Below are 72,089 nucleotides of genomic sequence, written 5' to 3'. Positions count from 1 at the left end.
AATCACTAAACAAAAACAGACATTTGCAAGTCACCCCAAACTTTTGAAGGGTTTATATATATATATACACACACACACACTTCCGTGAAATATCGACAATTCGCCATTCATTCCCGCATTGATAGTGATATTTTATAAGGAGATTTAGCGATTTAGCTCTACTTAATTTTTATATTATTTTAAATAATTCATTAGTTTGTTCATTCTACACCGCGTTCCAAATTATTATGCAAATTGGATGTAAGTGTCAGAAACATTAAATGTTTGGTTTTTAAATGAAACTCATGGATGGTGTTGTGTCCCAGAGCTCTTTGGATCACTAAAATGAATCTCAGACACCAGTGATAATTACTTTGGCAGATAAGCCCAATTAAAGGAAAAGTACTGAAAAAGGTTGTTCCACATTATTAAGCAGGCCACAGATTTCAAGCAATATGGGACAAGGTATGAAAACATTAGATATTTCACGAAAACTTAAGCGTGATCATTATACTGTGAAGACATTTGTGACCGATTCAGAGCACAGGCGGTTTCGTGCAGATAAAGGCAGAATGAGGAACGTTTCTGCCAGACAAATTCATTGGATTAAGAGAGCAGCTGCAAAAAAGACTATTACAAAGCAGCAAACAGGTAGTTAGAAGCTGCTCATGCCTCTGGAGTCCCGCGAACCTCAAGGTGTAGGATCCCTCAGAAACTTGCAGCTGTGCATTAACCTACTATTCGACCACCCTTAACCAATGCTCACAAGCAGAAACGGTTGCAGTGGGCCTAGACATACATGAAAACTCTTCCATGGTACAAAAAAAAGAACCGTGCCTTTTGTAGCAAAATCTTCATGCATGACAATGCATCATCTCATGCTGCAAAAAATACCTCTGTCATTGGCTGCGATGGGCATAATAGATGAGAAACTCATGGTGTGGCCACTATCCTCCCCTGACCTCAACCCTATTAAGAGCCTTTGGAGTATCCTCAAGAAAAAAAATCAAGGATAGGAGGTAGTTCACATCAAAACAGCAGCACTGGGAGGCTATTCTGACATCCTCCAAAAAAATTCAAGCAGAAACTGTTCAAAAACTTCCAAGTTCAATAAATGCAAGAAGTGTGAAGGTGATATCAAAGAAGGGGTCCTATGTTAAGATGTAGCATGCCCTGTTAGGATCTTTTTGATTTAAATAGCTTTTGATTTCAGTAAATATGACCTCCTAATGCTCCAAATTCAACAAAAGCCTATTTTTAGTTCTTTACAACCTATAAAATGTTTTAACTCGTTGTGCATAATAATTTGGAACGGTTTGTTTAATTTTTATTTTTTTTTAATAAATATTATCATTAGGAGGTTTGTTCAATAAAATTTGAATATACCCTAAACGGTTGATGACTTGAAAATTTTACTGACCGTCATTTGCATCGACTAATTATGAAAATCAGAGAAAGATATCATTTGCGCAATGATTTGGAACACAGTGTATTTGAAACTTCTAAACTTTTCAGATGTTTTTTAGTGTGACAGTGCTTTAGATAGACAAGGAGCAGCGATAGCGACAGCGTTTTAGCGATAATTTTACGGAAGCAATGTAATGACCCCCTCCTGAGAATATATATAGCTTATTAATGGCATTTGAATAAATCAGATCTACCACATCAGATACAGTAATAAACCATGCTATGTCATAACTAAAGCAAACACCACGACTATGCCTCGTGGTGCACCTGGCCGCGGTGTATTATAAACCTGTGGAACTGTTTATGCGCACATAAAAATCATATCATGGAAGTGATGTGTGGCCACTCCATGAGAACTAAACCAAAGATTTCGGTAACTACATGTAACAGAAAATGTAGATGCAGATTCCAAATGTGTGTGTATATATATATATATATATGTATAAACACTTTTGAAATAAAATCACTATTACTTGACCCTGAAGTTTAGTTTAGCACAAAAAACAGAAAAGTCCTTTCTGGTAAATCAACTGCATATGTAGTGTATATACAAAATTAATATACATTCTTTTATTATCCTCACGAGGGTTTCCAGCCCTTTGTTCAACCCATACTGTGCCATCTCGTTTCTTTTGAAATGATTCCCCTGCACACTCAATTTTGAGTCTGATTCTGAATCAGATTTAACATTTAGATTTAATTTGCTTTCGCCATCTTCCTCATCTTTTCCATCTGACACCTTGCATTGCTCGCCCTCCGATTCCATCTCATCAATATTCCACATAATGTCCAGCACCTGCTGTGGGGTATATCGCACTCTTTGAGTAATTGTAAGTAATGCTCTGCGCAACCGTGGGATCGCCTAAACTGTGTAGCCACCCCCATTACACAGTGAGTTGTAGACATACCTGTTGACTTATTTATGTTGACTCATTTATAGGTCTCGATGTATAAGAAATGCTATTGATCATAATAACTCCACCCTATAGCTCAGCATACATTGAAGGGCCACTGAGGTGGTCAGACCAAGTAATTCATGGCACGGTCGTTAGGAGGGGATTGTGATCACTCCTAGGCTTTTGTTCTAGGCTGTCGGTCAAATCTCTCTCCACTTGAAAAGGAAGCATAAAAAACGCGAGGCGAGGGGCAACATGCAAAGGATTTCAGCATCTCGACTTACAGTATACTAAGCTGTTTATAAAGCAAACACTTTTTCTCATTTTGTAATCTTTCTTGTGTTTACATTACACAAAGTATATATATTTTTTTCTTTCTGTAAATAAACTACATATGCAGATTTACCAGAAAGAACGTTTGTTTTTTTTGTCCTAAACTTTACGGTCAAGTTATAACGATTTTATTGTAAAAGCCTATACATCCGCAAAGCTTTGTTGACAAAATCGATTGCAACATACTGTACATTATTAAAAATAGCATGCATATTTATACAATTGCAACCTGCATCTACATTTTCTGTTACATGTATAGAATTAGTTTCAGCTGATGGTAGGGTATTTAGTGATAATTAGTTTTAGCCAAATCATTAAAACTAACAATGGACTATGGCACTCTTTTGAGAAGAGGTTGGGAGGTGTTAATCTTGGCTACTTGTCCATCAGAGCCTGCCTGATTCATATTTTATCAAGGAAATATTTTATCCAATATTCATTTATTCTCTACAAGGGCACTAACTACACAGACCAAACTGTTATCTTCTTGTACTGTTATAAAAATTCTAAATATAAACAGAAACAAAATACAGCTTTTTTTCTCAGAGGTAAACGAAAAAGTGAAGTGAAGATTACAGATTAGGCTGGTGGTCCGTTGCCTAGTAACACTGAACGAAACGAGGCATAATGGTGGCGTTTGCTTCGGTTATGACATAGCATAGTTTATCTGCTGTGGTAGATCTGATTTATTTAAACGCAATAAAGCTTTATATCCTCAGGAAAGGTCATTACGTTGTTTTAGCGATAATTTCACGGGAGCGAGTTCAGAACCAAATCGATGCTCCTGCTCCATCTAAAGCACTGTCACACTAAAAAAAACATCCTAGAAGTTTAGAAGCTTCAAATAGAATGAAAAAACTAATTAATTTTCTTAAAATTTTATGAAATTAAGTAGAGCTTTAGTTTTTGTTATAGTACGAAGCCCCTAGATGGACAAGAGAAGAAAAAACGACAGAAAAAAAGTTATGTTTTGCGTTATAACCCCAAACTTTTGTTTTTTGGGTTATATCGCAAAAGTTTGGGGTTAAAACGCAAAACATTACTTTTTTCTTCTGCCATTTTTTCTCTTCCTTTGTCCCCTTAGATACTCTGTAATAGGTTTTCTCAGTTGAATATAAAAAAAATATCGCTGATTATCAACGCAGGAATGAATGGCGCATTGTCCAAGTGCAAGTTGATCTTGTAGCTAAACTATTTGCTTTGGATGAAAGCGGCATCTAGCAATCATTGTCTGTCAGCGACAGCTTCCTACTTAAAACAATAGGCGGTTATTTGACCTGTGAAGTCCGGCGTAAAACCTGTGCCAAGTTGTAATGCGGACAATTCCGCTGTGGGGACCCCTTGGGGGGAGCAGCCGAAAGACCAACATCATGTTATATTCAAGTGCAGAATTTGAACATAACATAAAATGTTGGTACAGGAACCGAGTGCCTAAGGCAGGGGTAAAGTCACTGACACTGCATAAGCATCAAATAATTACATTTCTTTAGGGCCAAGATTTTCTCAAGTGTATTTTATTTTGACCTTCTTCTTCTTCTTTGTCTTTCGGCTGTTCCCGTTCAGGGGTCGCCACAGCGAATCATTTGCCTCCATCTAACCCTATCCTCTGCATCCTCTTCTCTCACACCAACTAACCTTATGTCCTCTCTCACTGCATCCATAATTTTGATCTGATTTTTTTAATATTGAGAGATTACCAGCATTTTCTGGCTACTGGCTGGCTTGGCATCTGCTATCAAACAAAAATGCAGACCATCAAACAGGACCAGAACATTCTTGATGTTGGGTATGTGAGGAATGACATGACAATGCTTTTTTTTAGGAAGATCTTATTTTTTAAAAATGTAAAAATAGACACAGTACAGTGGAGCCTTCGATTACGAGCATAATTCGTTCCGGAAGCGTGTTCATATTTCAAAACACTCGTAAAGCGAATTTTCCCATAAAAAATAATGGAAACCCAGATTATTCATTTTACAACCCCAAAAAATAAATACATAATTAATACAAAATATAAAGTAAAAATAAAACAAATTAACCTGCAAAAATATATAAATAAAAAGAAATAAATCCCGACAGATAAGTGTTTGTCTGCGCAGTGTATATATGTGTGTTTGTGCACGCGTGTCTGTTTGTGTGACACCCTCTCCATCTTCTCGTCTTACACAGTAACCCTTCCTTGTCTCTTATTTGTGACACACACACACAAATTGAAACACTGCCTCATCGGGAAAATTTACAAAAAATCTTTGACACTCGAGTGAGCACCCATAACGGAATCAGGCTGACATACACACAGAGAGAAAATGGATCTTTAACCTCTCTAATGGGACTTTTTTTTGCTTTACACGCGTGCACACGTATGTTATAATAAACAGTACACACGCTGTACACACACAAAATAAAATATGTTTTACGCACACACATGTGGTCACAGTGTTATAGCAGTAGATGCATGCACAGATGTTGATTATACCAGTGAGAGACGCGGACTAAGACAGCAGGGGAGATGATTACCCACAGCGCGCGCAAGAGAAAAAGCATTTGCTCAGTTGTAATCATGTGATGCTTACTGTCAAAACAAGAATTGCTATGTACAGTACAGTAAAGTGAGAGATTTAAACTGCTTCAAACTGATGGAGAAGTAAACATATTTTTAGTGTACGTACCTGTTCATCCTTGCATAGAATTCAGACAATGTATCACGTATAGGAATGACGTGACTGCAGCTGATGCATATGCAACACCGGGGCTGCAATAAAGTCATGTGTTAGATTGTTTACAACCCATATCTGCAAATTTTCTCAGTGTAATGATTCCCAGATGTCAAGCAATACAGCACTCCTATTTTTTTTATATTTACATTACAGCCTCAAAGATTCCTTCTTTTCTAGACAATGTAGTGCCTAAATCTTAATTGTGAGTGAAATGAGCCCTGTGTGCGCACACGGTGTGTGACAGTGGGTCTGTACTTCTTCACTGTGATGCAAGGTGAATCTAATTCGATAAATTCTAGAAAGTCTGAGATTTGAAAAACAGTTCTAAGAACAGTTTCAGAATCATAGAACTGGCTCAATCTAATAGGCCCAAACTCCAGAACTTGTCACGGGGGTGAAGGATCCAAGCGCAGAGCGAGCGTTTGCTGTTTCTCTAAAAGAGCCCTGCAGCGCGAATGCAGGAGAGTAGAGCCGGTGAATGTAGAGAGCAAGTGCAGCGCTTTGAGTCAATAAGCCCAGTGGCAGGAATGCGGAAGTGCCAAGCCGGCATGTATAGAAAGTGCATACGCTGTTTGCAGGCGATGACAATCCCACGAAGCTAGGCAGAGGAATCGCGCAGGATGCTAGATCTGAAATGGTAGCTCGTGGTCAATGAACAAATCGAGGGTCAGCAACAGTAAATCAATGAAGTCAAAGGATCCGTAGCGTGAGACAAAGACGAGGTGTGAAAACAGAGCGTGGTCGAGATCCGGAAGTTCAAAGCAGGGAGAAACGCTGGAATCATGGGCATGGATAGCACACAATCTGGCAGAGAGCTGTTGTCTGTAGGCATGGTAAAAGTTGAACTTTGATGATCAGGAATTGAGAACAGGTGTGTTTAGAGCGCTGAAGGGGGTGGTGAAATGCAAGGAGCGGGATGGATCGTGGAGCAGGAGTATGCAGGAGTATGCAGGTGATCATGACCTTAACTGAGGTATGGGCGTGACCTGGCATACTGTGACAGAACTGCTCTCACACCTGTTTTTGTTCTAAATCTACGACTTCCAGGTATAAAATTTGTCCAATCAAACGATCCCTGTGTCAATTTAAGGAAGTCAGTGGTAAAGTTTAAGGTATTAAAAGCTTTTTAAAGTTAAGGATTTTGAATTGTAAATGTCAAGATATAAATGCTAAAGGCCCTAATATATAAGGATGCAGCAATACCACTTTTTGTCAGACTGAGTACAATTACAGTGGCACCTCGGTTCACAAACTTAAATGGTTCCCAAGTTCTGGTGGTAACCTGATTTGGTCGTAGGCAGATTCATTATTTTTTCTATAGGAATACATGTAAATAGAATTAATCTGTTGTCTGTCACAATGAACTATATTTAACTTTTGATTTATTTTGTTTATATCACATAATATAAAACAAAGTATGAAAAAGCTTTAATTATAAAAAACAATACAGCACTAACTATAAATATAAACTGCATAAGAGAAAGTGAACTTTTAATTTTATATTGTTACCTTTCTTAGGGAGCCTTACTGCACCTTCCATAATACTGGGAGAATTATTATTATTCTTATAACCTTCATGTCACAACCTGCCAAGCCACGTCTACACCATAGATGAGCCTGGCGCCTTCCCTTCCATGCTCCAGTCCATATCTTCTCTTTCACTGCCTCAGTCACCACTCTAAGCACACCTGTTTGCGTACATCATTTTAGCCATTTTTATTTATTTTAGCCGCTCCGAAACTTCAGGTCGTCACCAAATTATTGTGCCATCGTGTCAATATTCTTGCGTTTGTTTTGCTATTGCTTATCAATGTTATCGACCCCATTTTGTTTCCGACCTAGTCTTGTTCAGCGTATTTGATTTACTGCATGTATGGATTGCCAACTTTGAATTCCGCATTTGCAATACCGACCACGAAACGTTTGGATTACCGGCTTTGACTTCTACGGTTCGCATACTGACCACCGTCTGCGCTGCACACTTTTGCACAAAAATTTAGTTTTGTTCGGATTCAGCTGATAGTGGCCGCTTGGGATGGTGGTTTCTGGGTCTTGTTCCAAGGAGGAGTTCATGAAGAGAGACAAATTTTAGGCGCATTTTTGGTTATACTCTGGGGCGTTTGTGAACCGATGTCCCACTGTACTTTATTTAAATATAAAATATAAAACATTTTTCTTCTTCTTCTTTTGGCCATCCCCTTTCAGGGGTAGCCACAGCGAACCATCTGCCTCCATCAAACCCTATTCTCTGCATCCTCTTCTCTTACTCCAATTAACTTTATGTCCTCTCTCACTGCATCCATAAATTTTCTTTTTGGTATTCCTTTAGCTCTCCTGTCTGGCAACTCCAACCTCAGCATCTGTCTACCAATATGCTCACAATCTCTTCTCCAAACATGTCCAAACCACCGCAATCTGGCCTGTCTGACCTTATTTCCAAAACATCCAACATGGGTTCGCATGAATTCTGCTGTGTACCCAAATATTCTGAAGGAGAATGTCTTTGACCTCAAGCTGAAGCAAACTTGGGTTCTGCAGCAGGACAGTGATCCAAAGAACACCAGCAAGTCCACTTCTAAATGGCTGAAGAAAAACAAAATGAAGACTTTGGAATGGTCTAGTCAAAGTCTTGACCTAAATCCAACTGCACTACTGTGGCATGACCTTAAAAAGGTGGTTCACGCTCGAAAACCCTCCAATGTGGCTGAATTACAACAATTCTGCAAAGATGAGTTGGCCAAAATTCCCCCACAGCGCTGTAACAGACTCATTGCAAGTTATCGAAAACACTTGATTGCAGTTGTTGCTGCTAAGGGTGGCCCAACCAATTATTAGGCTTAGGGGCAAACACTTTTTCACACAGGGCTATTAAAACTGTTAGTAGTTAATAAAAACTGCATGATGTGTTTACTTGTGTTATCTCTACTAATATTTAAATTAGTTTGATGATCTAAAACATTAAAGTGTGACAAAAGTATTGTGGCAAATACTTTTTCACATCGCTGTATATACTGTGTGTGTATACATGTTTGTGCCTACCTATTTTTTCCTGAGCTAAATATTTTGAACAGACAATATATTAGTTCCTTTTTAGATAGACTTAACAGTCTACATATAAATAAAATGGGGCCCGGCCAGGCACAGCCGGAAAGAGCAACGTGGACCCCTGCGCTTCCCCATCTCATCGATCCACCACCTGCGAGATAAAACGATGGGGTTGGGTGCGCTGTTATGTAGGTAGCAGTGAAGGCCGAGGGCCTCGACAGGCCAGACCCAGGCGGCAGAAGCTGGCTTTGGGGAATTGGAACGTCACTTCTTTGTGGGGGAAGGAGCCAGAGCTTGTGTGGGAGGTGGAGCGTTATCAGTTAGATCTGATGGGGCTTACCTCGATGCATAGCCTCGGCTCTGGATCCATACTCCTGGATAGGCCCAGGGTGTGAGGCGCCAGGCGGGTGAGGGGATACTCACGAGTCCACAGCTGAGTGCCACGACGTTGGACGAGAGGGTTGGACGAGAGGGTCGCCTCTCTTCGCCCGAGGACCATGTGGGGGAAACACTCACTATGGTCTGTGCTTACGCTTTAAACAGCAGTTCTTAGAGTATTCTTATTTCCGGAGACTCTGAAGGGAGTACTGCATTGGGCTCCAGTAGGGAATTTCATAGTCTTGCTGGGGGACTTCAGCGCACATGTGGGCAATGACAGATACCTGGAGGGGCGTGATTGGGAAGAACGGCCTTTAACTCCCACCTCCAGTGGAGCTTTTCCAGCATCCCTGTAGGAGCTGGGGACATTGAATGTTTAAAGCTTCTATTGCTGAAGCTTCAGCTGTGAGCAGTGGTCTAAAGGTTCTGGGTGCCTCAAGGGCGGTAAGCCTCGAACAGCGTTGTGCACACCTGTGTTTAGGAAAGCTGTCTGACTGAAAAAGGAGTCCTTCAGGGATATGTTATCCTGGGGGACTCTAGAAGCAGTTGTATGGCACCGGTATACAGCAGCCACAGTGGTAGCAGAGGCAAAGCAGTGGGTGTGGGAGGAGCTTGGAGAATCCATGGAGAAGGACTTTTGGGCAGCACTAAGGTGCTTCTGGAAAACCATCCAGCACCTCAGAAGGGGTTATGGGTAACCACCCAAGCTGTACAGCAAGGATGGGATACTGATGACCTCGACTGAGGAGGTAATCGGGGGGATGGAGAGAGCACTTTGAGGAACTCCTGAACTCGACTAATTCACCCTCTGTTGCAGAAACAGAGCTGGAGTATGATGGGGGGTTGGCGTTGATCTCCCTTGGTGAGGTCACTAAGGTAGTCAAACAACTCCACAATGGCAAAGCCTCGGGAATTAAGGAGATTCGTCCAGAAATGCTGAAGGCTCTGGGTGTTAAGGGACTATCTTGGTTGACACGCCTCTTCAACATCGTGTGAAAGTCTGTGACAGTGCCTAAGGACTGGCAGACTGGGGTGGTGGTTCCCCTTTTCAAAAAGTGGGACCAGAGGATCTGTGCCAACCATAGGGGCATTACACCAGTCAGCCTCCCTGGAGAAGTGTACTCTAAGGTGCTGGAAAGGCCAATTGTCAAACCACAAATTGCAGAGGAACAATGTGGATTCCGTCCTGGTCGTGAAACAGCGGACCAGCTTTTTACTCTTAAAGGAATCCTGGAGGGGGTTTGGGAATATGGAAGGAGACCATGGGGCAGACCAAGGACTAGATGGAGAGATTATATCACCACACTGGCCTGGGAACGCCTCGGGATTCCCCAGTCAGAGTTAGCTGAGGTGGCTGGGGAAGGGGAAGTTTGGGGTTCCCTGCTGGAACTGCTACCCCCGCAACCCGACTTTGGAAAAGCGGTTGAAGATGGATGGATGGATGGATATAAATAAAAATAAATTACAATATTTGCATATATCCTGTGGATTAAAGAAAGTAATATTCTTTTAATTTGTTAATTCTATGTACTGTATAAAAGCAAATCACCTTAATGACAGAGGAGAAGGCGGCCATTGTTAAAACAACAGAACCACCAACTGAGATGCCCCACAGAGCCACTCTGTCTCTTAGCACCTTGGGATGGTCCTGCATGATCTGACACGCTACCTACAAAACAGACAAAAAAACAAACCTGACCTTCATTTAATGCAACGCAAAAATCAGAATGTTCACAAATATAAAGAAATACACCAGTGTGATCTATGTTCATATTGTAAATAGAGATGAATGCTTAAGACCATGGGTTCCCTCTTAAGGAAAGCGTTCCCCCAAAATGGCTGTTATATTTATTTTATTTTTTTCTTAAAACAAAAATGCTTATGTAAATAGTAAAGTACATAGAATTTATGTTGACCACATAACACTATGGTTCATCCATTGACTGTCACACATATGAACACATGTACATATGATAGTAGGTAGTGAAAGTGGGCATTGGATTGAGCATGAGTCTTTCTCCTGCTTTACCATAATTCTTCAAAATCATTCATTATTCATTGTTACAAATAAACACACTACAGCCGTTGGTTCTCAAAGTGTGGGGCACGTGTGGTTTATTTACGCAGCTATTGAATTCAGAGATGCGAATATCAAACTAACTTTACCGCCATCACAAACCGGGTCAGTAGCGTACTGTATGTAGTGAGTGTAATAACGTCAATGGATACATTTGTTACATGGACCACAAAAAAGCAGCGATTCAGCACTATCAGCCTAATCAACCAAAAAGCCAGCCGAAAAGAAAATATGATGAAGCCTATGTTGTGCTTGGATTCATGGTGGGGATGGTGGGGCAGAGGAGAGACCCGTGTGCGTTTTGTGTCTTAAACCGCTGGCAGCAGACAGCACGAGGCCCAACAAAGTAGGAAGACACTTGGCGACAACACACCCCAGTCACGTTAATAAGCCACTCGACTTCTTTGAAAGAAAGCTTTAGATAAGTGACGACGTAAGCCTGTTATAACAGTTGCACGTGTATTTTATCTGTTTTGAACTTGGTTTTATTTGATCTTATTGGTTTAGAAATTGATATTTCAATAAATAGTAAACTTAGCCGATTTTGTTATCATTTTGTTGACAAGTGGGGCTTGAAAATTCACCCCCTTAAGTGGGGACTGAAAGAAAATGTTTGAGAACCACTGCACTACAGGCAAGTTGAGGAACGCCAATTAGCCTAATCTATATTAGGCACGGGAAAACTCAAGCACCAGGAGAACATGCAAACTCCATTCACACACACGAGAATCAACCCGCAGACCCTGGAGGTGCAAGGCGACTGTGCTAACCACTATGCCACAATGCTGCCTAGCTCAATATCTAATACACAAGGTCCATTTACAGTACTTTTAGCGATATCGATAATTTTATCGAATAGTTCATTTTCTTAATATGCTCTGCTGCTTTACACTTTTATGTAGAACAGCTGGTTTCCTTTCAGTAGGAGCCACTAGCCTTAATATGTGACAATAATACACACAACCTTTAGCATGTCAATAAAGCCATCTGTGAACCAACGCCTCTCAGGGTTAAAAAAAAAATGTGCGCGCAAACCCTGACAACAAATGGAGCTTTGAGTTGAATTACCTCAAAATAAGTGATATCGATGCCTTTTTCTGAAAACTTCAAATTCTCTACATAGTCCAGAGAAAACGCAACAAAGCCATGTGACGCCAGCAGGGCAGCCCGATACCGCATCAGGATTCGACCTCCTCCCCACAAGTCCAATATAGCTGGAAATGGTCCAGGTCCTTAATGAAGAGAAAAGGAACTTTGGGTATATACGCTTATTATTTTGATAATTAGTAGAAGTAATAGTCATAGTAATAACTAAACTTTTTATCATTACCTTTTTCATTTCGCCTAAGATGTTTATAAAAATCATGATGTGATGGTGGTTGACATAACATTAGTTTAACTATGACAGGTTACTGTGTGTGTAAGATTTGCTTTCCATGTTTCCCTGGATAGGTTTCCTCTAAATGTTTAGGATTTACATGCTCTCAGTTGGCTGATGCTTCTATCCAAAGTTCATGATGCAGAAATTTGAACTCACAACCTCTACACAAGATTAAGTCTGTGTGTGTGTGTACCTGGAGGAATGAACAGAGACCCTCGAACTCCTTTCTCATGTACATCGAAACACTGCACACCTGGAGCCATGTACCATCTTTCTATGATGGTAATGACTAATGGTGTGAGCTGGTTAAAATCCTGAGTGATGTGTCCATCATACACAGAAATGTGAAATATCATTGGTGAGAGGACATCTCGCCTTTGCAACCTTTATTACAGAGATTGAGATTATTAAAATAGTGCAGACAAAAGCGTCACATGCACTTTGTTACATGCACCAAATGGGTTTAATTACAAACCTCAGTAACTCAAAAACAAGCACATTTACACAATACATTAGCAAAAATCTAATGCCAAATTTTACAAAAAATTTTTTTATTGTTTAGCATAGGAAATGTATACTTGGCAGCTGAGTCCCTAGCTTCAAAAATTGTTCCCTACTGCACCAATTGAGTTACATAGTCCGTACAGTTCATCAGAGATAGTCAAAAGGAATGGGCATAACCGATTGTATAAACTAAACCTTAATAGACATAAATTGTCATTGAAACCTAAAATGTTTAAATTGTTTAAAAGGGCTATTGCAGTCTGTGCATTAAAACCAGTGGACTTATAAATTAAAGATAGCAAACAATTGAATACAAAGAAGCATGAAAAGTTATGAATGAAGACATGTCCAAAATAATCAACTTGTAACCATGTTGTGTTCGGGATAAACTACTATAGAAAAAATTTAGTGTTTTAAGCATTAAGTGCTCAAAGACATACATGTGCTATAGTTACATTTTTAAACCAATTAATGTATGATAACTGATCGTGATGGAGTGCTTTAATGTGATATACCTCAGTCCTGTTTGGCTGCCTGGTACTGGCCGCAGGCTCCACATTAGTGCCATTGGCTCGACCCCTGTGTACATGCCGCCCACACTGGGGTCCTTTGCCACTGTGTGCACACACAGAAACATCCAGCAATCTCTAAAAGCAGACTGTTGTTTACTGCTGAATTTATATAATAATTAACTCTTAAAAGCAAAGCTTTTCACAGATGAATTAAAGCCGATCATCTGTATTTATAGAAGGACTGCATATCTATGGCATATCTATATTCATGCCAAAATCCTGAGCGTATATTTTTGACATTTTTAAATGCAGACAAGCACTCTGCATGAGAGCGTGTCTCTTCTACTACATATCTTTTGGCATTGCTCAGTGTAATCTTAAAACAAATATAATGTTTTGGTTCTCAGTGTTTTACTCACGTGTTCTGTGTCAGCCAACTTTACCAGAGAATCACACTCTTTCCAAACACCCTTCCCAACAATGTTTAAATGATGGTAGTTTAGTTATTAACCTAGGAACCCAGTCTGTCATATAAATCATTTTTATGGACTGCGCCCGAAGGCATCTGAAAAATTTATTTTGTTGTTTAGCTTCTATAACATTACTAGTACAGTGTTTCACACAAAAGTGTTCTACTACATACAGTACAACAAACAAGACAAGAAAAATATGACCTTTAACAAAAAATGTATTAGATTTTTGTCTACAAGTTTTACATTTTAAAGATCCAGTCTACCCATATGTAAAGACTAAGACGAAGTGAAAAAATTAATAGCTAAATATTCTTTGATGTATAAAGATGTCACTGTTTCTCAGAGCACGTAGCCCTTAAAAAAACAAAGCACTTTTTGCATTACTGTATTTTAATAAATATTTTAAGGAAGGTTGTGCAATATAGAGTGATGTATTGTTTTTTTTAGCAAAACCTAGAAGATAAAAATTAACTAAATTTTATTTTATTGCAAATTCTAAACAAACAAATATGACTGCACTTTTTTTTTGCAAATGCACTTGATAATCCTGTTCTTGGAAGAACTGTTCCAGCATTGCTGACTCATATTAAATATGAAAATAGTTTATTAAAATAGTAACTGACTGCTGTTTTTGTGGTGATTTTTGTCGTAATAGATTTTCAACACACACGCGTATACACAGTGGCATGCGAAGGTTTGGGGGCCCCTGGTCAAAACTTCTGTTAATGTGAACAGTTATAGGAAGTATAAAATTACAAGTGACACAGTCCATTTGTTATAAACAAAATAAATTATTTTATTAGTTTGGCACCGTGCATAGTTAGTACCTAGTAGTACCCCTTTTGGAAAGGATCACAGCTTGTAAACGCTTTTTGTAGCCAGCAAAGAGTCTTTCAGTTCTTGTTTGACGGATTTTTACCAACTCGTCCTTACAACAGTTTTACAGTTCTGTGAGATTATCTGTCTTGCCCACACTGAACGTTTGAGGTCTAACCACAAATTTTCAATAAGGTTTAGGTCAGCAGACTATGAGGGCCATTGCAAAACCTTTAGCTTACACCTCTTGAGGTTTTCCATCATGGATTTGGAGATGTCTTTAGAATAATTATCCATTTGTAGAAGATAGCTTTTTTTAAAAAATTTTTATAGATGGTGTTTTGTTTGCTTCCAGAATTTGTTGAAATTTTATTGAATTTATTCTTCCCTTGTGAAATGTTCCCTGCGCTATTGGCTGTAATACAACCCCAAAGCATGATCGGCCCACCCCAATGCTAATAGTGGTCAGACTGGTGTCCTTTTCTTGACGTTCTGTACTCTTTGTTTTTTTTTTTTTGGGTGGGGGGGTTCCAATTTTCTCCCCAATATTAGTCGTAGCCAATTCCTCCTTGTCCTTACAACAAATAGGGGGCTCCCACATGAAGGCTACTAGTACCACTCAGTCGGGAGGGCGAAGACTATCCCGTGTTTCCTCCGAACCGTGTGACGCCAGCCGACCGCATCTTTTCGAACTGCTTCTCAAGGAAAGCCCTATCCGCTCCTTCCGCATGCGCAAGTTCACAGACGTCCCTGATCGGCTGTAGAGCCGTGATTAATGTGGAAGCGCAAGTACCTCTCATCCCTCCCCCCTGAGAGAGCTCGGCCAATCAGCTCTCTCTGTGCCAATCTCCGGATGATAGGGCGAGCGCTTTACCACTGTACTCTTTGTTTCTTAAACAAACCTTTACTCATTGCGGCCAAATAGTTCTACTGTAACCTCATCCTTGGAATGTTGTTCCAATATACATCAGGCTTGTGTAAATGTTATTTTACACAATTCAGACGGTGAATTTTGTGGTGAGGACGCAGGAGATGTTTTCTTCTCATGACTCTTCCATGAAGGCCATATTTGTGTAAGTGTCACTGAACAGTTGAACATAACTTCAGAGTCTGAAATCTTCCTGGAGGTTTTTGCAGTTAAACAGGTTCTGACTCGCTTTTCTAGCAATCCTAAGATCAGTACTCTTTGATATTTTTCTTGGTCTTCCAGACCTTATCTTGACCTCCACTGTTGCTGTTAACTGACATTTCCTAAATTACAATTCTGAAACAAGCTTTTTTAAGGAATATTTAAATTTTATGAAACTCAGCTATGGCCATAACCATCAAAATAAAAAGAAATAAACACTTGAAATATATCAGTCTGTGTGGAATAAATCTATATAATATCTGAGTTTTTGAATTGAATTACTGAAAGAAATCTACTTTTCGATAATATTCTAATTTATTGAGATGTACCTGTTTATACACACACACACACACACACACACACAACCTGCAGGTAACATTGTGTGTGTGCATATATGCTGGGAGATAGGAGGTTTAGTTCGTACCTGCGACAGTGCCACATTCATCGCTTACGTAATGTCCAAATGCTTCCCAAAAGTCCTTGTCCTCTGACTGATGTAGACAATGGAGTGTCACCTCCTGGCTCGGGGTTAAATTTGTCACTAGGATCCGGATCTTTTCATCCACAAGTCCACGTCTGGGCTCAACTGAGAGCAAAGGGCATGGGCAGCTCCCCATCATCCTGCTTGAAGCCCTGAGGGGAGAGAGACGGAGAGAAACAATACGATTAAAGATATTTTTCTTCCATGAATAAATGCATTCAATACACGACATCTATGCTCTGGCTACTTTAAGCATAGAAAACTCGCCTATTCATAATTTAAAAGTCTTGTAATAATTTCACAAGACAAGGTAAGCTTAGCTAGCACAGACAGTACAATGTCCAAAAGTCTAATGGATAAGCTCAGGCAAGTTGATCTGATGGCATTGGGACAGTATATGTATCGCTCTGCATCACAGATGTTCTAACAATCATTTGTCACAGGTGCTGTGTGTGGACTTTAGAAAAGGCATAAGCACAGAGGTGATTACCTTGGAGTCTTTTAATAAAGAAACAGAACATAAACAAACACAAGCTTTCACCATGGAAGAAAAGGGATCAAACTATGAAAAAGCTTAATTAGCATTAGCACAACTGATAAGACAAAAACTTAGGAAACAAACATAATATCAAAACATAACAGAACCACAATATAACCTACTGTAACGGTACCTTTAACATAAATAGGAATTCTTTCAAACAGATTATAAACATAAGAGCTAGACATACCAAGAGCTAAACGAGACTTGGAACTAAACATAACAAGGAACTAAACATAACCAGGAACACTTGACAAGAAGCTAGACCAACTAGGAGCTAGGAGAAATGGCATGATGCAGAGACATGGAGAGCCCACAGACAGGTAATTAAACAGCACTTTACCAACAGTACATAAACAGATGCCAGACCCAGAGCAACTGAACAAAAGGCTATTATACAACCCTAATTAGCTACCTCTGTTCAGGTAAGCGCTTCCATCACCTGACTAAGGTGCACTCTGGGAAATGAAGTACAAAACACAGAAAACACAAATAAACTCAAAATGGAGTCTCTGCACATGGCTTCCTCTAGGGGCTAACCGTGACATCATTAATTACACTCATTGTCACAGCATAGGGAGAGCAGCTGCCTGCCAAAACCCATGTTCAAAACTGGTCACAGAAGCACTTTCTGGAAGAAAACACATCTGATAACGTTAATAACGTCTATATAAAGGCTGTATCCCAACTCTCTTTGTAACCCCTATTCAAGGGCACAACTTGCCATTTTGTCTAAAACTAACCATGCACCTTACCCTACATGGCTCACATTTTGAGCGTTACAGTGTTAAATTGAAGCAACAGATGGAGGTGCCTATATTTATTTTACTTATTTATTTCACATGGAATAACTGACATTTGGAATTCTTACCCAAACAAAAAAATAAATAAATAGGGTCGACCTTACCCACCAACCAAATCACCTACATGGTCTCCAGCAGCTCCAGGTAGGGCAGCAGGGGCATAGCACAGAATGTAAATGCTGTACTTAAGCGGTCTTAGTGGGTCTCTTTTTTGATCCATATCTCTCATGCATTCCAAACTTACAATGCCCACCCATCATCAGGTAGTCAGGCCCTAGTCTAAGCCTAGTCCGTATAGATCTGTAGTAGCAAAAGTATTAAAATTTACCGGTGGACCAGTTAGTTCATTTAGACCCAAGTTGAGACTAAGTTCAGGTGATGGATCAGTTTCATTAGGAGACTGACATACAGTGATCTTGGCCCCTTAACATCCACTATGTGTTTCAGTTTGATAACTCCAGCTAAGGGTAACCTGTGGTTCAGTCCCGGTTTGCTACAGACCTCGACATCGTGTTTGTACCCATGGATCAACGGTTCTTTCAGTAGCCAGTAAAGCGAAGACAAATGTTCCAGTCTTGTCCACTTAAAATAATTCCATGCTCCAAACAGTCCTTGATAAAATAAAGATAGCGTATAAAAGAATAATCCATTTAAAATAGGGTGGTGTCTACCTCCAAATGTATTGTTTTCCTTAAAATGAAACTTGTTAGTGGTCTCCACAAAACATCATTACCTTCTGTGAAGTAATGCTGGAAAGCTGTTAACTCTGTAGGTGCATTAATCCCTGCCCTCCTTCCCATTTAGGCAGATAAAGTATGCTTTGTGGTACCCAGTGCAATTTGTCCCAGAAAAAAAAATAATGATGATAGATTGTATTTTTTGTAACAGTCCAATAGGAGGTTCCATACATGCTAGATTATGCCACAACATAAATGCTATAAGGTTATAAATAATTAAAGTTCGTTACCTGTACAACAATTTAGGCAGTAGCCCTTTCCACTTTGTTAATTTTCTTTCTATCTTCTACTTTTCTAATTTCTTGAGGTTTGTTTTACTACCGATTTTAGTGTATTGGCCAGAACTTTGGATTGTAGTCAGAGGTGGCAGAGTAGCCAAAAATGTCCTTAAGTAAGAGTAAGTGTATTTAATATTACTTAAGTAAGGGTAAAAAGTGGTCATCCAAAATATTACTCAAATGAGAGTAAAAAATAATAAGGTTAATTAGAAAAGACTACTCAGGTACTGTTTCTATCTTAATGTCTGATTTTTATAAAATAATTTTATTTAGAAATTATAACAATGATATATGATAACATTGCAACATTCAGTGAAACAGCTTAACTTACTGCGACATGTTTCCTCCAGTTAAAAATCGAGTTTTTATATGCTGAAGTGTGTGTCTGTTTTGGCAGAAAGAGAAGACACTGCAGTATGAAGCTGTTCTTTTGCAAGCAAACTTCTTTTTTTCGCTATACTGCCTGTTTGGGTGTGGTCATATGACTACATGTGATTATTGTTGCTGCATCTGATTGGTTAAACAGTCAAGTGCTAGAACTACTGATGGCATGTGTAGAATAAATGGTCCCCACCACCATGCAGCAGGTACTCAGGGGACTAATTCTTCATTAGTATCTTTAGAGACTCTTGAAAGTCTGTTGCAGAATAAGGTGAAAGCTTCTTTATCTTAACTGTACTCGAAGTTGCATAGGTAGGCATAAGTAGAATAGCACCGTCCTTTGTCAGATCTTGGCAACTTCATTCAGTAGCTGCCATAATGGTGAACAAAATACAAGAATTAACTTACTGACTGTGTTTTCTTCAAAGTATTTTAATGGTGAGTCCATTGCTAATCCATAGTGCTCTGAAACTTGGACGGGACTAATGCCCATTGTGCTTTGGTGCCTAGCAAATCTGCCAAAATGCCTTTTTTTTGGTTTGAGGTTTTCAAAGCAACCTCAATTTCTAGTGGACTCTGCAGAACTTTGCAATTACACAATCTTCATCTTTAAATCATTTACAGATTTGGCAATGTCCTGAGAGACTTTCAGAGTATACTGTTGACAGACTTGCTTGCTTTCTCTTATTCCACACTCTCCCACCACTTAACAACGTAAAATAATTTTTCCTGGTTTTATAGATTCTCTATAAGTTAATAAAAGCTTATTTAAAATATTTATCTAGAACTACTGTAATGCTGTGTTAATATTTCAGTAAGCAGATTTCAGTTTAATTTTAGCAATGAAAACACAGTTTTCATTACACAGTACCAGATAAACCTACATTTTTTAGGTTACATTCTTTAAAAACATTGGAATTATATTTAATAAAAACCTGTCTTATCTGGCAAGTGACATAAAATTCTTCCTGCCGTGGATCCAAGTGTATTGTCTATCGTTTTCATGTATACTCCATGAGTATTTCGGTCTAACTCAATCAAGTTTCAAGTTTAAGTTTCAAGTTTATTGTCATATGCACAGTAAAGAAACGTTTTTCCCGGACATTAAATTTTTCCAGTTTTGAAAGCAGAATATGAAAATATATATGGTAAACAAATGGACTGTACATATGTATGCAGAGTAGAGTACAAAACCAGATATATATGTCCCAAATTCTGCAGTGAGTGTGCAATGATTGTGCAGTGTGTGGAATTCTTCTTTGTCTTTCGGCTGTTCAATGCAACCACGGGGGGGCGCAATCTAGTGTCTTCTTGTGCCAGTCCCAAGTCTGGATAAATGCAGAGGGTTGTGTCAGGAAGGGCAGTGTGTGGAATACTGTGCAAAAATATTGTGCCACATCAGCTGTGTGTAACATAGTCCACAATGAGTGTGCAAATTCCATAATGTACAGATCATACAGATGATAAACTAATCACATCACATCTGAACCTAGAATACTTTACTCTCCTTGAAGCTAAAGAACTAATTCCACTTATCTTTTCTTCAAAATTGTCAACCTGTGAATTAGGTCCTATACTCAAACAGATAGTTCCAGCAATAATAGAATCCCTGTTGAAAGTAATTAACTGTTCACTCAGCAGTGGGTATGTTCCTAAATCCCTTAAATTAACAGTTATTAAACCACTTATCAAGAAACCTGACCTCGACCTCTGTTAGCTTTTCAATTACAGGCTGATATCAAACCTCCCCTTTGATCTCTAAGCACAGAATGCAGAATTGGTATGTTTAGATGCTGTCTTCCCCACTCTCACTGATCACTCAGGTTTGTTGACGTTGAGGTGATTGGTTGCTTTACATCTCAAGGAGCCCTGTGTTTCCTTCTGGCTCTCCCTTTTAGGTATGCTGTCATAGTTAGTCCTGCCTTCAATAATTGAATTGAATTCAGGTCTACAGTAAGCCTAAAGAGCTAATTTTTGGCTCTGGCCACATTAAATCTGCCTTGCACTATTTCTTTTAAAACATATGGTTCTGGTAGAAGGCTTTTGGAGAGTAGGATAGCCACTCCTCCACTGGATTTTCTAGCAGAATGGCTAAAAATAACCTATCCATTCCCCTTTCTATTTCCAGAGTCCGAGTTCAATTCCCGTCTCTGTGTGTATAGTACATGTTCTACCCGTTCTTGGTGGGTTTCTTCTGGGTGCTCTGGTGTCCTTCCACAGGCCGAAGACCTGCAGATTTTGCTAACTGGTGTTTCCAAATTGCCCGTAGTTTGTGAATGAGTATGTGTGTGTGCCCTGCAATAGATTGGCACCCTGTCCCAGTGAGTGTTTTTCTTGGATAAAACTTAAATATATATATATATATATATATATATATATATATATATATATATATATATATATATATATACACAGAGCCATTGTCCAGTATTACATTTGTTTCCATGACCTTATCTTTGTTGTGAAGTAGAACCTTAAATATCTTAAGCATCACTTTTGGAGATTGGTTCAGACGGTCTTGATATACAATACATGGGGTGTGGAAACATTCGTCATAAGAACACTAATTTGTGACTTTAAGGCTGCTTCATTAAGAATGGTCTGGTGCAACTTATTACAGGTTTTATACCCCCGCCCAACTGTTATCCATGTATTTATTTGCTCCGTATTTATCAGCTTAAAAGTAGGACAAGAATTCAGAAAATGGTCTTTACTGTTGCAATATGGACAGTACGGTTGGAACTTGAGTGACTTAATTGTTGTCTGTCCTTGATCAGGTGAAGTGCTGTCAGTTGAGTAAAGGACAGGGTTTAATTTGTCCTTTGGGTGGGAAGGCACATGTTGATCCTTCCTTTTGCTCATGGGTATCTCATTTTGATAGAGTGCTGCTGCCCTGTTTGATATATATGCTTGCTAAGCCTGAGACTTCAGCCGCACCCATGCAGAAAAAATCAGGCAGAGTGCATGTGCGGTCTAAACCAGTCCGGAGAATGCCACGATGGAAACAGAACTCTACAAGGCTATTCCGATATGATGCTGGTTTTTTGCTCAAAAGGCGATTAAAATGAAATCCATACTTCAACTCATAGCCATTCAGGCCTTCCAAAGTCCTAAGCATTCAAACTAAATGAATGAATGGATAAGGATAAGCTATGAAACGCTTCAGCATCTCCAAATTTAACAGCTGGATCATTCAAAATGGCACCTAACTCACATTGGACTAATTGGTGTGGTTGCCCATATTTATCTTGCAGTGCTTGTAATGCAACAGTGTAGGGCCGGGTATTGTGCATGTATGCCTTTTTAAGCTGTAGAGCACTAGCAAGCTATAGGTGTTCTAGGAGTACTGTAATTGTACTGTTCACTTAGGTGCAGCTAATTATAATTTTTTTTTTGTCCACTGCAATATTGCTTTCGCAGTTTTGAGTAGAAAGGTAACAAGCTTCACAATCTGAAGCTCATATTGTGCCCTCTTGAGACGACGGCTGGTCTCAATTTCTTCTCTAAGGGCATCTCTGGTTTAATCATCAAGTTTTTAACATTCTTCATCTGCCTTTGATCTCTCCTCTCCTCCAACATAGCGACTTGGACTTTGGAGAGTGCATGCCTTGGAGATCTACCAGATGCACTATGGGGGATCAGGATGTAGTGTTCGAGGCTGTCCCAGATGAGATGGATGCAGAGGAACATCTGAACTGTCTCAGTGAAAAGACATCAGTGGGAAGGTGATGCTAGATGCATTTGAGGTGGGAGCTGGACTTGCTCTCTTGGGGTTGGACTGCAGTGTCTGCTGTGATGACAGTATCAAGTTCCATCTCCACTAAAGTACTATCTGGTTTGGAGGACCATGTACGAGCTTCTGGGCAGCACAAGAGTTCTTGTAGAGTTCTAGTGGAAATGGTGGTGGGATTTTCCGGTTAGAGAAACTGAAGGCAAGAAAGGTTGTTCCAGCTGAAGGGTTTATTTGGATTATTTCTGCATGCATGGGCCATTTGGCATCAGTTGGTTGTTTGGGTATGTGTAGAACAACCTGGCCTCTAGAAGTTGTCTTTGGGCATGCCTGGACTTGTCTGAATGCGTAAAGCTTTCGTACAACTGTAAAAACTTACTTTTTTCAATTTATTTTATTTTGTCTGTTTGCTGTAGATGTTTTGTCTTGTTTTTTTTTTTAATCTGTTTTCTTGACTTTGAAGAATCTCTGCCATATCCTCAGTATCCTGCTCTGTCGGAGACACTTGGTCTCCTACTGTATAACATCTTTTCTCCTTGTCTTTTCAGCTCTGCATAGTCTCTTAGGACAAGCTCGTACAGTACTAGGTGTCCCTTCATTCCATAGCCAAAACACTTTAGAGTTCCTGAGGTTAAGATGGCATATTCAAAATCCTTTACCTTTATATTAAAACACTAGATTCATAAACCAGACATGTATTTCATAAATCTGTATGTTTGTCCAGACAAATTTGTCACAGCATCAAGCAAAACTGGATGGACAAAAATTAATTAAATGTTTTCAGTTCTTTTGTATTTTCCTGAGGGTAAATCTTGAGCTTGAGTGCGTAGCTCACTTTTGTTCAAATAGAAAGACAAAACGAATCGTTTCCAACTGTGTTTATTGTGCACCCTTGCCTTGCGCTCTCTGCACAGCATGCGACTGGGACATAAACACTTCCGTATCATCAACGTGATGACGTAAAACACGTAAACAACATGACGTCATTATTACAGTATTATTATACTTTCAAATATAAAACAATTAAACAATTTTAATACAATGAGGAAGAGTGTAAATACTTTAACACCCCCACTCGCTCGTAGCTCATTGTATTACTTCAAAAATAATAAACACAAATAAGGCTTTTCCTTTTACATCAACAATGTAAACATAAATACACTCTTAAATTCCAAACATATCACGAGAAAATCTCTTAAGCTTCTTCTTAGTGGCTGGCTTTGTCATAATGTCAGCAACCATTTTCTCGGTGGGACAGTATTCCAAGATTACCTTGCCATCATTTACAGTTTCTCTTATGAAATGGTACTTGATATCTATGTGTTTGCACCGCTGTCTACATATTGGGTTCCCGGCTAGTGCTATGGTACCTTGGTTGTCCTCATACACTTTTGTTTGTGCATATTGATATGTGTCCATTTTACTGAGTAACTGTTTCAAATAGATACATTCCTGTACAGCTGATGCTAAGGACATGTACTCTGCTTCACAAGTTGACAGTGCAACTGTTGATTGTTTTTTGGTTCTCCACGAAATCCAGGAGCTTCCCTCACTAAGACTGACACAATATCCTGAAATACTACGCCTGTCTTCTGTGTCTGATGCCCAATCAGCATCACTGTAAACTCTCAGACCTAATTTTTCTGTTTCATTCTTTCTGAAACATAGCTCTTGTTTTGTTGTACCTTTAAGGTATCTGAACACATGTTTTACAGTGTTCCAGTGTTGTTCTGTTGGTTCAGCAAAATGCTGAGAAAGTTTACTGACAACAAAACTCAAATCAGGTCTTGTACATATGGATAAGTAAATTAAACTCCCTATTGCTTCTATTGCATTTTCTTTTGTCTTTAATTTTTTCAATGTTTTCTGAAAAATCAAGTTTCATTTCACACGGAGTTTCCCTTGATCTACAGCTCTGCATATCAAAGCGTTCTAGTATCTTGTTAACATATTTCTCCTGTGACATTTTGACCAGACCTTCAGCTTGTTCAAAATCTATACCTAGGAAATGTTTTAATTTTCCCATGTCTTTCATTTTAAACCTTTCAGTGAGCATCCCCTTCACACTTTCCAGAACATTCTCACTGTTTGTTGCTATGATTAGGTCATCAACCCATACAATCAGGATTACTTTCTCATTAGCCGTTTCTTTTGTATAGACACAGTTATCAGCTGGATTTCGCATAAACCCATTCCCTGTCAAACATTCATGCAGTACAGCATTCCAGTTTCTACTGGATTGTTTAAGACCATAAAGAGATTTCTCTAACTTACATACAAGCTTTTCACCTGTTTCAGTCTCTCGTTCATAGCCTTCTGGTTGTTTTACATAAACCTCATGGTCAATTGGCGCATGCAAATAAGCAGTCTCAACGTCCATTTGGTGCAAGATTAGATTTTCTTGGGCTGGTTTTTGCATAACCACTCTCACACTTGTCATATCTGCTGTAGGAGAGAATGTTTCATCATAATCAGTCCCTGGTTTCTGACTTTCGCAACGAATCTCGCCTTGTATTTTTCAGCTCCATCACTGTCCCTTTTAAGTGTGTACACCCATCTGCCTCCAACTGGTTGTTTTCCTTGTGGCAGCTGAGTGAGGGTGAAAGTCTTGTTCTCTTCAAGAGATTTAATTTCTTTTTCCATTGCATTCTTCCATTGCATTGAGTTGGTTGATGTCACAGCCTGTTGGTAGGTTTGCGGTACGTCACATACTGCTCTATAGCAAATATCTATGCATGTTTGCAGCTTGTCCTTCAAATTATCTACCTCAAAATCCTGTAAATGAGCTGGCCTCCTCCGAGGTCTTGATGGGTTCCTTCTCACTGAAGTTCTGCTTACCATTTTTACTTTTTTTCTTTTTCCACGCGTAATACGTCGCCGCCTGGGCCCATAACCTGTTGAGCTTGAGTGCATAGCTCACTTTTGTTCAAATAGAAAGACAAAACGAATCGTCTCCACTGTGTTTATTGTGCACACTTTCCATGCGCTCTCTGCACAGCATGTGACTCGGACATGAACACTTCCGTATCATCAACGTGATTGCTTTTGCTCTCAAATTAGGCATGGCACAAAGCTAAGGTGTGTTCCGATTGGCCCAAAGTACCCTACGAAGTACAGTAGAACATTGGATTACAAACATAATTCGTTCCGGAAGCAGGCACATATTTCAAAACACACGTAGATCAAAGAGATTTCACATCAGAAATAATAGAAACTCAGAGAACTTCCCTAATGACATTCGCTTGAGCGCATACTAACGGAATCACTGCCGTAAAGTAAAAATAAAACAAATTAACACTTTACCTTTGCAAAGAATTGTGACAGAGCAGTGTTTCCATTAGAGAGAGAGAGAGTGTAAAGGGGCACAGTGTCCAATGACGCGCACACATGAAGTGCAGGCTGATACAGAGAGAGAGAGGGAGAGAGAGAGAGAGAGAGCAAAAATGGATCTTTAACTTCTCTAATGAGACTTTCTTTTGCTTTACACATGCACACACACATACAGTGGTGTTCAAAGTAATAGTAGTGTGTTGAAAAAAGTGAGTAAAGTTCCATATCTATATAATAACTTTTAATTTAAATCAGATAAATGCATTGGACACACTGCACATTCTATTCTCAATCACAACATGAAGAAAAATGTGCTAAATGTTTTATTAGTTTATTGTAAGTGAAGAAAAACAAATATTAGCCTGTTTAAAAAAATTGCAGTGTGGAGTTCAAATGGAAAGTTAAATTATTCTGTGAAAAACAGGAGTCAAACAAGTTCCCCTTATTTAAGGATAAATGCAGAAAAGGTTGTCCTGTGCATTTCCCCCTGAAAACCAGAGTAAAATGGGTCCAGATATTGTCTAGAAGAGCAGTGTACTTTGATTCAAAAGTTGATTAGAGATGGGAAAACATACAAAGAAGTGCAGAAAATTATATGCTGCTCTGCTAAAATGATACCAAATCATTTTAAGCTTTAAATTAATGACCAAAACCAGAAAGACATGTAAGAAAACTGAAAACTACCATTCGAATGGATCGAAGAATGACAAAATTGACTCAAAGAACATCTGTGAGTACTGTTACTATTAGAAGACGGCTATGTGAAGTCAAGCTATCAGCAAGAAATCCCTGCAAAGTCTCATTGTTGGAAAAAAATACACGTGCTGAAGAGGTTACAGTTCGCCGAAGAACACATTGACTGGCCTAAAGAGAAATTGTGCAATATTTTGTAGGCAAGATTGTTCTTTTTGGGTCTAGAGCCCGCAGACAGTTTGTCCCAAACACTGAATTCAAGCGACAGTACACTGTGAAGACAGTGAAGCATGGAGGCACACGCATCATTATATGGGGATGCTTCTCGTACTATGGTGTTGGGCCTATTTATCACATTTCATGGATCTTGGATCAATTTAAGCACATCAGAATACTTAAAGAGGTCATCAAATCAATGATGCGAATCACGAATATAATTCCCATACCGGATCGGTCGTGGCCCGGGTTAACAATGACCGCCACTGGTGTTGTTGACCTACAGGGTGCTGGTGGAAATTGGGCTACTGTTGGTCGAAGAAGGAGAGGAGGAAGGCGTGTTCGAAAGCAGAGAGAGAAGAGGAAAGGCAAGAGTTTAGGAGTGATAGTAGGGACTTTGAATGTTGGGACCATGACAGGGAAGGGAAGAGAGTTAGTTGATATGATGCAGAGAAGGTAGGTGGATATACTGTGTATCCAGGAGACCAGGTGGAAAGGTAGCAAGGCTAGAAGCTTAGGATCAGGGTTCAAATTGTTTTACCATGGTGTGGATAGGAAAAGAAATGGAGTAGGAGTTATTCTGAAAGAGGAGTTTGTAAGAAATGTTCTAGAGGTGAAGAGAGTATCAGATAGGGTGATGAGTCTGAAGCTGGAAATTGAAGGGATAATGTTCAATGTTGTTAGTGGTTATGCCCCACAGGTAGGATGTAAGTTAAAAGAGAAGGAGAAATTCTGGAGTGAGTTAGATAAAGTGATGCAGAGCATCCCCAAAGGTGAAAGAGTGGTGATCGGTGCAGACTTCAATGGACATGTTGGGGAAGGGAACAGAGGTGATGAAAATGTGATGGGCAGGTTTGGTCTTCAGGACAGGAATGTAGAAGGACAGATGGTGGTGGACTTTGCAAAGAGGATGGAAATGGCAGTAGTAAATACTTTCTTCCAGAAGAGGCAGGAACATAGGGTGACATATAAGAGTGGAGGCAGATGCACTCAGGTCGACTACATCTTGTGTCGACGTTGTAATCTGAAAGAGATCAGTGACTGCAAAGTGTTGGTAGGGGAGAGTGTAGCCAGACAACACAGAATGGTGGTGTGTAAAATAACCCTGGTGGTGAGGAAGGCGAAGAGGACAAAGGCAGAGCAGAGGACAAAGTGGTGGAAGCTGAGAAAGGAAGAATGTTGTGAAGTCTTTAGGGAGGAGTTGAGACAGGCTATGGGTGGTCAGGAGGGGCTTTCAGTTGACCGGACAACTACAGCCAATGTGATCAGGGAGACAGGTAGGAGGGTACTTGGTGTATCATCAGGTAAGGGGAAAGTGGACAAGGAGACTTGGTGGTGGAATGAGGAAGTCCAGGAGATGCAGAGTAAGGTGAAGGTAGAGGTGGCAAAGGCCAAACAAAGAGCATATGAGGACTTGTATGCTAGGCTAGACAGTAAGGAGGGAGAGGTGGATCTGTACAGGTTGGCAAGGCAGAGAGATAGAGATGGGAAGGATGTGCAACAGGTTAGAGTGATTAAAGATAGAGATGGAAATGTACTGACAGACGCCAGGAGGGTGATGGGAAGATGGAAGGAGTACTTTAAGGAGTTGATGAATGAGGAAAACGAAAGAGAACAAAGAGTAGAAGAGGTGACTGTTATGGAACAGGAAGTAGCAAATATTAGTAGAAGTGAGGTGAGAAGGGCGTTGAAGAGGATGAAGAGTGGAAAGGCTGTTGGTCCTGATGACATACCTGTGGAGGTATGGAAGTGCTTAGGAGAGGTGGCAGTAGAGTTTCTGACAAGTTTGTTTAACAAGATCTTGGAGAGTGTGAGGATTCCAGAGGAATGGAGGAGAAGTGTATTGGTGCCAATTTTTAATAACAAGGGAGATGTGCAAAGCTGTGGCAATTATAGAGGTATAGAGCTAATGAGCCAGACAATGAAGCTGTGGGAAAGAGTAGTGGAAGCTAGGTTAAGGGCAGAGGTGAGCATTTGTGAGCAGCAATATGGTTTTATGCCTAGAAAGAGTACATCAGATGCAGTATTTGCTTTGAGGATGCTGGCGAAGAAGTACAGAGAAGGTAACAGGGAGTTGCACTGTGTCTTTTTAGATTTAGAGAAAGCATATGACAGGGTGCCAAGAGAGGAGCTGTGGTATTGTATGAGAAGGTCTGGAGTGGCAGAGAAGTATGTTAGAGTAGTGCAGGACATGTATGAGAGCTGTAGGACAGTGGTAAGATGTGCTGTAGGTGTGACAGAAGAGTTCAAGGTGGAGGTGGGTCTGCATCAAGGATCGGCTCTAAGCCCCTTTTTGTTTGCTCTGGTGATGGACAGGATGACAGATGAGGTAAGACAGGAGTCCCCATGGACTATGATGTTTGCAGATGACATTGTGCTCTGTAGCGAGAGCAGGGAACAGGTGGAGGAAAATTTGGAGAGATGGAGGTATGCTCTGGAAAGCAGAGGAATGAAGGTTAGCCGCAGCAAGACAGAATACATGTGTGTAAATGAGAGGGACCCAGGAGGATCGGTGTGGCTACAGGGAGCAGAGGTAAAGAAGGTGCAGGATTTTAAGTACTTAGGCTCAACGGTCCAGAGCAACGGAGAGTGTTCAAAGGAGGTGAAGAGGCGGGTACAGGCAGGTTGGAATGGGTGGAGAAAAGTGTCAGGTGTGTTAAAAGAGTATCAGCGAGAATGAAAGGAAAGGTGTACAGGACAGTGGTGAGACCAGCAATGCTCTACGGTTTAGAGACAGTGGCACTGAAGAAAAGACAGGAGGCAGAGTTGGAGGTAGCAGAGCTGAAGATGCTGAGGTTCTCCTTCGGAGTGACAAGGATGGATAGGATCAAGAATGAGTTTATCAGAGGGACAACCCACGTTAGATGTTTTGGAGATAAAGTCAGAGAGGCCAGATTGAGGTGGTTTGGACATGTTCAGAGGAGAGATTGTGAATATATTGGTAGAAGGATGTTGAGGTTGGAACTGCCAGGCAGGAGGTCTAGAGGAAGACCAAAGAGGAGATTTATGGATGCAGTGAGTGAGGACATGAAGCTAGTTGGTGTGAGAGAAGAGGATGCAGAGGATAGGGTTAGATGGAGGCAAATGATTCGGTGTAGCGACCCCTGAAAGGGAACAGCCGAAAGACAAAGAAGAAGAGAATACTTAAAGAGGTCATGTTGCTTTATGCCGAAGAGGAAATGCCCTTGAAATGGATGTTTCAACTAGACAACAACCCCAAACACACCAGTAAGCGAGCAGCATCTTGGTTTCAGACCAACAAGATTGATGTTATGGAGTGGCTAGTCCAATCTCCAGACCGTAAACCAATAGAAAAGTTGTGGGCTGACATTAAAAATGCTGTTTCTGAGGCAAAACCAAGAAACGCAGAGGAATTGTGGCATGTAGTACAATTGTCACAGATGTGAAGCAGTTCTCAGAAAGCTTGGTAATACAACTAAATATTAGTTTTTTTGTTTAAACGGTAAATTCATCAGTTTGTAAAGATGAGTGATGACACTGCTATTTTTTTAACAGGCTAATAATTGTTTTTCTTTAGTTACATTAAACTAATAATACATTTAGCACATTTTTCTTCATGTTATGATTAAGAATAAAATATGCAGGGTGTCCAATGCATTTGTGTGATTTAAATTAAAAGTTATTATATGTGCTAATAACACACTGCTATTATTTTGAACATTACTGTATGTGTTATAATAAACAGTTCATGTGCACTGTACACACACGCATACAAACATAAAAATAAAAAATGTTTTACGCGCACACACGTAGTCACAGTTTTATAGTAAACAGTACACGCGTGCACGGATGTTGATTATACCAGTGAAAGACGCGCACTAAGGCCGAGCAGGGGAGATGATTACCCATAATTCCGCAGCGCAAGAGAGAAAAAAAAACATTGGCTTAGTTGTGATCGCGTGACGATCTGCGTCAAAACAAGAAGCGCATGCATAATCCATGATACTCGATACTCGTAAACCAAGACTTGTTCGTTTTTTCAAGTCTAAATTTCTTAAAAATCTTTGCTCGTCTTGCGGCACACTCACAAACTAGGTTACTCACAGTCTGTAATTCCACCTTTTATATATACACTCACCTACAGGATTATGAGGAACACCTGTTCAATTTCTCATTAATGCAATTATCTAATCAACCAATCACATGGCAGTTGCTTCAATGCATTTAGGGGTGTGGTCCTGGTCAAGACAATCTCCTGAACTCCAAACTGAATGTCAGAATGGGGAAGAAAGCTGATTTAAGCAATTTTGAGCGTGGCATGGTTGTTGGTGCCAGACGGGCCGGTCTGAGTATTTCACAATCTGCTCAGTTACTGGGATTTTTACACACAACCATTTCTAGGGTTTACAAAGAATGGTGTGAAAAGGGAAAAACATCCAGTATGCGGCAGTCCTGTGGGCGAAAATGCCTTGTTGATGCTAGAGGTCAGAGGAGAATAGACCGACTGATTCAAGCTGATAGAAGAGCAACTTTGACTGAAATAACCACCCGTTACAACCGAGGTATGCAGCAAAGCATTTGTGAAGCCACAACACGCACAACCTTGAGGTGGATGGGCTACAACAGCAGAAGACCCCACCGGGTACCACTCATCTCCACTACAAATAGGAAAAAGAGACTACAATTAGCACGAGCTCACCAAAATTGGACATTGGTCTGATGAGTCTCGATTTTTGTTGAGACATTCAAACGGTAGAGTCAGAATTTGGCGTAAACAGAATGAGAACATGGATCCATCATGCCTTGTTACCACTGTGCAGGCTGGTGGTGGTGGTGTAATGGTGTAATGATGTTTTCTTGGCACACTTTAGGGTTTGCTTTTATTATTTTACAAAATGATAACGTTTTTTTTTTTGTCTACATAAAAAGTAGAGAAAAAGTAGAATCTTATGAAGGTTATGTAGTTTTATTATAATTTTTTTTTTTACATTAGTCCGACAGTAAATGTGGCACATTCACTTTTTCTGATGCACACCCAGGCTGCGTTCCATTCCAAAGTGTACTTCACAGGGTGCTCGCTACTCCAGGCACCGTTCGCCATTCCCTTTGAACTGAACATTTTCTGTAATTTGGAATCACACATAAGGCCTTGTGAAGTATCCTACACAGTGTACTTTAGTCCGATCGGAATGCACCCCCAAAGTCTGTTTTCTGGCTATGCTAGTGTTACACATGATACAATCTAAAGGCTCACTGTGTTAATGTTTACTTTTCTTAAATTTGATGCAAATAAGAAACGCCTACATTTCATTTAAATTCCAAACTTGTACTTTAATTTTAGTACTGTGATTATAAATCTGTTTAATTAAAATATTTTACTTGAAGTTATCTGCTATTATTAAATCTTCAGAGAATGAACAGTCTATTGTCTCTAGTTACTGTATAGTGCCACCTAACAGTAAAGCCAGCAAACGCACCCCTTATGCCGATGCCGCTTCGGTAAAACTATGGTTGAGTAACATCTGTACTTCCTAAAGTCTATGAAAAGTGCAGTTTCCAAAAACATGAGTGCCAGTGCTTTTTACATTTTTATAAAGGTTCAGTAGTTTTTAGTTCTTGCCCATTATTATTAGTTTTTTTTTTCCTTAAGCAAATTAATTATTAAAATACATAACAATATAACTCAACTCAGTTGATGTTCTTATGTTATTGTATTGAAAGATATAGGATGCATTGGGAGGGGATCTCCTTTATGTTCACCATGACTGCTTGGTGTGCTTGGTGAGTTTGCCCCAAGTACTCCGGTTTCCTTCCACAGTCCAAAGACATGCAGTGTGGGGCTAATTGGCATTCCCATATTGCCTGTAGTGTGTGAATGAGTGTATGTGGGTGCCCTGTGACAGATTGGCAATTTGAGAATTTTTTCCACTCGCTGTTTGTACATTTATGATGAAATAATACCTGATTAATGTGATCAGCTCCGTCGGCTAAATGCCTTATCAATGCATTTTCATTAGAAATTGAGAATGTAGTAATAAAGAAGCATCACAAACATTTAAAAAGTTATTTTGTGTGTTATTTGGCACAAGAAGATAACTTTATTACACAACTACAGTCGGGCCTGTGGAGATGCATTGCAGAGATGCTGCTGTAAAAAGTTTAAAATCTTTTCCCATGAGTCCTCTTGGGCATATGCATGAGGTCTGGTCTGTCCACCCCAAAGCATGATCACTGTGAAAACACAATTACACAGACACACAGTCTATGCTGTAAATATCACAGTGATCAATTCTATAGACGGTGTTATGGATATGTTCTTCACAGGACTATACAAACCTTTATCTTTGCCAGCAACCATGAAGTTACTTGCTCTGTGATGTGGTGTGTAAGGTGGCTCAATCAGGTGACCTGCACCAGGATAGATGAGGATCTTAAGCAAATGCCGATTGCCTGCCTTTTCAGTCATTCTCTCCATCTGAGACCAAAGATTAGAAGGTAAAAAGTATTCAAATGACTGTAATCACATATAGCAGTAATGTCCATGTCAATTTTTACTAATTAAAGGAACCTAACAATGTCATTAGATTGTATTGAGAGATTATTAACTCTGAAATGTAAATTAATAATGTCTTTTAGGCAGGTGTATTTAATAGAAGGCCCTACATACTATATACAATGAATATAAGAGATTTCACATCCCTTTTGAAATTGCAGGTTTTGTGATGCTAGGTCTTTTCTCAACTTTAAAGTAAAATAGCATTACAGAAACTTCCAAACGTAAAACAAACAAAAGTGTTTTAAGGTAACAACTGCAACTTATTATAAGACGCGTCTGTGCTTAAAATTAACCAATTACATTCAAACTCATGTTTAAAAGTAATTTACAACAGTTAGTTTAGGTTGAGTAATCCTATTGGATGAGAAGCTTTCCACGAGTAGTGATACTGGACGGTAAAACATCTGGGATGTTCAACTTTGTCAGTATATGTTGATATGGTCTGCAGTACTGAGGAGAAACAGGTGCCTGCCAAAACCCACATTTAAACAAGTCACAGAAGCACTTTCAGCAAGAAAATGCATCTGATAATGTTATGTCATCTTAAAAAACACTTTGTCTCTCCTTAGTTACTGCTTCTAAGGTGCTCTGAATTTTTTTTGGGTTGTTTTTTGTTTTATTTATACCTAATGTGAGCAAGCTTCAAATCCATTTTCTGACTCCTAATCAAGGGCACTTAATTGTGCTTGACAGGTGGATTGTATACCTTACATAGTGCATAAGCTTTCCATTTAACTCTATTTGGGATTTAACTGATATTCTAAAGCTGAATATAGTGGAACCTTGGATAACGAGCATAATTCGTTCCAGAAGCGGGCTCCTATTCCAAAGCACAAATTTAATTCTCCCATAAGTAATAATTGAAACTCGAATTACTGTATTCATTCCACAGCCCAAAAAATAAATACGTAAAAATAATTAATACAAAATATAAAGTAAAAATAGAACAAATTCACCTGCACTTTACCTTAAAAAAGTAAAAATGAATCCTGACAGATAAGTGTTTCCGTTTATGTGCGCAGGCGCTGTGTGTGTGTGTGTGTGTGTGTGTGTGTGTGTGTGTGTGGGTGTGTGTGTGTGTGTGTTTGGGTGTGTCGTTATGTGTGTACAACACTCACAAACCGCGTTACTCGCAATCCGAGGTTTCACTGTAAGTGGAAAAATAAAGATAAACTTACATGATTAATAAGACTATCCAATATCTTCACTGTTTATTCTCCTCTGCTTTTGGCTACATATTGTCAGTAAGAATTTAAAACTACATTATCCCTTGTTCATGCCAGCTTTGCCATTCACACTTAGTTCCACCCATGTCAGAAGGATATGTGTTGGAGTAGCAAAATAACTCAAAGTTAAATCAAGAAATAAATCATAATTTGTTGATAATAAATGGTGTTTGTGGAGCTGTTGCATAAAAGCAAAATCACATTCAAGGTCATGCTGGATATTATCATGGCTGGCACTCCCTCTCATGTGATATTGCTTAATTATTATTCAGGTTTAATTAATAAGTTAATCTATTTCTGTAGGATTTTCTGCCAACGGATATGGTCTACAAACGGATTACAAGCTTAATTTCTCATTGGATTAATTAATTAAATTGATTAATAAGGCAAAAGTCCCGGTCTAATAGGACGATGGTAGACCTTTTGAAATATAAAGCTAAAAGATATGTCTGCAAAAGGTGGACCAACTCCATATTAAGGTACAGTATATGTATTTGGATACAATGTCATTGCAGGTTTGGCCAAATACTTTTGTCCATATAGTGTACCAATATTTACACCCTCTAGCATAATAACGACAACCCAAAAGACAAATACAAGTCAACAAAGAAATTGTGTCTGCAGAAAAGAAAGTAACATTCTTTTATATTTTACAGTCACTGACTATAAATCATAGACCATCTGTTGCTATACCTTAATGTGCACTTTTTCCTTGTTGGTCTTTCGACTGCTCCCATTGAGGGGTCGACCAGCGGACCATCTGATCAGCACACAACTTGGCATTGGTTTTACGCCGGATGCCCTTCCTAATGCAAGCCTCCCATATTATCTGGGCTTTGGACCAGCACTGCATCCAGTGTCTGGGTTTGGGCACTGGGTGGTAACTGAACCCAGGAAAAACTTAACATTGAGCCACCAGTGCTTAATTGGCCCTTTACATAAAAAAAAAAAATGTCACTTTTAATTGCACTCTGAAATTCATGACCTAGTAAACCAATATGATGCTGAGTTTTCGACAGAAACTCTACTAGACAGAAGTGGTCCATTGTACAAAGAAACTACTATATCTCTGAACGTGTAATTATGATCACTTGCTTAAAATGCATGTCATCATTAATTAACCTTCAATTCCATTTTAAAATAAAGTGATAAAAGAAATTCAGACACCTTTACCACCAAGATGTATGACTTCTACGTATGTACAAATTGAAAATAATTAATCATAAAAGCCCATTCCTGTAATAACGTAAGACAAGCAACACTTTGCTTTGCCTGTATTTGTATATTATGTGTTAAATTGATATATTGTTACAGTGAATGTAAAGTTCTGTAATATCAAAATAGAAAACACCAACAAATCTACAGTCCACACAGACATGCAGTGACATCACGAATGAGCTTCTTACATCTTCAGCAGACTCCAGTGCGGCCCAGTTCTGATCATCATCTCCAACCACCAAAAGCAGCGGACATTTTATCTTGCCAACCTGTGTGTTTCAAAATACAATACACCTTATTATGATATATAAAGATAAAATGTATATACAGGGTGGGCCATTCATATGGATACACCTTAATAAAATGGGAATGGTGGGTGATATTAACTTCCTGTTTGTGGCACATTAGTATATGTGAGGGGGAAAACTTTTCAAGGTGGGTGGTGACCATGGTGGCCATTTTGAAGTTGGCCATTTTGGATCCAACTTTTGTTTTTTGATTAGGAAGAGGGTCATGTGACACATCAAATTCATTGGAAATTTCACAAGAAAAACAATGGTGTGCTTGGTTTTAACGTAACTTTATTCTTTCATGAGTTGTTTACAAGTTTCTCTTTGTTTACAGCCATTAACATGTCGCAAAGGTTAACATGTGAGGAGCGGATAGAAATTGTGTTGATGTCTGGTGAACGCAGTAACCGGGTCATTGCAGCAGATTTCAATGCAAGACACCCTACAAGACCACCCATCTCCCATGCTACAGTTAGCAAATTGCTTGCTAAGTTTCATGAAAACAGAAAAAACATCAGTGGCTGTCCTAGCTTCATTCAGCACCATAGAGCCCACAGCGTAGCACTCGCCGCATGTCACTGAAAAGTGGCATTGGTTGAACATTCCTTCAGCGGATATTAGCTACTCACAAATGGCACCCTTACAAACTCCAGCTACTGCAGCATCTAAACGAGGATGACCCAGATCGGCGCACTGAATTTGCAGAATGGGCCAAACAAAAATTGGAACAGGACCCTCAGTTTACGCAAAAGATTTTGTTCAGTGATGAGGCAAACTTTTATGTGAATGGTGAAGTTAGGGAGTAGGGGGTAGCTCAGTGGTTAAGGCATTGGACTACGGTTTGGAAGATCCCAGGTTCAAACCCCACAACCACCAAGTTGCCATTGTTGGGCCCTTGAGCAAGGCCCTTAACCCTCAACTGCTCAGATGTGTAATAGGATAAAAATGTAAGTCGCTCTGGATAAGAACGTCTGCCAAATGCCTAAATGTAAGTTAACAAACAAAACCACCGCTATTGGTCTGACACTAACCCACATTGGATAGATCCCAACAAAAAAATTGATGGTATGGTGTGGTATATGGGGTACAAAGATAGTGGGACCATTCTTCAATAATGGAAACCTCAAGGCCACTGGATATGCAAAATTGCTACATGATGATGTGTTTCCCTCTTTATGCACTGAAGCTGGCAAGTTCCCTGAGTTTTTCCAGCAAGATGGTGCACCACCACATTATGGGTGTCAGGTCCGAGCATGCCTACAGTAGATGAACAGTTTCCTGACCTTGCCCCCAATTCTCCCAATCTGACCCCCTTAGACTTTTATCTTTTATCTCATCTGAAGGCAATTGTCTATGCTGTGAGGTACGAGATGTGCAGCACCTGAAACTACGGATACTGGAAGCCTGTGCTAGCATTTCTCCTGCGGTGTTGCTATCAGTGTGTGAAGAGTGGGAGAAGAGGGTTGCATTGACAATCCAACACAATGGGCAGCACATTGAACACATTTTATAAGTGGTCAGAAACTTGTAAATAACTCATGAAAGAATAAAGTTAAACGTTAAAACCAAGCACACCATTGTTTTTCTTGTGAAATTCCCAATAAGTTTAATGTGTCACATGACCCTCTTTCTATTGAAAAAAACAAAAGCTGGATCCAAAATGGCCGACTTCAAAATGGAAACCATGGTCACCACCCATCTTGAAAAGGTTTCCCCCTCACATATACTAATGTGCCACAAACAGAAAGTTAATATTACCAACCATTTCCATTTTATTAAGGTGTATCCATATAATGTATATACAAAACTGCGTAATTACAATATACAGTACTCAAAAGTACAGTAAAACATATTAAATATCATTAAAAATATTTAAACTCCTATAATATCTATATAGTAATCTGTAATAAGATGCTTTCAAGTTAAAAGCTAAGATGCTACAATAATGCAGGGAAGGGTTACTAACATCTAGTTTCTCAGCTGGATCTGTTGGGATGGGCAAGATGACATCTCTCCAGATGACCTGATTGTCCTTTACTCGTGCTTTATAAAACATTCTAAACATGATAAACATTTTATTAAATCATTAAATCTTTTCAGTTATACAACAGTACATAATTTTGATGACTCATACATACACACATCCAACAATTCATTAACTATGCCTATTCTATTCATCTTATATTTAAGATTACAACAGTCACTAATATAAAACCAGCTGAATTCTATAAGACACATACAAGATTTGTGTGAAGCAAGTTAAGAAAAGTGATAGTTTTAAACTAATGGAGAAGCAAACACATTTTCACTGTATGTACCTGTTCATCCTTGCATAGACTTCAGACAATGTATCACGTATAGGAGTGACATGACTGCAGCTGATGCATACACAACACCGGGGCTGCAAGAAAATCATGTGTAAGAGTGTTTACAATCCATATCCGTAAACAGCAAGAAAGTAGTCCTTTTATTCTATATTTATATTACATCCTCACTGATTCCTTTTTCTCAAGACAATAAAATGGCAAAATCTTAATTGTTAGTAAAATGAGCCCTTTGCCTGTATATTCTTACTGTGGTGCAGGATGAATCTAATTTGAAAAAAGTTTCTTTTTTTTTTTAACATATTTCTTCTACATAGTTGTCATTTCAGCACTATCCTAATGCTGTATTTATATTATGTCATAGTTTTGAAATCTACATTATTGTTCTAAAAAATGAAGCAAACAAAAAAGTGTTAAACAATGTTTTTTAGATTTTAGATGTATTTTAGATCATCCACAGTAGCTACATTTTGCTTTGATGACATCCATAGCATTTTCTCACCCGATTCATTTCACAGGTGTGTCTTGTCAAAAGTTCAAATGTGATATTTTTTGCCTTGATGCCTTAGAACATCAGTCTATTGCCATGATGTTGTTAGAAATGGGGGAACAGACAGGTCCTGAGTGTGAAGTTCACTATGAAGCATGGAGGAGGACATTGGAGGATGTCTAATCTAGTTTGCACTCAGTGGGACCATCATGTTCTTTCCAACAGGACAGTGACCCCAAACACACCTCTTAGTAATGCAAGAGCTATTTGGCCAAGAAGGATAGTGCTGCATTAGATGACAGGGCCTTCACAATCACCTGATCTAAGTTCAACTGAAATAGTTTAGGATGAACTGGAGCAGAAAAGTAAAGAGAAAGCAGCCAAAAAGTAATCAACACCTCTGGGAACCTTAGTTATTTTCTTTGCTCAATACAGGCCAATAATTTGAACCTTCTGAAATGTAGACATCACGGTTGTCCAACAGGACAATGACTTGAGGTGAGGTTAAGAAAGTGCTGCATTAGAAAACTTAGAATCCGCTATCTCTGTGGATCAATCAGTTCAAAAGTCCAATTGAGATGGTTAATGATGAGTTGAATAAAATGTAAAACATATTCTAAATTATTTAACATATTTTTGTTGTCTACTACAATTCCATGTTTGTTCTCTCAGAATTTCAATGTCTTCAATAGTGAAAACTATAAAAAATATAGAAAAAAAAACATTAAATAAGACGGTATGCCTAAACCTGGTACTATATACCCTTTTTCCTGTTTTTATGTTTTTATTAAATTTTTGTTTGCTTGTTTATAACTTTATTGCATATTTTAATGCACTGAGGGCAGACTTCACTTTATGATTTTTTTTTTCATTTTGTACAGTATATTATATTAATATATTAGGAATAATATTAATATTAACAATATTAATAATTATCATAATATTGTTTTTTATATATATAGCACTGTCGCCTTGCACCTCCAGGATCCCGGCCAGGCTCGATTCCCATCTCTGTGTGCATAGTTTGCATGTTCTCCCCGTGCTTGGTGGGTTTCCTCCGGGTACTCCGGTTTCCCCCCCACAGTCCAAAGATATGTAATGTAGGTTAGGTTAAAAAAAATTGCCTGTAGTGTGTGAATGGGTGTGTGAGTGTGTGTATGTGTGTGCCCTGCGATGGATTAGCACCCTGTCCAGGGTGTACCCTGCCTCGTGCCCTTAGCCTCCTGGCATAGGCTCCAGGCCCCCCGCGAACCTAAATACAGGATAAAGCGGTATAGATGATGAGTGAGTGAGAGTGAGTGTAACATATAGCCATAAATTTAGTATTCAAATATTTAGTTAAATAGCTTTAGTGAAATATAAGTTTTTCTTTTCCTGAAATGAGAATTAATTTTTTTCGTCTGACTCTGTGTGTGTGTGTGTGTGTGTGTGTGTGTGTGTGTGTAGAGGCATATTTTTTTCCTGAGCTAAAGGATCTGAACAGATAAAATACAAGTACATTTTAGACAGACTTAACAGTCTACATTTGAAAGTAAATACAAATAAATGACAATATTTGGTAGCATATCCCTGTGGAATAAAAAACAATATAACTAATATTCTTTTTGTTTCTTAATTCTATGTATAATGGTAAATCACCTTAATGACAGAGGAGTAGGCAGCCATAGATAAAGCAACAGATCCACCAAATGAAAGGCCCAACAGAGCCACTCTGTCTCTTATCACCTTGGGATGGTCGTGCATTATCTGATACGCTACCTACAAAACAGACACAAAAACAAACCTGACCTTAATCTTTAATGAAATGCAAAATTAGAATGTTCACAGATAAATCAATCAATGTGATTGATGAAAAATCAATGTGATCTATGTTCATGAATGGAGTTGAGTGCTTAAGAACATGGGTTCCTTCTTCAGTAAGGCGTTTCCCCAAAATGGCTGTTACTGTATATTTAAACTATTCTTGTAAAACAAAAATGCTAATGTCAATAGTACATAGCATTTATGTTGACCAAGCAACAACACTATGGCACATCCACTGTTTGTGGCACATGTGAACACATGCACATATGAGTGTAGGTGGTGAAAGTGGGCAAAAGTCATTGGATTGGATTCCTTCCAGTAGGAGCTACTAGCCTTAAGACTGTAGGTGACAACATTACATTGATGTACTGTTACTACCAGCTCAACAGTAAAAGACCTGGGCGTGATATTAGACAGTAACTTGTCTTTTGAAAATCATATTTCCAATATCACAAAAACAGCCTTTTTCCATCTTAGAAATATTGCCAAACTTAGGAGTATCCTATCCGTATCTGATGCAGAAAAACTAGTTCATGCATTCATGACCTCCAGACTGGACTATTGTAATGCATTACTAGGTGGTTGTCCTGCATCCTCAATAAACAAGCTACAGTTAGTCCAAAATGCAGCCGCCAGGGTTCTCACTAGATCCAGAAAATATGATCATATAACACCTATACTATCATCCCTGCACTGGCTACCTGTTCAATTTAGAATTAATTACAAATAGTACTACTTACATACAAGGCTTTAAATGGTTTAGCTCCCACATACCTAACCAGTCTTTTGATACGCTATAATCCACCACGTCCCTTAAGATCACAAAACTCCGAACTTCTGGTAATTCCCAGAATTTTAAAATCTACAAAAGGGGGCAGGGCATTTTCATATTTGGCTCCAAAGCTTTGGAATAGCCTTCCAGACACTGTTCGGGGAGCAGACACGGTTTCCCAATTCAAAAGTAGACTCAAGACGCATCTCTTTAATCTGGCATACGCGTAACTCATCCCATAACCTCATACTCCAGTACACCTATCCTGAATGGCAACTATGCTAATTCTCTCCATCTTTTCTGTATTTCTCTTCCCATCCCGAGGCATCTGGAGATTGTGCCAGCTTTAGTAGACAAAGGCCAACCCTGCGAGGTTTCTAAGGCATCTTGAGAAGGACCTGCTCCAGCTAGATTCTGCTTTATGATGGCTGGAGCTACACATCCTGCTCCTGTGCTTCCAGTGATCCAGACGCCATCTGCCCTCTGCACCTACTGCTGAACTGAATCTACACAACTTCTGTTATATTGAACTTTCACCTGCACAACACACATGATGTTATTTCTATCTGTTATCACCCAGATGAGGATGGGTTCCCTGTTGAGTCTGGTTCCTCTCAAGGTTTCTTCCTATTGCCATCTCAGGGAGTTTTTCCTTGCCACTGTGTCGTCACCCTTGGCTTGCTCATCAGAGACATTTCATTCATCATTCATTCATTTCATTATTATCTAGACACATTTTTCTCACACATACACACTTCCAAATATTTTCTTTTCTTTTCTTTTCTAGAAAAAAAAAAAAAAAATTCTTTAATTTTTTTTTTCTTTGAGACAATGACCATTGTTAAAAGCGCTATATAAATAAAATAGAATTGAAATTGAATTGAATTACAGACATCCCAAGCATGTCAATAAAGCTTTCTGTGAACCAACACCTCTCAGGGTTAAAAGAATGTTCGTGCAAACTATAACAACAAAATGAGCCATCACCTCAAAATAAAGGATACTGGTGCCTTCTGTTTCCTTGGAAAACTCCAGATTCTCTATATACTCCAGAGCAAAACCAACAAAGCCATGTGACGCCAGCAGGGCAGCCCGATACTCCACCAGGCCTCCACCTCCACCCCACAAGTCCAACACAGCTGGAAACGGTCCAGGTCCTGGGTAAAAATAAAGAAAACTTTGGGTATAGACACTTATTATTTCTATAATAATTATTATTTGTAGTAATAGTCATAGTAATAACTGAACTTCATCATGACCGTTGTAATTTTGCCTAAGATGTTTATAAAAATCATGATGTGAGGGGCTGGCATGGTAGCTCTATGGTCTGTGGTTCACCTATGAGCTTGGGTTACTGTGTGAGAGATTTGCTTTCCATGTTTCCCTGGATGGGTTTCCTCTGGGTGTTAAGGATTTACATTTACTCAATTGACTGTTGCTTCTATCGAAAGTTAATGATGCCGAAATTTAAAATCACAACCTAACTTCTACACAAGATATGCGTGTGTGTTTGTGTACCTGGAGGGATGAACAGAGTCCCTCGAACTCCTTTCTCACGTACATCGACTCTTTGCACACCTGGAGCCATGTACCATCTTTCTATGATGGTGGTGACTAATGGTGTGAGCTGGTTAAAATCCTGAGTAATGTGTCCATCATACACAGAAATGGAGAATATCATGGGCGAGGGGACATCTCGCTTTCGCAATCTACATTACACAGATTGACACTGATTAGATGAGTGCAGACAAAAGTTTTACATGCACTGTTTCATGCACCCGCTTCTTCTTTTCGTCTTCGCCACAGCGAATCATCTGCCTCCATCTAACCCTATCCTCTGCATCCTCTTCTCTCACACCAACTAACTTCATGTCCTCTCTCACTGCATCCATAAACCTCCTCTTTGGTCTTTCTCTAAACCTCCTGCCTGGCAGTTCCAACCTTAGCATCCTTTTACCACCTCAATCTGGCCTCTCTGACTTTATCTCCAGAACATCTAATATGGGTTGTCCCTCTGATCTCATTCTTGATCCTATCCATCCTTGTCACTCCCAAGGAGAACCTCAACATCTTCATCTCTGCTACCTGCAACTCTGCCTTCTGTCTTTTCTTCAGTGCCACTGTCTTTAAGCCGTAGAGCATCGCTGGGCATAACTGATAGTATAAATATAAATTGAAATAAATGGTTGTTAAAATATGAAATGTTTAAAAATGGCCACTATTGAATACAAAAAAGCATGAAAAGTTCTGTATACAAAGTCCAAAACAAAAGATTGTTGTGTTCTAGATAAAAATATTGATTTTGTGTTTTAAGCATTAAATACTCATGTAATTAGTATTTAATATTATAATAAATATAAATGTTATATTTACAATTTTAAATTAATTCATGCATTAAAACTGATCATGATGGAGTTCTGTAATGTGATCTACCTCAGTCCTGTCCGGCTGCCTGGCACTGGCCTCAGGCTCCACAACAGTGCCATGGGCTCGACTCCTGTGTACGTGCCTCCAACACTCGGGTCCTTTGCCACTGTGTGCACACATACACATAAAGCAATCTCTAAGGGCAGACTGCACTGTTTTTGGCTGACTTTACGTAATAATTAATTAACTATTAAAAGCAAAGCTCCTTCACACAAGAATTAAAACTGATCATCTGTATTTTTAAGTAGAAGGACCACATATAACCTTGTACTGCTGAGTGTCATCTGAACACAAATGTACAAACGTTTTGCTGACATGTTCTGTATCAGCTAGATTTAATCTTAGTGAAATTATTTACTGTGGACCTATGATATCACTTTTAACACTATATATAGCACATTAACAAACATTACTCACTCACTCATCTTCTATACTGCTTTATCCTGTATTTAGAGTCGCAGGGACCTGGAGCCTATCCTAGGAGGTTAGGGCATGAGGCAGGGTACACCCTGGACAAGATGCCAATTCATCGCAGGGCACACACACACATACACACACTCTATCACACACTACAGGCAATTTGGGAACGCCAATTAGCCTAACCTGCATATCTTTGGACTGTGGGAAAAAACCTACCAAGCACGGGGAGAACATGCAAACTCTATACACATAGAGACGGGAATCGAGCCTGGCCAAGGAATCAAACCCAGACCCTGGAGATGCAAGGCGGCAGTGCTAACCACTACAACACCATGCCTGTGCAAACATTAGTGCTTTCTAAATAATGAACCCAGTTCTGACTGTCTGTTGGGTTAAAGTAATTATTTCCAGAGTATCGCTTTTTCTCTGGTTTTAGTTCTATTTAAATCTTTCATATACAGTACATCATCTTTATGGATTGGGCTTGAAGGCATTTGGAAAGATTTCTGTTGTTTTCCTTTTATTAAATAATCAGTACTGTGTTTTGCACAGGTGGCATTACTTGCCAGCGTAAAAGTGTTTTACTATATAACAACAAATATGACCATTAACACAATACTTTTATTTATTTGATATTTCTATTAATTCTATTATTTTTCTATTAATTTTACAATTTTCTACAAATGCTCAACTTCATCTACTCATATTTGAAAAATAAGACAAAAAAAAAAAAGTTGTTTATTAGAGCATATGGCCTTTAAAACCAATGCATTTTTTAACTATTTTTTTAATTTTCTCCCTAATTTAAGCTACTACTGCCACTCATTCAGTTGGGCTGATGACTATCACGTCACGTGATCCCGTCGGATGATAGGGCGAGCACTTTACCACTGCGCCACTGGGAGGCCCCAAAACCAATGCATTTTTTTTTTTTTTTACATCATGATGATGGTTTGCATTAATCAACAGACACTGACCGTACTATTCACACTGTGTGAACAGTACAAAAAAGGCATAAAGTATTTTCTTAATTTCAAATAAATACATTACCAGTCAAAAGTTTGGGCACACAATCTAATTGCATGGTATTTCTGAGGTGCTGTTTGTTAATTGACGATCTCTGAGGCTGGTATCTCTAAATGAACTTTCCCTCTGCAGCAGAGGTAACTTTTGCTCTTGCTTTCCTGAGATGGTCCTAATACGTGCCAGTTTCATCATGGTGCTTGACAGGTTTTGTTAATGCACTTAGCAATACTGTTCTTGCAAGAACTATTGCAGAACAGCTGACCGTAGGGCTGGGCGATTCTTTAGATTTTTTCGATTAATTCGAATTTGCGTTTTAAGACGATTTAATTTTTTCTTAAATCGAGGTATCGCGATTTTTTTAAATAAAAATATTACATACATTGTAATTGCATCAATGGCCAGGGGTAGCTCAGTGGTAGCTCAGTGGTTAAGGCATTGGACTACGGTTCGGAAGGTCCCAGGTTCAAACCCCACAACCACCAAGTTGCCACTGTTGAGCCCTTGAGCAAGGCCCTTAACCCTCAACTGCTCAGATGTGTAAAGAGATAAAAAAAATAAATAATGTAAGTCGCTCTGGATAAGAGCGTCTGCCAAATGCCCAAATGTAAATGTAAATGTAAATCAATGGCAGAATTATTAACAGGCATGTCCGACCACATGATGGCGCGCCTAATTAACCGCTCACTTGTGAGAGTAAAGCACTCTATGAAGCAACGTAGTCGGCTAGTACAGAGACAACATAAAGATGGACGACTCTTCACGTCAGAATGACCTTGTGCCAAAGAAAGGTAGTAACGTTTCCTCTGTGGTTTGGAAATGGTTCGGATTTGAGAGGTCAGACGTCGAACAAACCTTTGTCAAATGCAAAATATGCAGAAAGTCAGTTGCAACCGGCAGTGGCAGCACCACTAATTTATTCCAACATTTGCGACAAAGGCACCAAGTTGAATGGGAAGAATGCTCAAAGTTAAGAGATGAAGACAAGCTATGTCCAAGTGCAAAAGGTCCACCTAAAATTGCAAAACGGCAAATGTCATTAGCGGTATCATTTTCCACTTCCGTTCCATATGATAAAAAGGCGCCCCGATGGAAAGAAATGACCGATGCTGTGGCGTTTCATATCACTAAGGACATGGTTCCCATATACACCATCGAAAAGCAAGGGTTCATAAAAATGCTACACACTGCTGATCCAAGATACAAGTTGCCGAGCCGCAAATATTTTAAAGACGTAGCTATTCCCCGAATGTACACTGAAACACGTGAAAAAGTAGCGGAGCAGCTTAAAAAGGCATCTTTTTTTTCTACGACGACTGACTTGTGGAGTAGTCGTACTCTTCAGCCTTACATGAGCCTTACAGCCCATTACGTTGACGCAGAATGGAAACTGCGAAGTTTTTGCCTTCAGACGTGTTATTTTCCTGACGATCATACTGGGGAAATAATTGGTCATGGGCTTAAAGATGCGCTGGCGTCTTGGAAGCTTGTGGAGGATCGACAGGTGTGCGTGACCACTGACAGTGGAACGAACATGAACAAAGCAATGAAGATAAACGAGTGGACCCATCTTCAGTGCTTTGGACATCGTCTTCACAATGCCATTGGTAAGTATGATTAATAATTTAATCAATAATATTCAGATATTATTTCATTAATAAATGAAATTATGATTTATTATTATTATTATTATTATTATTATTATGTTTTGCTTTTGTAATAACAGTGCCAATCACATAATATAAGTTTGTTGGGTATAAATTCATGTTATGAAGGAGGAAGCTCTTCACAATATTTCTGTCAAAGTACAATGAACTGCTATTTCAAATCTATTTTTTGTTGCTTTGTTTTAACAGAACATGGTGTGAAAGACCACAGAGTTGACCGTGCAGTTGCAGTGTGCAAGAAGGTTGTAAGTGCGTTTTCCTTCAGCTGGAAAAAGAGAAGAGATCTTACATCTGCACAGGCTGAGCTCGGCCTACCTTCTCATCAACTCATTACAGAGACCCCCACCAGGTGGGGTTCAAGACAAAAGATGATCGAGCGTGTTTTAGAACAGGAGAAAGCCATAGCTCGGGTTCTTGGCTCTGATAAAAAAACTCGGCAGCTTGTTCCAACGTGGCAAGACATCAATGTCATGGAATCCATAAATAAAGCTGTAAGCCCTCTGCAAGAGTTCACTGATGCATTGTCAGGGGAAGCATATGTAAGTGTCTCGTACCTCAAACCAGTGCTCCATCTCTTTAACAGTAGCATTCTACAAGCACAAGACGATGACACAGATTTAACAAAATGTATCAAAAGCACAATACTGCAGTACCTCAACAGCAAATACAGCGACCCTGTCACAGATGAACTCCTCGACGTAGCTTCTCTGATGGATCCCAGGTTCCGTACAACTTACATCAAACATGACAAGTTAGAGGGAATCAAGCAAAAAGTTGTTAAAGAGCTGACGTCTTTGTTGCCAGACAAAAATCTTGAGACAACAGTTCAGATGACTCAGGACGTGGAGCAGGAAGAACAAAGAACAGAAGCTGGGGCCAAGAGGAAGAAAACCTTAGGAAGCTTTTTTAAGAAAACGACACCAGCATCACAACCTGTCATTCAATCAGAGGAAGACAAAGTCAATGCCGAGATGACAGCCTATTTGATGTCTCCTGATGTAGATTCAGACACAGACCCACTTCAATGGTGGAAGACTAATGAGGCAATCTTCCCCAGGCTCAGCAAACTTGCAAAAAAATACCTCTGTATTCCTGCAACCAGTGCCCCTTCTGAGAGGGTGTTCAGTGCAGGTGGGAACATTATAACCTGTCACAGAGCATCTCTAAAGCCTGAAACAGTAGACAGACTGGTCTTCCTCTCAAAAAACCTGTAAAGAACATCTACATGTGACTTATCAACAACGTGCTTTATGTTTGCACGATGGTCTACAAAGTTCTGTTATTTTATTATTATTTACTGGTGTAAATTTGCTTAACTTTTTTGAGTTCACTGATGTAATGTTTACATTGGTTAAAATGGTTATTTTCTAACTATATATTCAGAAGAATTAGATTTTTTATTTAAATTGCACAATATTTACTTTCATATTTCATTTAAATCTACTGCAAAGATATTTAACTCGAGTATTTTTGTTTTTTACATTTATTTACACCTTGTTGACCAATTTATGGCATGGCCATTAAAAATACAATGTTCCTTAACCAGATGGTTTTTCAAGTTACTTATAAAGAGAATGTTACTTCAGTCATGTTGTTGTAATGTTTTAAGTTGACTAGTTACACATTAAAAAAAAATCGAAATCGAAATCGTGAATCGGCCAAACTTTTTGAAAAAACCTAGGTTTTTTTTTTTTTGCCATATCGCCCAGCCCTAGCTGACCGTCACATATTAAAATAACAATGAACTACTGTTGTTTTGTTTTGTACTCAATGTCATATATCTGTTGTTTTGACTGGCACTATATATGTCCCTGCTGAAAAATCAGCAAGTTCATACTGGTTAGTACTGGTTTGATGCTGGTTTATCTGGTGAACCAGTATAACTGATAAAAGACCATCTATCAGTCTATGCATATGAAACCATACCAGTCCATACCATCTGTCAGTCTATGCATATGAAACCATACCAACAGCATTGCTGGGTAGTGATGGTCGGGTGCTGGTTAAGCTGGTGAGCCAGCATAACGTTGCTGATAAGTTCACCAACAAGATATAGCTACTTTAACTGGGCCACCAACAAGGTTTTAGTAGTTAAAATTGTTACAATTTTGGCTTAATATCTTGTATTTTAATAGCTACCACTGGACATAGTGTGTGATGTAAATACATGGACCATGTACTGTTAGCTTTAAATGCATTTACATACAAGAGACAGAAATAATCCATTTACTAAAAACATGCAAATACATTGTTTTACATTTATTAAATATATGTGTTTTCTGAAACACAACACAAATCTTTTATATAAATGCACTGGCAATAAATGCATATTTTTAAGTAATCAATTTAAATCACTTAAATCAGAAAAAAAAAACAGCATAGACCAATATAGCTGGTGACCAGCTTGACCAGCAGTTATACCATATGTTGTGTTTTGGTGCTGGTACTGTATGCTGGTGCACCAGCATCATGGCGCTATATTGTTGGTCACCAGCATACTAGCACCAAAACACAACATATATTGTACTAGTATAATTGCTGGTTAGGCTGGTCCTGGTCTATGCTGTTTTTTCCAGCAGGGATACACACCAAAAAATGTAAACACACTTCAGGAATAGAAAAACTGTATGATGTATATTATATTAATATAATATTTACATTAATATCATATATATATATATATATATATCAATATACAGTATAACTTATAGCAATTGAGTTAGTATTTAAATATTCATACAAGCTTTTTTTTCTCTTTTCCTGAACAGTGTATACATTTTTTGGCTGACTCTATGCTCCAGCCTGTGGTTTCCACAGCGTGTGCGCATGCGTGCTGGGATCAAAGAAGGTTCAGTTTGTACCTGCGACAGTGCCACATTCATCGCTTGCGTAATGTCCAAATGCTTGCCAAAAGTCTTTATCCTCTGACTGATGCAGACAGTGAAGTGTCACCTCCTGGCTCGGGTTTAAATTTCTCACCAGAATCCGGATCTTTTCGTCCACGAGTCCACGACTGGGCTTAACTGAGAGCAAAGCGCATGAGCAGCTCCCCAGTGTCCTGCACGGAGCCCCGAGAGAGAGAGAGAGAGAGAGAGAGAGAATGTTTAAATATACTTTTCTTCCATAAATAAATACATTTATTCACATATGCTCTGACTATTTAAAACATGGAGAACTCGCCTATTCGATGCCAACATGTTAACAGGACTCCAAGTGCTAGCTTTGCTTAGCAGTGAGGGTACAAAGTCTAAAAGTCCGCCGTGTACAGTACACATCAACCGACTCTTTTAAACGAATCTTTAAGTGAGTCAGCAACATATAGGCTAACCGCACAGGAGCACATTAACACCAAAACACCGACTACCAACCGTTAAAATGTCTGACTGGTAGACGTGGTGGAGATAGTAAGATGTGTATTTGTCGCACTTCTCTGTGTGGTTAAGGTGCCACATATGTAATATTTAAATATACAGTATGTTGGCTGGCTTAGTGGTTAGCACTGTCGCCTTGCACCTCCAAGTCTCTTGTTCGATTCCCTCATCTGGTCTGGGGTTCTTCTGGGTTCTCCGGTTTCCTCCCACAGTCCAAAAACATGCAGGTTAAGCTAACTGGCGTTCCTATATTACCTGTGGTGTTTGAATGTTGACCGGAGGACCTAGCACAGTCGTACAGAATAGAAATTATATGGGAGCAAAATAGTCTAAAAGGCACGATGCACACATGGGTATCCCAGTTCACATGTGTAAAACCCAATTCACGCAAAAAAAAAAAAAAAAAAAACACAAAATATATTCACACAAAAAAAAAACTCACGTGCACAAAAAATTTATATTTATACGTTTCACAAATGTAAAACAATTCACATATGTACAACTGTGTAATATTTTTTTTATGTTTAAAATTCATGAGTGCGTCATGGACTTTGCATGTGAAAATAGTCTTTCGTGTGTGTGTGTGTGTGTGTGAATATCCCTGGATTTGTGACTTTGCTGGCATCAACGTGGGTCACTCGTACTCTTTCGCCAATCAGATGCGACCTCACCATTCAACCAATCACAGCCCTCCAGGAGCGCAGCACTCAAATAGCTCAGCTTTGTACACCTTTTGCGCAATCTGAGTTAATTACAACGGAAATGAAGTTTTACTCTAACCAAGAAGAGGATGCATATCTAAGTTATTACTTTATTTCATAACGTTTCCTTAATGAACTTCGCCGAAAATAACACAGCTAACCACTTTATCATCTTTATAAACACTTCAGGACAGTCACAGTTTTTAAATTGGAGAATACAGGTAGATGTTTCTATGGGTCACAGGGTATTCTGATATATCTGAATGCCACCAGATTAAATACCAAGGTCACCATCCAGTTGGGTTCCCTGTTGAATTTGGTTCCTCTTAAGGTTTATTTCTATTACCATCTCAGGGAGTTTTTACTTGCCACTGCTGCCATCGTCCTCGGCTTGCTCATCAGGGACAATCCTATCATTTTGATTCATACAAACTTACATTTCATACAAACTTAAATAATTAAAAGCAATATACAAATAAAATTTAATTAAATATCTTGGCAGAGAAAAAACAACTGGTTAAAAAACAAATCATAATCTGAAGTGAAAACAAAAGATGCATGTGTCTGTATTTATTCCACTTGCTTCAACTGACTTTGAAATATTTACTCACAAAAATAAACAAAAAAAAAAGGTGTTGAACTCACCCTCCAACCTACATGCTCTTCAGCAACTCTATGTAGGGCAGCAGGGCTGTGGCACAGAACTCTGGGCCCTGTACATAAGCGGCCTCATTGTGACCTCTTCCTTCCTTGATCCATATCTCTCATATTCATTCCATTATAATTATAAGGGGCCTCCCAAAATTGAGACCCTGGGTATTCAGTCTCACTCTTTATATAGTGTAATATACATCTAAGTTATTCCACTCCCTTAATAAAAATTGTTTTAGGATACATTTCACAACCAATCCATGGAAAAGGCCCTGATAATAATAATAATAATAATAATAAGGTTTTTATAAAACATTTAAAATCCAGCAAACATTGCTTACAGTGTGAGGTAAAAAGGAGTCAAAGTAGTAAAAAAAACCAATGAGTTATATTGTTTTAATAATAAAGCAATAAATAACAGCGGTGACAAAGAAGAAAAATATTTTGTTGCAAAATATAACACACAAATGAAATGAGTCTAGTAATTAAAATCTTATTAAAAATGTGATGAATGAGTGTTAATAATATGCAAGGGTCTGGCACTGGCACTTCACCAGCAGATGTCACACAGTTGTCCCAGTTATTACACTCTCTGAAGTGATGCCCTTTGTGGCAAAACATCAACAAAATAGGAATGATTAGAGTGAGAGATCTTAAAAAAGCAAAAGATACTGTGAGTGAAGAAAGATAGACAAATGAAAGATGAGGAATAATTACAGATTTGGAGGCTCTTGATAGAGAGAAAGAAACAGAGACTATGTAAGTCAGAGGCAGTGGTGTGCTGTTAACTGTATCCTCATGCTTCCAGAACCACACACGGTTCACTGCTACACAGGATAAGCGGCATGAACAAATGAATGAGTAAACGTATAACTTTTTATCGTCTAATTGCAGTTTGTTCACAGGACATAAGGTCACTATAAATATAAACATACTGTACTTTCTATGAAAAGTGCAATTTTTAGAAAAAAGCCTGGTCCTTGTACATTTTTAATAAAGATTTAGCAGCTTTTAAATCTAATCATTTGTTGTCAATGTTTTATTTTTGTTTTGTTGGCTTTTTTTTGTTTTTGCTAAAGCAAATTAATTAACATACACAAGATGAAACAATACAACTCAACTAAGTCCATGTCCTTATGTAATTGAGACATACCTAGGGAGGGAATCTCCTTTATCCTTACCATGACGGCTCCTTGTTGCTCCAACAAATCACAACATTTTTACATAATTTATGTCTAGAACTTCATGTATTGCTCATGCATAATTTCTAAATTTTACCTAGACCTAATTTTTCATTCATTCATGTATGTTCAATAAACATTTTTTTTTCATGTTTATATTTAAAGTGAATATAAAGAGTATGCCCTGGATATAATGTATGCATAGTAGTATTGCCTTGTTCTACAGTGCCATGAAAAGTATTTGCCCCATTTGCCTTTTGCATATGTCACACTTAAATGATTGCGATCATCAAACTAATTTTAATATTGAAGATAACCCGAGTAAAAACAAAATGCAGTTTTTAAATAATGATTTTATTTATTAAGGAAAACCTACCCTATGTAAAACCTATGCACCTTACTGTATGTAATAAACTATTTGCCCCCCTTGCTAAATAATTAAAGAGTTAAAGCACAACAAAAACATCTTTTCACACTACTACAGTCGGGCCTGTGGAGCTGCATTGCACAGATGTTGCTGTAAAAAGTCCAAAATCTTCTCCCATGAGTCTTCTTGGGCATATGCATGCGGTCTGGTCTGTCCACCCCAAAGCATGATCACTGTGAAAACACAATGACGCAAACACTGAGTATATGCTGTAAATATAATGTTGATCAATTCTTTATGAACAGGTATTCATACTGTACAAACCTTTTTTTTTGCCAGGTACCGTGAAGTTGGAGGCTCTGTGGTGTGGTGTGTAAGGCGGCTCTATCAGATGACCTGCACCAGGATAGATAAGGATCTTGAACAAATGTTGATTGCCTGCCTTTTCACTCATTCTTTCCATCTGAGATGAAATAATAGAAGGTAAAGAGGATTAGAATAACTGTGATCACATTACAACTAGGACATAACTATCATATCAATATAACAGGACTTAAAACAATGTCAACATACAGTATACAAGACTATTAAGCTTCTATTAACCCTGAGATGTGAGCTAATAATAGACGGCCACCTTTTTAGGCAGGTGATCTTAATAGGAGTCCTTACATACTATATATAATGGATATAAAAGACTGCACACCCCTGTTAAAACTGCAGGTTTTCTCACCTTTAATGCCAAATAGCATTCAACAAAATTCAAGTGATATAGTAACATCACAAAACAAGTCAAAAAATGAATTGTATCAGAAGATGAAAATCCACAATTTAAGAGAGTAAATAAAAGTCCAGACTTAAATCCTATCAAAGACCAGTAGAAGGAGATTCCTACAGTCATACTGTAGGAGATTCATTTATTCATATGTTGATAAATCGGTGGAATACATTTTACAAATCAAGATTTGGCAAGCTGGTAGTTTGGCAAAGGGGCTTTAATACATATTTAGTTCGGGGTGTGCAATGAAGATATTGTTGGAAGTTTTTAAATATTTTAAGTTGATATTCTTTTAAGTCCTTTAGGTCATTTTTATATCCACTGTATAGGTGCACTATGTATACAGTAGGTACTGTTTGTAGGGATACTGTCACTGACTATAGCCCATCTGTTGCTATGCATTAATTGGCACTTCACATAAAAAAAATAAATAAATAAATAAATAAATATTTATCTATATATATATATATATATATATATATATATATATATATATATATAGCGACCGTAAATACAGGATAGAGCTGTAAACATTACCAATATGGCTTGAAACAAGCACTCTAAAATCCCTGACCTAGTGAACCAGTGAGAAGATGTGTTTTTGGAGAGTTCACTAGATCTATGTGGTCCATTAATAAAATTATACTATCTCTAAATGATTAATTATAATCAATTGCTTAAAATAGACGTTCTACCATTAATTAACCTTAAATTCTATTATAAAAATAAATAATAAAGAAATTTAGACACTTTTACCATCAAGACGTTTGATTTCTATGTACAAGCTGACATTACAGCCCATTCCGTGATGATTCCACTCCCTTCTCCATTTTCCTAATAAAACTACCTTTTGTCTGTGTAATACACCCCGAGTTAAAGATCTTACACTAGAAAACCCAAGAAAGGTACATTTTACCTCTACATACTATTTTTGCAATATCAGAATAGAAAAGACCTGCAAATCTACAGTCCACACAGACATGCAGTAGCATCATAAATGAGCTTCTTACATCTTCAGCTGAGTCCAGTGTGGCCCAGTTCTGATCATCATCTCCAACCACCAAAAGCAGCGGACATCTTATCTGGCCAACCTGCGTGTTTTGCAGTACAATGCCTTTGTAAGAGTATACACATAAAGAACCGCTGCATAACAATATACTCACAGATGAAATGAAATATATAAAATATCAGTTACTAACATCAGTTTTCGCAGCTGGATCTGTTGGGATGGGCAAAATGACATCTCTCCAGATGAGCTGATTGTTCTTTACTTGTGCTTTAAGAAACATTCTAAACATTTTACAAGGAAATAATTTCAGTAATACAACAGTATATCATTTTAATTGATCCAAATTATGCACACACAACTAACAATTCATTAACCATGGCACATTTAAGATTACAACAGTCATTAAAATCAAACAAAAAAATATGTAAAAGTTATAAGACACATAAAAGCTTTATGTGAAGCCATGAGTTTGTTTGATATAATAACAGAAGATATATGACATTCTGCTGCAGTGAGTACGTTGTCACAAAGTGATGAGCTTACAGCCAGTGTGCCTCACAAAAGAATAACTTATAAGCTCATTAAAAGGATGAAATATGATAAATCAGTCACCGTTCATATTTCATCCTCTCCCTATAAAGTGTCTGCAACAAAGTAGTTCAGTGAGTAGGATGTTCCAAGCGTATGATTCATGCTGCTTTCCTCTTAACCACCTCCTCGGTTCAGTCGCATTTCACCTGATCCAGCTCTGCCAGGCTCAGCAGCTTACCTTCTTCTGCACCAGAAGAGATCTAAACTACAAACCTTTATTTCCATTCTCCACCTAACTCACCGAGCTGTAGGGCTGGCAAAAGCAGGAATCGAGCACAATACTCGGCCCGCTACTTATTGGGGAAGCCCAAAGAGCTAATTTCTTCCTCTCTGCCGATATCAGCAAGGACTACAAGCTGCTTAAGACAGAAATCTTAACCTGCTGCGGCATTTCCAGCAGCCAGGCCGCCATGCAATTCTCTGGGCATATGGTCATCATCTGGCCTCAGACAGGAGTCTCGTCAGCATCGAAAAAAGTAAGACAATGGAATTTGGCACTTAGGTTTAGGTTAGGTTTATAAATACCCTAGGTAAATAAAATATCCTAGGCTTTGAACATCATATATCAGGTAATAATGTATATTTAATATGCAATACTTTAAAACATTTACAGTACCAATCAAACGTTTGGACACACTTTCCAATTTAATGTTTTTTTTAAAATTTATTTTCTACATTCTATAATGATTTTGGAAATTTCAAAAGTATAAAGCAACACATATGGAATTATGTAATTAAGTAACAATGATGTAGACATTCAGTTGTTTTAAAACAGTTCTTGCAAGAACAGTATTGTCAAGTGCATTTGCAAAATAGCCCCATGATAAAACTGACTATCATAAAGTCTAAAAAACTGTACAAAAGAGATTATTACACATTTTGAACGCTTACAGCATTGTTTTACCATGTAGAAAGAAATAGAAATCCATTAAATTAGAAGGTGCATCCAAACCTTTGACTGGCCCTGGAAGCAAATCGCATATAAAATCTGAAGTACAGAGATATTATGTGTATGTACAGAAAGGTGAGAGTTGGTAAAAATGCTTTGAACTAATAAAGCAGCAAACATATTTTCAGTGTACGTACCTTTCAAACCCTTCAGAGGCTTCAGTCAAAGTTTCCTGGATAGGAGTGACGTGACTGCAGCTGATGCATACACAACAACAAGGCTGAAAGTACATCCGTAAACAGAAAGAAAGAAAGAAAATTGTTTTGGTGTAATGATTCCTAAATGTCAAGCAATGCAGTAGTATTTTTCAGTAACTCCAGAACTATTCTTAAAACTTGTTTTTGTTTGTGCATCTATGACTTTCAGGTTTAGGGTTTTCCAATCAAATGATCCACAAAAAAGTCATCAAAGCAAAAAATTCATGCAAAAAAGTAATCAAATTTTTTCGACTTTAAGAAATGAAAATATAAACCAAATTCTGGGTTATTTAACACTTGTTTTTAGTTTACTTTTGTTTGCTGTTTTTACTGTTGTTTTTTAACCATGGTACTACATCAAGTGTTCACCAGGTGGGAATTGGGAATAGGGTATGATTAATTTTGAACAGGCTCAAAAGAGAATCTCTGGCCATATTTATTGGTATACAAAAGTTCAGCTAATCACCAAAGTCACCAATTACTGTAACAGCACCTCAGATTAGAGCCATTATGAAGGCTTTACAGACCACGAGTAGCAGATACATCTCAATATTAACTGTTCAAAGGAAATTATTGCACGCCTTCGGCATTGCTTTACAATGTAGAAAGAAAAAGAAAAAAATCAGGAACGACCATGGAGTTAGAAAATGATTCCAAACCTTTCAGCGGTAGTGTACGTATATGGAATGAAAAAAAGCCTACAACTAATATTCTTTTTATTTGTTAATTCTATGTATAATGGTAAATCACCTTAATGACAGAGGAGTAGGCAGCCATAGATAAAGCAACAGAACCACCAAATGAAAGGCCCAACAGAGCCACTCTGTCTCTTATCACCTTGGGATGGTCCTGCATTATCTGATACGCTACCTACAAAAAGAAACAAAAAAACAAAATGACTTTAGTTTTTAATAAAATGCAAAAAACTAAATATTCACTGATGTGGGGGGAAAAAGTAAATAATAATAATAAAATAATACAAATAAATATTTTTTAATGTTTTAAAAGTAACGATAACTTTGGTTCTACATGAGACATCAGAAAAGTTCGGTCACTGATCAATGCTGTCGAGCCATCACATGCTGCTTGAGTTTTAAGGATTAATCATACTAGGGATTTTAAAGACCAGCCCTTTCATTGTGCAAACCTGTTTGTCTTGCAGAACATGTGCGACCGTCAGTACGCCCTGCTTATTCTTTTTACACAGAAGCTGGTATCTGCTGCATTTTCTGCCTCTCAGTACACCCCCCCCCCCCGCCCCCCTCGCTATCGCTCATGTACCTGTTTATTCTGCTAGCGCGAGAGAGAACTATCTGCTACTAGTTACAGGTGACTACAAGGACAGATTTTTTAAAACGGTAGGTAAAAATAGTTGAGGGCCATCAATACACTTGGGCTGCCCGCCCAAATATACTCGTGCTTTATTGCAGTTGTTGCGGCAAGGGTTTTACAACCAGGTTTACGGGCAATATTTTTTTTTAAATAAATGATTACATTAATAATACTTAATAAATTAAATAATTATTTAAAAACTGCATTTTGTATTTTCTCAGATTTTATGTAATATTAAAATGTTTGATGATCTGAATCACTAAATGTGACAAATAAGCAAAAATATTTTAAAAAATCAAAAACAAATAATACTTTTTTTCACAATATGGTATGTTCATGAATGGAGGTAAGTGTTTAAGAATGTGGGTTCCTTTTTCATCAAAGTGTTCTCCCAAAGTGGATTTTATATTTAAACTTCTCCTAAAAACAAAAATGCTTATATAAATAGTACATAGAATTTGGGTTGACCAAGTAATAGTAAGGCACATCCTCTGTTTGTGGCACATGTGAATATTTGCACATATGATATAGTATGTGTTTACAATTGTCAAAGCTCATTGGATTGGACTCTGCCTCCTGCTTTACCATAATTCTGCAAATCAGTCCTGATCTTAATTATAAACATGAAGTATTGTATATCAAACAGACATTCATGCAAACAAGGCCTTTGTTTTATTTCCAAAGCAGCAGTCCATTTTCCTAATACGTTGTATGGGTTTACACTCTTATTCAACAGGAATCACCAGATTTGGTGAGCCAATAAATAGGTAAATTAAATGGATGAACATATTACACACACCCTAACCATGTCAGTGAAGCTTTCTATGAACCAACCCCTTTAGGGTTGAAAAAAATGTGCAATGAAACCAGGAGCTTAGAAGCATTTACCTCAACATAATGGGAACTGATAATGCCTTTTGTTTCTTGCGAAAAGTCCAGATGCTTTATGTAATCCAAAGCAAACGCAACAAAGCCATGTGACGCCAGCAGGGCAGTCCGATACTCTACCAGCCCTCCACCTCCTCCCCACAAGTCCAACACAGCTGGAAATGGGCCAGGTCCTGAATGAACAGAAAGAGCACTTTGGTCATAGCCACTTACTATTATTAGTAGTAGTAGTAGTACTGTGGTAGTAGTAGTAGTAATCATAGTAATAGACATAGTGATACTTACGTTATTCATTATAACCTTTCTAATTTTACCTATGATGTTTTTAAAACATGATGAGGGTTGGCATGGTAGCTTTAGGGAAGACATTACTAAATGGCAGAACGCGCTCTGGACCCAGACCAAGTGACAGTTCTATCTGGACCCTGATGCTATTCTATTAAATGAAAATGAATAAAATACCAGTAATCTAGCACACATATTTATCTCACTCATTTCACTGAGAGTGAAATGAGAGTGAGAGATGAGTGATTAAATATTGTTGTTTGTCATGTTATAAATACATGGAAATATACAAGGCCATCCAAGATCAAACTGTCCACATATTGAACATAGTTACTGAAAACTGGCAATAAATACTGTATTATTGAAAAGCTAATGAAATTTGAAATGAAACTGCTCATTTTTATAGACTTTCAATAACTGAATATATAGAGATCTGAATCATATCACAGAAATTAATATCAGACCTTGGCTCGAAAAACATTTAATTGACCAGACCTTCTTAAATTTTAATTCGTGACTTCAAGGTCTCCGGGTCAACTATGAGTTCAGGTTACTGTATGTTATTTTTTTTTCCATATTTGCGCTGGATGGGTTTCTTCGGGTGTTTAGGATTTACATTTACTCACTTGCCAATACCTCTATCTAGAGTTAATAATGCAGAAATTTGAACTTACAACCTAACTTCTACATAAGTCTGAGTGTTTGTGTACCTGGAGGGATGAACAAAGTTCCTCGAACTCCTTTCTCACGTACATCGACTCTCTGGACACCTGGAGCCGTGTACCATCTTTCTATGATGGTGGTGACTAGTGGTGTGAGCGGGCTAAAATCCTGAGTGATGTGTCCATCATACACAGAAATGGAGAATATCATGGGTGAAAGGACATCTTGCTTTCTCAACCTACATCAAATAGATTAACATTGATTAGGTAAGTGCAGACAAAAGTGTCGCATGCACTGAGTTTCATGCACCAAATGGGTTTTACCAGCAAAAAAAAAAAAAAAAAATTATTTACCACAGTTAAGGTATAGTTGGCAGCATTTAAGATCATTAAATCCCTAGCTTAATTTTTTTATCCTGTACTGTAATCTAAAAAGGTCAAAGGAAAGGGTATAACTGATAAATTTACATAAATGGTTGTTGAAACCTAAAATGTTTAAAATGGCTATTTAAGGCATTAGGATCTGTGGCCTGAATTGAAGACAGCAAACAAATGAATACAAAAGAACATGAAAAGTTCTGAATGAATACAAGGTCCAAAACAATAGACTTGAAACTCCCATAAGAATAAATACAAAATATGAAGAAAAAATAAAACAAATTAATCTGCACTTTACCTTTGACAAGAATCATGGCTGAAAAAAGACAAGAGAGGAGGGGAGGAGGGAGGGGGCTACTGTTTAGAACAATTAAAAAAACATGTACGCATGAGTGCACTTGAACACACGCTCTAGTGATGAACTAGGGAAGTTTGGATCATTTTACTGCCTCGGATCATTAAGTCTCATTCAGCAAAATGTTATAATAAGCAATACACGCGCACAGATGTTGACTATATGACTGACGCACGCACACTGAGACTGGGCATGGGAGACGATTACCCACAATCACACAGGGCGCAAGAGAGAAGAACCATTGGCTCAGTTGTGATCATGTGACGCTCGGCAGACAAAGCGCATGAGTACTACTCGTCATGACCTCGCTCGTTTATCAAGTTAAAATATATTTTAAAAATGTAGCTCATCTTGTAAAATGTTCACATACCAAGTTGCTAGCAATGCAAAGTTCCACTGTACACTACTTTAGAAAGAAAAATCATGTTTTAAGCATAAAGTGCTCGAATAAATATATGTGTTATATTTACAACTTTTAAAATATAGTTGCAAGCAATGATGACGGGCCCAAGCACCCTGTGCCATCTCACCCCAGGGGCACCGCACAACCTGTGTGTTATATGAGTGTGTTAAAAGCTCGAAAAAGCCATCTCCAACCGGTTGCACCACACAACTTGCACACATCACACACTATACAAGGATCGCGCGCACTGTCAGTTTGGGCTCTAAATATTTGTTGAGTTCTGCGTACAGGCATGTGAGACAGTGATGTGAGTTTGGAGTGTTAAAAATAACATTATAATACATGTGTGTTTGCGCATCCTGTCTGTGCGCGTGTGAGTGTTAACATTTGTAATGTGTGTTTATGTATATGTGCATGTGTGTGATGTATGAGTGTGTGTGTGTGCGTGCGAGTTGTGTTTGTGTGAGTGTTAACATTTGTGGTGTGTACGTGTGTCTACAGATGCTGAAAGAAAAGCATCACACTATGATGTTACTCAATGTGATGTCACTGAACGTGATGTCACTGAGTGTATCACTGAATAATGTCACTCAATACGGTGAAAGACAAAGTTAATAATCATTTTTTTTGTGTAAGTTTAAGGCATTATTATGGCTGACCCGTTTGAGATATCAAAAATCCCTCCGCAATTTAAGGTCCTCAATGTCTTAAGATCACTTCGGCCCGGTTTGATGGCGATCGTATAAATTACCTAGGAGGAGTATATCAAAATCCATCGGGTGTGTTTTTGTGAACGACCCAAAATAACCGGCCTCCTGTTGAATTATGCCCAAAGTGCAAAAGTTGTTCAACTCAATGAGCTCTAAATGTGTACCAAGTTTTTTGTGCCTATGTGAAAGTGTGCATGAGCTATCCAGCAAAATCTCGTGTAGGACCCCTGGGGGCCCTGAGCCACGCAATTGCCAGTCATTCTAATGGCAGCAGATTCCAACCTGTCTGCCAATTTTCATTAGTTTTTGAGCATGTTAACACCCCCGAAAAGACCCTCAAAAAAAAAAAAATCCTTCCTGCGCACCCTATAGTGCTTGGGCCCCAAAAATCCTTAGGAAAACAAGAGGGTCCTGTGCATACTATAATGCTTGGGCCCTAATAATTTATGCATAATACCTGATCTTGAGTGCTTTAATGTGATATACCTCAGTCCTGTCCGGCTGCCTGGTACTGGCTGCAGGCTCCACATCAGTGCCATTGGCTCGACCCCTGTGTACGTGCCTCCAACACTCGAGTCCTTTGCCACTGTGTGCACACACATACACATACAGCAATCTCTAAAGGCAGACTGTATTGTTTACTGCTGATTAATTAACTTTTTAAAGCAAAAGAAAAATTTAAGCTGGGCATCTGTATATTAAATACTACATATCACCTGGTACTCCTGAGTGTCATCTGAACACATATGTAATGTTTTTGGGTATAAATATTTTGTTCACATGTTCTGTATCAGCTAAATGTAATCTTGGTGAAATTATACAAAAGCCTACAAGTGCTCCATTGCCAGAGGGCGTAACCCTTAAAAAAAACGTGTCTTAAAATAGTAACTGACTGCTGTTGTTGTTACTTAACTACAGTACGTAATGCCATAGGTGTCATTTCAATTGTTTTGAAATCTTAAGTATTGTTATAGAGTGTAGAAAATAAATCCAAACTTTTGACTGGCACTTTATGCATAATCTAAACTAGCTACAAACTTATGGCGTATTGCAACTTATATTTAAAGATTCTAATAACTGGTCTAGGTAATTCCACAACATACTGTACACAGTGCCACAACACATCAATCAGAAAGTTCTATGCTCCAGCCTGTAGGTTACACAGCGTGTGCGCATGCGTGCTGGGATCAAAGAAGGTTCAGTTTGTACCTGCCACAGTGCCACAGTCATCGCTAACATAATGTCCAAATGCTTGCCAAAAGTCTTTGTCCTCTGACTGATGCAGACAATGGAGTGTCACCTCCTGGCTCGGGTTTAGATTTCTGACTAAAATCCGGAACTTTTCGTCCACGAGTCCACGACTGGGCTCAACTGAGAGCAAAGGGCATGAGCAGCTCCCCAGTGTCCTGCACGAAGCCCTGAGGGTGTAGAGAAAATGTTTAAATATACCTTTCTTCCATAAATAAATACATTTATTCACATATGCTCTGACTATTTTAAACATGGAGAACTTGCCCATTCGAGACCAACATGTCAACAACTCGATAAGTTCGAAGTGTACAAAGTCTAAAAGCCCGCTGTGTACACATCAACCGACTCTTTCAACCGACTCTTTCAAACGGCTCTTTCACGTTAACGTTAGGCTAGGAGAAGAGGATAAACGAATATCAGCTTGTTTCAACTGTGTGTGTGTGTGTTTATATGTGGGTGGGGGTTAGAGGACTAAAAGAGTCGGACTCTAGGTACCGAGCTCAAAAGGGTCGACTCTCAGTAGTGAACTCAAAAGCAGTGCCCCAGTGATCGAAAGAGTCGTCTCTCAGTTAAGAATTGCAAGCCCTGCTGTACAATAGGGAAACTAAAAACTGTTCCGCATTGAACTGATACTGGGGTGAGAATAAAGGTGAAATCTATGGGAAAGAAATATTACAGGTTAGACAGATTTTTATAAGACACAGTCATTGGTCAGAAGGAAAACCATTTCCTATTTCTTAGTCTGTGTGTGTCATGTATTCTCACTCACTCACTCATTGTCTACAGTATACCTGAATGCTGATATGCTGAACTGCCTGCCGCCTAACACAAAGTAGGAATTTAGATTCATTCCTGCTTTCTGTTTCACCCAAATGAGGATGGGTTCCCTGTTGAGTCCGGTTCCTCTCAAGGTTTCTTCCTATCACCATCTCAGGGAGTTTTTCCTTGCCACTGTCATCCTCGGCTTGCTCACCAGGGACTATCTGACCATTTTGTTCCGTACACATTCACATTCCATACAAACTTAAATAATTATTTTGATTGTGTAAATCTGCTTTGCGACAATGACTTGTTAAACTTGTTAAAAGCGCTATACAAATCAAATTTAATTTAATTGAATTAAATATACCACTTTATCTTTTATTCATTCAAATATACCACTTTATCATTCTCTCTCAGGGTCGCGGAGGGCCCAGAGCCTATCCCAGGCGATTTTGGAATACAAGACGGGGTACACCCTGGACAGGATGCTAATTCATGGCAGGGCACACACACTTAAAGTGTTGGTTAAAGTGTTGGACTGTTGACCAGGAGGTCCCCAGTTCGAGCTCCGACGCCACCAGGTTGCCACTGTTGGACTCTTAAGCAAGGTCCTTCAACCCCCTAGTGCTCATATACAATCAGGCGTCAAGCAGGCAACCCAAACTTGTAAATAAGTGTCACATTGCATGTACAGTAGACGGAAACACCACCACCAAGATCAGAGTGATGCTAACATTTATGTAATTGGTTGCACGTCATGTTTTTTCATGCCACCATGTGGTGTAATTAACCTTGTTATTACTCTGATTCTAGTTTGTGAATGACGCAGGGGACTAACTGCGAAGGTTTCTTACTCAGAAGTAGAGATGGTGAGTGAGATGGCTAGTGAACATCACCTCTGGTTGACTGCAGTAGGAGCCAGAAAATTGTGCTCTTTTTTATTTATACAGCAGTTCAATTAATAAAATCACTTATACTGACGCCAAAATGCCACCAGATAAACCACAGATCATTCATAATACTATAGAATATACTGTATACTGTACTGAAAGTTTCACTGGAATATTTATTTCTTTAGTTTTGAGTGAAATCATTAAGAATAATATATAACCAGTGCACACACCTCAGAGGTGAAATGGTTTATTCTTTGACACTTAATTCGGAGAGTGCAATGTCCTAACACTAAGACGTTGAACTACATGTATCATTCCATATCACAAGTGTTCTAGTTGTAAATAACACTACAAATACTTGTACAACTAACTGTCGGTCACCATAAGCATTGGTCATAGTAGTTCAGTATGGTTCACATCTGAACTGTCTATGTTGTTCTGTTTACGGGCAACTAGCTTCTTACACAAGTTAATCCCATATCTCTGTAGCCCCTCGTCAAGGGCACTACAAGGGATTGCGTACATTACTTTTTAACATATTTCCCATTAAACCCTAGTTCAACCACTGGGACCCAAGAAAATATCTAACATTCTGAAGTGACATAAGTCGAAATATGAAATAAATCCTGTAAGTTTCTCAGGACTGTCCACCTCCTCTCTGGTTTATTCTCCTCACCGTTTGGCTGCATTGAAAATAATTTTTTATTATTTTAAACTGAAGTCGTCACTGAATTGAAATATTTAATTTTTTCCCCAGTTTTGTCGGCACCTGGTGACATACTTCTTTAATCAAACCCATATTAAATAATATTCTGTGCTCTCTGACGAAGTGAAATGGCTCACACACACCGCAAGAGAATTTTTAAATAAATTATGAGACGGCAGTCTAAGTGAGTATTAATGGGATCAATGCATGAGCCTTCCTGAGAGGAATGCAGATGATATTATACATAGAGTTAGGGTGTGTTTCCACATGAAATGTGAAGAATGTGTTCACACATGAAATGTTTCACAAGTCAAATCTGTATCTGTGTATCACAAGTCCTAGCTACATCACTATGGACACAGCATGGTTGTGTACAATAACAAGATCACATATGAAACATTCACAAATGTATGACAGATGAACTGCTTAATGAAATGTCATATGTTTTTGAACTCTCACATTATTGAACACATCAAAGTGTGTGTTCTAAAACCAATAAAGCAATTTACGCTTTGATCTGGATGTGTGTACATACCTTTATATGATGTAAAATGTTTTTATGTGTTTTTGTTGTCATTTATGGATCTCATGAAAGTAAAAACTGTGTGCAAGGATTTTGAATTCATAAAATAAGTAATTCTTTTTTTCTATGTACATTTTGTCACTGTATGTGCGCCATGGGCAATGGAATTGTTTTTATTGTTTTTATTTTCATTATATTTATAAATATTTTTCAAAGAAAATGTTTAAAAAAAACGTTAAAGGATTAAACATTACAAATTATTATTTCATGGCAAGTACAGTAAATGAAAGGATTAATCATCCAACCAGAAACTTGAAAACCTTGTTAGACCAATCGACTAATCAAAAAAGAAAAGATTAACAGATTATCAAAAAAAAAAAAATTTCAAGGTGCAGACCTAAATAATAATAATTATAATAATAAACTTTTTTTATATATCATGTTTTAAAAAGCATTTAAAATCCAGCTGACATTACCCACAGTGTGAAATGAAAAGAAATCAAATATAAAGTATAAAAAAAATTAGAAAATTAAAATAATTAGTTGAAAAAAAATAGTTTAATTAGTTAATAATAATCCAATTAATGACATCAGTCACAATAAGTCGGACATAAAACAGAAATATTCTACAAAATATAAAACATATAAAAAAGTACACAAGTATTGTAATCATATAAAACACATGTAAGAAATTAGTGTCCGCTTCACCAGCAGATGTCACCAAGTTATCCCAATTATTACACTCTCCAAAGTGAAGGCCCATATGGTGAAATGATTAGCGTTAGTGAGAGAGATAGAGAGAAAGGGGGGCGTTGCATAATGCAGAGGCAGTGGTATTCTGTTAAATGTGTCCCTGTAGAAATGTAAGAACATGACGTGATTGCTGCCCATCTGAAAGAGAGCAAGCTGAACACAAACACATTTCTCTGAAAGTAACTGAGGTTCTGAGGGCGCAGCATTACATATGCTGTTTGTTTATTTGTTTATTATTTTTCTCTCTCTCTCTCTCTCCCTTCTAACTAAACAGGATAGATTTACTGTCCTCTGAAAATTACTCAACATACAGTAGAGCCATCATTGCCAAAATAGTTGGCAACAGTGATTCAGTAAGTGTACAGTGAGTGATAACAGCTGTAGATTTTTACAATGTACAAGTCTCCAGACCTGAACCCTACTGAGCACCTGTGTGGCGTCCTCAAGCAGAAGGTTGGAAAGTCACATGTGTCTAACATCCAACAGCTCCGTGAAATCAGTAGTGGAAGAAAATCCGAGCAACAACATGTGCAGCTCTGGTGAATTCCATGCCCAGGAGAATTAAGGCTGTGGTGCTCACACAAAATATTGACACTTTGAGCACAGTTTTAATATGTTCACTTAGGGCAGGGATCGGCAAACGCACAGCTCCTGAGCCACACGTAGCTCTTCCATCCCTCTGCTGTGGCTCCCTGTGGCTTTGGAAAATAATGATTGTTAAAAATAATGAAAATAATTTATTTTATTTTAGCTTGTTTGTTTTTTCAAATGTAATTCTAAATTTGAATATTATGGTGTTTTGGTAACATTAAAATAAAACAGGTTTAATTTTGTCACTCCACATATGCCTCACACCCACCGGCACACGATTTATTAAGCTTTTCGGGCCCCGAACTGCGTTTAATTTTAAAGTGTACTTCACAGGGTGCCCTCTAGTCCTTTTTCAGAACTTCCCTCGTCAAAACTCCACCATTCGGAACTCTCTCCGTATTATTGATAATGATTATTGATTTTAAAAAGAATTATAATAATAATTGATTAAAGATGTACCTATTACTAGCCTATATAATATTGAATCATTCTTGCTTTAATTAAAGTTTAAATTATTGTCTCATATTAATATGATGTTGATAATAATGATAATAAACAAATTAATCTTTTTTCGAGCTCCATCTTTTATGTTGACCGCTGTCTGCATGCTACAGTTCACACAATAAAAGGATGATGTCACACAGAAGAGGACAGCATTTTTTATTTGTACTGGTGGATAATTTAAGTTCGGCTTTTTATATTATAAATACGAGAAGGAAAAATGGACATTTGAGTATTTTGTTTGAATGTAACCTTCAACCCAGCATCTTTTTTTTTTTCAAAGTTTAAAATGTTTTTGTTGCACGCATAAATTGCAGTGTTATCTTCATTTTAGATGTCAAAATGGTTTTGTGGATCCCAGTGTTTTCTTTTCTTTGGGAAACAGGTTCAAATGGCTCTTTAAGTGGTGAAGGTTGCCGATCCCTGACTTTGGGTGTACTCATTTTCGTTGCCAGTTATCCTGACAATAAAGTCTGTATATTAAGTTATTTTTAGAGGACAATAAATAAGTACTGCTATACAAGCTGCACAACTACACTAAAGTATATCCAATTTTCATTTCCATAGTATTGTCCCATAAGAACATATAATAAAGTGGTGGCTAAAAGGTGAGGGGTGTACTCACTTAGATAGAAACTGATTAATTTTTCTGTGGAAACAGTTTAATGTTTTTGGCTTTATTGCAAGTGATGAAAAGCTCATGAGTAGGAAAAAGAAAAAAAACCAACGCTGCTCAATTTCCGCAGTTCAGTCAAGGGTTCTCCATCTGGACTTTAACCTCACTGAACAATGGGACTGTTGTAAACTTTAGCACACTTTAAGTTAGAAATAATAATGAAAGTAATCCTGTAAGTTATATTCATAGCTATCTCTAGAATTAGGTTTCTGTTTTAGCATGAGTCTAGTCAAATGCCAAATCGTTCATATGTGCAAAGAGGGAATTACTGTACAATGACGTCAGCATTCTTGCGATACCTTGTTGTTTGTTTAATGTGGTTCACATTCTTTCATTCTAACTTAAACATAGACACAAAGAGAAGTTAAGTGCAGCAGTGTGGATTGATTTTAAATGTGTACAATTGAAAAAAATTACACTGCCTGGCCAAAGGAAGAAAAAAAAAACTCTCATACTTAGTTGGACCACCTTTTGCTCAAATTATGGTGCACGATGTGAAATTTCTCATTCCTCATGCTTTTAAAACCTCACTTTAATCATTTTCTGGAATATGTCTGTGTCATCAAAGAGGGTTATGAAGAAAAAAAATCTGTAGTGTATCTGCACTATTTCTTGGAAACAATCATGAAAGTAATAAACAAAGTTGAAGTTTATTAATCACCATTAAGAGTTTAAAACAATGAAAGCCAGTATGGATTTTTATTTCATATTAGCCACTATTTTGCCTGAGCCAGGTCCTGAGCAATTAAACATGCATTTTATTAAGAAAAAAGTTGAATATTAAAAAAACTATAAATCACATCACATAAAAATATGGATCCTTATTTTTTTTGTTGTTGTTGTTGTTTTTTTTCTTACTTTGGGTTTAAAGTCTTTTGTTCTTTCTATTACCATTTGCACATTTAAAAAATGGGAAAACTGGTTGACACAAGAGGCCAAGGGATTGGTCACAGTAGACAGTCGAGGTATGTAAATGCTGCTTAAGCAGCGTAAGCAGAGGTGGGTAGTAACATTTACTCCGTTACATTTACTAGAGTAACTGTTTGAAAAAATGTACTTCTTTTACTGCACCATACTTTCTACCTTTATTTGAGTAGATTTGTGAAGAAGAAACGCTACTCTTACTCTGCTTCATTTGGCTACACTTGACAATTGACTCTTTTTTAACCGTTTATTCCACACATGCAGCCAGTGGATCTACCGCCTGACCGGTTTACCAATAAGATCGAGCAACAATAATCGCATGACTCCGATTGACCAATCAGGTCAACAGCTGGTGTTCTATAAATTTATCCTACCTGTGAATCCGTCCTACATACGCTCACTGTGCATGTGCAAACAAAAGTTTCTGCATCTTTCTCTAATTTTGCCGAATGGCCATAATTCCATGCTACTACTAGTGGGATCTTGCGGTTAGTGTTCAATCTTGCGGTAAGTATACAATGCTTTTTTATATGTTTGTGTGATTACAGTGGAACCTTGGATTGCGAGCATAATTCTTTCCCGAAGCAGGTTCGTATATCAAAACAATTTTTCCATAAATTATGGAAACTCAAATATTCGTTCCACATATTTGCATCTTTGTTTTCAAATGAAATGCAAAAGTTGCTCTCATCAAAAAGAAGACTTTGGACCACTGAGCAACAGACCAGTTCCTTTTTTTTTAGCCCAGGTAAGACGATTCTGATGTTGTCACAATATTCTAATTATCGAGATTGTGGATTTGGGGTTTTCATGAGCTGTAAGCCATAATCATCTCAATTATGACAAATCACGGCTTGAACTATCTTGCTGTGCATGTAATGAGTCTATGTCACATATTAGTTTCACCTTTTAAAATAAATGAACTTTTGCACAATATTCAATTTTTTTAGTTTCACACACACACATATATAAATACACACACAGGGGTTGGACGATGCAACTTAAACACTTGCCAATTTAGTGTTGGAGGTTTCATGGCTAAATTTGACCAGCCTGGTGGCCAATCTTTACTGATTGCACATTCCACCAGTAAGAGCAGAGTTTGAATGTTTAATTAGCAGAGTAATAGCACAGTGCTTACAATATTGCAATGCCCACAACATTATGGGTGACATATCAGAGTTCAAAAGAGGGCAAATTGTTGGTGTCCTTCTCGCTGGTGCATCTGTGACCAATGAAACTGAAACACTGGCTAATACTAATGACCAGCATACCACCAAAAAGTACTGTACACATCCAACAGGAGTACCGCAAGAGGAAGCTGTCTGAAAGGGATGTCCGGGTAATAACCCATACCCATATACTATAGATATATAAATATATACCCACTAAAATATATAAATTTTAATAAATAAAAAAAATAGACATTACGATTGAAATAGTTACTTAGTACTGAAGTCATATTTTGGATGATTACTTTTTACTTCTATTTGAGTAATATTATTTTTAAGTACAGCCACTCTTACTTGAGTTCATTTTTTTCCTACTCTACCCACCTCTGAGCGTAAGATATAAGACACTATAAGAGGCCATTCTAGAAATAACGTTTAAAGCTGCATTAAAATCAGAAGTAAAGTCAAAGGTAAACAGTATTTTAGAAATTTAGTTGGTAAATGAATACCATTTACAGTACATCCTTTACAGCTTTGGTTTAGTTCTAATCCTTTAAGTTACCGTTATACTGTATATTACTGTATGTGTGGAAATGCTCTTACTTTTAAAGTTGATGGTTCATCGCTATCTTTCCAAGGTTTAAAAATGCATTAGACAGTTTTACCCAATTCAAGTAAAAAAAAAAAACCCTGTGTGTAATGATCCAGAACCACCAACCAGCAAGAAACAATGGCATCCACAAAGAATTAATACTAGCCTGAAAGAAACATGATACAAAAATAAAAGTGTTACAGGCAAGGCCAGAAATCTGTTGGATTAGGATTGCTCAATATATTAATATTTCTTATTATTATCTTAACAAATGCTGTTTTCCAGGCTGTTTGGGACTCCTACATGGCAGGATTTGTTTTGTGAACCTCCTACCCCAGAGTTTACTCCCTAAATCCTAGAGGGTGGGAATGCTGTGAGAAAACAGATCAGAATCTTTTGCTTAGTACACAGCAGTGAAATCAGTAACAGAAGTACGAGCTAGTTTCAATTCATATTTGTATTTTGCCATTCATTAGAACACAGCTACTGTGTTCTCTTGTTATTTTTGACTAAAGCAATAATATGTCAAGTAAAATAAACAATTATGGCAGCTGGTTTGATACATTACTTATTCTTTTATCAGAACCATATCTGACACCAGGATGTCTATCCTTAGAGAGTGGCTCCAAATGCTTTCTCTGCTTCTTACTTTGCCAATGAGTTCATTAACATCCTTTCCTGCCGGAAACATTTGGATAAACATAACTGGACTGATAAACCCACATAAGCATACACACTGATCTACAACCATCCAGCAAATTTTCACACCAAACTTGAAATACTTTTTTTGCACAAATACAATATTTATATTATCAGCTGTTTGGCACAAGGACTCTTTCTTGTCTTTGCTGCAACTCATGACATGAACT

At 38.3% G+C, this 72,089-nt stretch overlaps 3 protein-coding genes across 4 annotated transcripts in view; all 3 read right to left on the bottom strand.

Annotated features, from left to right (window-relative positions):
- The window catches only part of LOC128534069 (bile acid-CoA:amino acid N-acyltransferase-like), a 26,420-nt gene extending 7,471 nt beyond the window's left edge, over nt 1-18,949 (bottom strand). Inside the window, exons 1-7 of one of the 2 annotated variants that reach the window (XM_053508356.1) lie at nt 18,876-18,949; nt 16,132-16,340; nt 13,293-13,392; nt 12,467-12,657; nt 11,961-12,124; nt 10,365-10,484; nt 5,345-5,427 (exon numbers count right to left, since the gene is read on the bottom strand). In XM_053508356.1, the coding sequence (XP_053364331.1) occupies nt 5,345-5,427; nt 10,365-10,484; nt 11,961-12,124; nt 12,467-12,657; nt 13,293-13,392; nt 16,132-16,340; nt 18,876-18,883 (875 nt within the window). In that variant the 5' untranslated portion in view covers nt 18,884-18,949. Of the gene's footprint in view, nt 1-5,344; nt 5,428-10,364; nt 10,485-11,960; nt 12,125-12,466; nt 12,658-13,292; nt 13,393-13,708; nt 13,780-16,131; nt 16,341-18,875 lie in introns of those variants that run through there. The other variant, XM_053508357.1, reaches the window with a different exon arrangement.
- Nucleotides 18,950-32,918: 13,969 nt separating this feature from the next.
- Nucleotides 32,919-50,146, bottom strand: LOC128534103 (acyl-coenzyme A thioesterase 1-like; the record flags this gene model as incomplete). The annotated part of the gene is made up of 10 exons (XM_053508410.1): nt 32,919-33,086; nt 33,192-33,330; nt 36,044-36,124; nt 38,112-38,202; nt 38,464-38,546; nt 40,598-40,717; nt 42,522-42,691; nt 43,053-43,243; nt 43,968-44,067; nt 49,933-50,146. Coding segments are annotated over 10 exons (1,311 nt in total), but the record flags the coding sequence as incomplete, so codon positions are not given.
- Nucleotides 50,147-53,376: 3,230 nt separating this feature from the next.
- Nucleotides 53,377-63,408, bottom strand: LOC128534102 (acyl-coenzyme A thioesterase 1-like). The gene is made up of 11 exons (XM_053508409.1): nt 63,403-63,408; nt 63,086-63,329; nt 62,363-62,462; nt 60,079-60,269; nt 59,084-59,256; nt 57,614-57,733; nt 56,804-56,886; nt 55,317-55,407; nt 55,128-55,208; nt 53,667-53,805; nt 53,377-53,575 (listed from the first exon to the last, which is right to left on the bottom strand). Exons 1-11 carry the CDS (start codon nt 63,406-63,408, stop codon nt 53,454-53,456), a joined length of 1,350 nt encoding a protein of 449 aa, XP_053364384.1. The 3' UTR covers nt 53,377-53,453.
- Nucleotides 63,409-72,089: the final 8,681 nt, after the last annotated feature.

The sequence above is a fragment of the Clarias gariepinus genome, chromosome 12 (assembly GCF_024256425.1).
Source record: "Clarias gariepinus isolate MV-2021 ecotype Netherlands chromosome 12, CGAR_prim_01v2, whole genome shotgun sequence".
Lineage (NCBI taxonomy): Eukaryota > Metazoa > Chordata > Actinopteri > Siluriformes > Clariidae > Clarias > Clarias gariepinus.
This window is presented reverse-complemented; position numbering and strand designations above follow the sequence as displayed.

Bases quoted from the DNA above. Each gene is read 5' to 3' on its own strand.
- LOC128534102 (XM_053508409.1), bottom strand. The intron at 62,463-63,085 runs GTACAAACTGAA...GTGTGCACACAG, and splicing joins TGACTGTGGCACTGTGGCAG to TGGCAAAGGACTCGAGTGTT. The intron at 55,209-55,316 runs GTTAGTAACTGA...CAAAACACGCAG, and splicing joins ATCCAGCTGCGAAAACTGAT to GTTGGCCAGATAAGATGTCC.